This window comes from Urtica dioica, chromosome 7 (genome assembly GCF_054948205.1).
Source record: "Urtica dioica subsp. dioica isolate 48M chromosome 7, U.dioica_male_clone48M_v1_H2, whole genome shotgun sequence".
NCBI classification, from domain to species: domain Eukaryota; kingdom Viridiplantae; phylum Streptophyta; class Magnoliopsida; order Rosales; family Urticaceae; genus Urtica; species Urtica dioica.
In genome coordinates, this window is record NC_142762.1 from 48,201,660 (window position 1) to 48,269,646 (window position 67,987).

Sequence of the window (67,987 nt, forward strand, 5' to 3'; positions counted from 1 at the left end):
GCTTTGAGGTCAGGGTTTGAACGAGAAAGCACTTCATGTATTTTATAGACGATCTGGAGGAAGACGAGAACCAAAACGACGGTTTTACGTGGTTGTATTTTGATGCTTTCAACTCAGAATCAAAAGGGACATCACCCCCGTTAAGCAAGCCTTGGGACAAGATTAGGTATATATTTGCTGGGGTTTTTTTTCCCTAATTTGAATTGAAGTTTCTAATTGTAAAAATCCGGTGATTACCAACAGGCTTAGGTCAAAAAGTTCGTTTCATTAAAAAAAATCCCCGAAAGTTCTAGCAAAACTATCTTTCTTTACTAAAACAAAATTTCACTCTAAAACTCAGCAAAAATTTTCAAAGTTTAACATGAGACAGCTAGTTCATTTCTCTCCAAGAAGCTGGTCTTTGTTTGATGATAACAACTCTTTTCTTTGTGGCACTTCTGTTTATGTACTGAATCTGTTTACTTGACTTTTCTATTGTAGCTTCGTTTCTTTTTTTATTTTTGTGTTTTAAACTGGTTTTTATTTGAAGTGATGTTTACTATTAACTGCAGTATACAGGTACGATCCCACATATCATGCAACCAAATTTCATTTTGAAGAGATATGGCGATCAAATTATTGTGCTTAATCTGATAAAGGTATAGGTACTTTTGTATGTTTCAGTTTTCTAGTGTGTGGAAGATTACTGACTTTACTTGAATACCTGCTACGCGATACAAGTGCAAAGAGAGCGTAATAATATTGGTGTATCTTTTTCTTCTCTTGTTTCTGAACATGGTAGTTTTTTTTTTAGGACTTTACACCTCTTTCTCCTTCATCAGATTCTTTTAATAGTCTTATAACCTCATATAAAATGTGCTTTCTTTCAACCAAAAAAAAAAAACTCATATAAAGTGTTAAATTGTCAAAGCGTGAGTTTGCTTATGTAGTTGGGTATCCAAATCAAAGTCTTCCCAATGAAAACCACGTTAGATTTATCCACTGGGATTTCCACAAGTTTGCTAAGAGGTATATTTGTTTCTTAGTAACGGAAATTTACAACTAATGTTAGACATTTAATTACATGTTTCAAAAATCCTAAATTTTACCTTAGTTAAAAAGAATGTACTAATTGTAAAAGTTGATCTTTTGGACTATGAAGTCCAACATTAAGAAGAGCACGGTCCGGGTGTGATGCTTGCCTTGTCGCTGGTGGGTTGAGCACATCAACAGTACGTGAGTTTTTCTATTTTTTTTTTCCTTTTTGCAGAATCTCATTCTTATATTGCTCACTATGTTCTCTCAATAATCCAGTGCACATCAACAGTACGTGAGTTTTTCTATTTTTTTTTCCTTTTTGCAGAATCTCATTCTTATATTGCTCACTATGTTCTCTCAATAATCCAGTTTGCATGTCATAGTTATGGCTACTTTTGCTGAAACATATTCTTTCTCTCCTTCCTTTTTTTGGCGTTCTTTCGGCTTTTGATACCCTACTCGCACCCGTGGCTGTTATCAGCTCCAACTGAACATAATGATTCATTCGCTAGTGTTCTGTTTCTCATCTTGCGTTTTAACTTGTGCTTTAGTCTAACCGTTGTTGGGTAGTTATTCTATTAAGTTCTTTTTAATAATTTTATTTTTTGGTGGATTTCATGATAAAGATTCTTTGAAAGAGCTCTTGGAGCTATCGTTGTGCTTTTCGAGTCTGGAAGGAAAATCACAATGAGTCCATAAGATTATACAAGGAAATAATGTCAATATTTAGGTATGATTGCAGGGACATATTTGAGTATTTTTATCTATCATTCTGAGTTAAGTTCTTTTACCAAAATCATAGTTCCTAAATCATAAGATTTACGTGTGAAATTGGTTAGTCATCTTTCTGGTGATTATTGATTTGAGTTTGTCGAGCTATCTTGCTTGCTCTTGGGCCTTGATATTTGTCTCCCTGGTTGTCACGGCTGAGCCGTTTTCATGATGTGAGAACGGGTATGATATGTGTGAGGTTACGAAATCTTATATGAAATGTTTATGTGTTTTAATGCTATATAACTGGTCAGAAGATGCTTGGATTAGCGATCATTCCGAGATAGGTTTCTATTCCCGGTCTCCATGGAGCTGGTTAAGTATCAATTGTGCTTGCAAGAATATCCATATTCCCCTTTGACCCTTTTCACTTTAATTTTGTTTTACTTGGTCCTTTACGGTTGATGTTAGATTTTGTGGATTGTTTGTACTATTTGTATCTGTTGAGTATTGACTTTTTTCACCCTATTAATCTTTATTGCGTTGTGATGATGACTGAAAATGTCTAAATGTGGTCATGTCAGATGAATGTTGATCGATTTTGGATTCTGATTTGTGATTTGATTTAGAGGTCAAGTTCTCTACATATGTTCAACTTCGTAATAAGGTCATACTTTACTCTTATGGTCTCTCTATGTAATGTGGTACTACATATTATACATATGTAGTACTATACTATCGTTTGGATGGTTTATTTTTTGTGGTCGCTGCGATTAGTTTTTGTTTTTATTTTTTGACTTTGCTGGCTATTGTCGGTCAGTAATTTAGCCATGGTTATGCATAACTTTTTTTATGTTCTTTTTGGTTATGTTTTCGCATTTTATATCTATCTCGATGGCTCTTTGTTGGAGCATTTTACTGGGTTTGTTTTTGTTTTTCTAATTGAGATGTCGCTTTATTTTTGGTTTAGAAGTTTCAGTGAGTACAAGTGCACAACAATTACTTTTGTATAGTGTTTTGACAAGGTAACTGTAAATTTAATAAACTTACTCGTGCATTGTACCTTCTTTAAGATGTTTATTTTGAGTGATTAATGGCTTTGGTTAACGAGCGCTTTCAGATTTAGTCTATAACTCATCTTTGTGCGTTCTCACTACACTTTTCTTTTTTTTAATCGGTGTATGTTATTGTTTATCCAATGAATTTCGAAGGAAAGTAATACTACAAAATAGCATCTTATCGTCTTTTTAAAATATATCGAATTGGACTGTATGTGATAATACAGTCTCTTATACATCAGATCTCCATTAAAACCCAGTACTCTGGCCATTTTAAAAGATCGTCATGTAACATGTACCACAGATAGAAGCACGGCACTAAATTTAATTGTTGAAATTACATCATTTTAGTGAGATTTTAGCACCAAATATATTCTACTCCTACCACAACACCAAAGGTTATATAAATACAATAAAGTAGAGGTTAGTAATGTAATATAGACATAAAGGTTATAAATATTTATATAAAAAAAAAATAATGTATGTGCGCTATAATACGTGGTGTAGTATTGTAGCGCGAAAAATTTGATACCTCATATTCGTTTGGCTTTACTTAGGCGCGCCAAGACAACTTTGGAGTTTGGATCATGGACCTGAACAAATCAATATGAATCCATTTCCATTTATTATTGCTGTTTGCAAATAGCTCTTAGACGATAGTTCCAAATACACATGTCATCTTATCACATCTTAATATTTTAGAGGTTAGCATGTATTGGAGTCGTCCTTTTTCTTGTTTGGGCAAGACCCACATTTTTTGAGGGATATATAGTCCACATAAAACATTTTATTTTCTTTTGCTTTCGCTTCTGGTGTTGATGTTAATAGCATATCTGCTTAGTTCTACTTGCATAAAAAAAAATTGGTTAATGTTATGAATGTGGGCTAGACGAGGAACAATTACATATTTGTCGCAATGAAAAACTACAAAATTTAAAGTTATATTAAGCCATTGTATTGGTTGTCTAATACTGATGTTAAGTTTTTCATATTCTATCTACTTTTGCATCAGCTGATGTGATTCCCATCTTTGGGCACATATGTCCCCTTATTTTTATTTGTATAAATATAATGTGTGGCTCTTATCAGCCGATGAAAGATGTTTTATACTATTTCTAACTACTAATGGAGGCTCTTGTGTTTGTCTTAATTCTTTATGTTAAGTCCCATTTGAGTAAATTCTTAATCTCTCATAGCCCATAAAGTTTCAAAATCCTTGCAATATGTTTTTTACATCGACATCCCACGTTTACAAACCTGGAAAGTTAATCTCAGAACTTCAAAATTTGTTGATCCTTTGCCATAATGTTTCATCATACCAAAAATTTGACTATTGCTACAGAAGCTTGTAAGGAAAATATGCAACGAAAAGACGTACGTATGCCTTCGTTTCTCTACTTGTAAAAGGTATATTCTATTGTCCGTTTCCTGGTATTTAATCACTGAGTCAGCCAGCTGTGTCTGACAAATTTTCCATTATCAGCATGATAATTATTAAAGGGAAGATTTCCCTAAAAAAAATATTAAGGGAAGCTGCTTTTGTGACGCAAATATGTCGATACTTGATAGTGAAGCTCTTACACTCGAGTGGTCCATATAGACTGAGATAAAAAACAAGATAACAATAACAATCAAGGTTTCCCAGAATTTAGTAATATTAAATTTTTATCATTTTTAAAACTTTTTCTAGATATTACATAATTTTTTTTTCATATATGCCCTCTATGAATAATTAATTTTCCTACACCCCTCCCCTTATAGAATTTAGAATAAGTTTTTTTTAATCAAAATTGTCTCTGGTCCCTAGCTACTAAATCTTCAATACACCACCTCTTTCACCCTAATTTGATTTAGAGTCAAATTTTTTTAACCATCCCAATCCTCATGATACTTAATAATATATTTTTTCCGGTGTAAATTCAATTACATTGGACATTTAAGCACAAATTACATTATAATACCTTTTTAACTTAAATATCAAAGATATGTTTCTGCATCTGTGGGTTTCGATCTCTCGCACAAATTAAAGATCTCACAAGAAGAAGATAGCACCATTCAATCTAGGGTATTTGGGGTCATTACAATGGTGTTTGTCTTTTCTGTTGAACCCCATCTTGGCAATAAAAAAAAATTAAATAAAAAAAAAAAAAAAAAAAACGACGTTGAATCGAAGTATTGTTGGGCCCTTTGTCTAACTTGGACTGCGTAGTCAAGATCCAACATACCCAATGAGCCAAATTCGCCCATGACATGTCATGAGCCACAAAGTTCATTAGATACTGCAATTCCGCTACACAACGGACTCCACTAAATTGCAGCCCGAGGTATGACTCGACGAACACGGCTCGATTTTATACATCTAATTAGTTAACTAACACCACGAAACCACTCGAGTACTATACATGTTTGGTGAAGGAAGCGCCATTAACGACTGATTTTCTGATCAAAAAGTTAAAGGTGATGAAAAAACATTCTTAGATCCAGCCAAGCCAATTGTTTCGATTGTTCCAAAAGCAAGGATTACCCATATTTCTCATATTCTATGAACTTGTCCTCTTTACTTCTAACATACTTTGTACATGACGTTTATATTAGCATTGGAGTGACCGCACTTTAAATTTTCATGTGAGCCCACTAAATTCATTTCACTATGATTGTTATAGGATTCAAATGAGGATCCAAGAAGACCTGTTCACATATTCTCTAATCGCTTCTCGTATTTCCACCAACGAGAACATGTTTCTTAAATTGTTGACGTTTGATTTTAACCTACGGTCTAACCAACATCCAAAAGGATGGCGGTTAAACAAGGCTAGACGGTCATTAGACTCGTCCTCATCTTTATAAAGCGGATCTTCGATCTCCCTCACATGGAGACAGAGAGCAACTATGTGTGCGCAACATTGACTGCTTGGATGACCACTCAGACGATCAAGTTAGTGTGAGGTGGATGGTATCTATAAGAAGGCATTGCCTTTTAGTTTGAGTCTATAGTGCATAGCGAGACGATATTGATGATGGGAACGCGAGTTTTTAGACTAAGGAGATATCACCTTGCTTATGTGGAAGAGCATGAACACCGAGGAGCGAGATAGGTCCGTGGAGGCCAAGACAAGTACGAGGGTCGAACCGGACTCTAATGTATCTTGTGGAGATTTTTGACTTTTTTTAATGTCATTTTTTGCCTAAGAGATATTATGCTCCATTGATCAATAAATGCATAGTTGAATGTCAATGTTCGTTAGTTTGGGAACTCTTGAATGTTTTGAGAGCCTCGAACAGTCGTAATTAGGCGCTGCTATTATATATAATATACGTATTTAAGAATGTGTGCTGGTGGGACCCACCGAGACGAGGGTGTAGGTGGGAGACACGAGGATAAGATAAGATCGCCTTTTGTGACCAGAATTTAATCAAAGCCTGTCTCAACTCTCTGCCGCCTTGGGCAAAAACTACACCGTTCCAGTGTATTTATGTAGCTTTATTGGGTAGTTAGGGTTATTAATATTGATGTTTCAACATAACAGACAAATCAACATTTAAAAATATAAAAAAAAAAAAAAAAAACCTACTGAGCATTTAAAAGTAATTTGCGCAAGTTGTCAATGAGCATATTGTTTCGGTGAAACTTAATTATAGCATATATTCTGCCATTGATTTTGCCCCCCGTGAGCAATTTGCCTGATAAATAATTTAATACAAGCCGATATAATTGAAGGCGAGAGCATATATAAGTTTGATACTATAAACATAGTAATTTATAAATGTCACTTTTTTTTTCTTTTAGTCTATTCTGATTAACCTGGTCAACAAAGTTTTATTCATCAATCATCACTTTATACTAGCATTTCACAAAGCCTAGTGTTCAACCCTAGGTATTTGAACGTGTTTAATTAAATTTTTTAAATCTCGTGAAAGCTTTACGTATAAACGATCGCTATCTTAGATTGTTATGTACTGATAATTTTTTTCAGCTGTCGTGTAAATATAGCTAACTTATGATAACAGATCAAACGAATCCAGTCTAACAAAGTGGCTACGTTGCATTTATCCAACATAACTGATTAGAATTGTTTGAATGTTCTGTTCATATTTGTGGTGACACACGTGAACTAATATATGAGTGTTTATGAGAGTGATATTATTCAAAGGTAGATTTGTGGACAGATCATATATAGATGATCAGTTTTTTCACGGGTAAGACTATTTCCCCGAGAAAATTGATTTTTAAGAAAGCTACTAAAACCCTTATAAACAGTTCAAAGGTTGGTGGGTCTTTTGCAGACACAGTCTAACAAGTTGAAGTTAAGTTTCAACTGCCTTTGGTCTCTTAATCATCTCAATTGGGCCAATTGTTCCTACGTTGTTGGCGAACAAAAAAAATATTGCCTGGTCAGACTTAGTTGATCCGTGGTGCAATATACTGAAAAAGTCTCATCTATAAAGAAACGTGTGAGGATAATAATAATAAAGAAAAGCTATCCAAATATGACCATTGTCAGATATTCATGGTTAGTGGTGAGAGGCTGCTAGCGGTTTTTGACGTGGTAAAAATGTTATTTCTACTCTTACCATATAGGCTTTGCATTCTCTTTCTTCTTCAAATATATATAATATTGACCCTAGCTATTGAAAGTTATTTCGGTAAAATCTTATTGGTCGATAAAAAAAAACTGTGGTCGACTAACAATCACTGTCTAAGTGGAAGAGCCAACCAAGCTGTTACCACCTTGGCGTGCTAACAAACTTGGTTGAAATTTTATGGTGATTTCTATATTATTAAATGTTAGGCAAGATTTTCGCACTAGTATTATATTTATTATGTAGACTACGGTGTCGCAATTGAACTCATAGGTTGTCTTGTTTTCTAGGTCTCAATTGACCACTTTCCTTGACTCTTTTTTTTTTTTATTTCACTTATCTTTTTTGTTTTTCAATCTTTTCTAGTTTTTGACGTTATTTGTTCGGTATAATATCTATTCTATTATTGGAATGAGAAAGTCCCATTTCTTTAATTTGTAATCTTGTAATATGTATTATTCTTGTAATTGAAATAACACAAATATGAACCCCACTTCCTTTATGCAAGTGGAGACTCAAATCCAATAATTAGTAGAGTAAATGACTATTGCTCCAATTTGCTTTTCCTAACATTTAATGTTATATGCTCATAAATTTGGAAGCATGCAACATGTTTTTTTGACGTCGGCAATGACATCTTTATAGTGTAATAATTTTACACGAATATCACCAGATATTTTACACTTCATCTCTGCTGAAAGTACCTGAATTTGTTTCATAGTCAAAGCGCTTTGATATTTCTAAAAATCGTGATGGTATGTTTTGGACTCTTCTCTAAATTGTAGCACTGTTAAAACACAGAGTTTGAGTTGCCAAAGTCTCCGTTCAAATCACATCATAGTTTGATGGTTTTTCAGATTTCGAGCCACATACATTTTATTTTATTAGTATGAAATGAATTACAAGTCTAGTTATTCTCGGCAAAGCTAATTCTTGACGTAATTAGAACCGCCCTTTATAATCTTGTCGATATTTAAGTACTTTTTTCATTTCTTTTTTTGTTTTCTTGTGATAATTTCCTTATCAATAAAGAATCAAGCAACAGCATCAAATGAATATATCAGGAAATTAAAATTTGGCGAGTTGGGACTCCCAACCGGAAAATGGGAATTGCAGGTAAAATAAAAGGTAACTATAGCTAAATAATAAAGATGCCATGTGATGATTTTTTTTCTTATTATTATTATTTTGACATTTTTTTCTTATTATTATTATTATTATTATTATTATTTTCGTTTGATTTTTTTTCCCAAATAGTGCCTCAAAATAGCAGCTGTCAATTAAACGCTTTATCAGCGCGTTATCATGATATTGATATTTGTAAGTATTTATTTCATTTTGCTTGAAATCTAATAAAATATCTTGTCACGTAATTGAAGCACATGTTGTGCTGAATTGAAGATAGGGTCTCCGAGATACCTGGGGACCGATGTTTTTGCTGAACTCCGTTCACCGCCCAAAATAATAGGGGTGGCAATTTAGTAAATACGCTACCAATCAGATGTGGACAAGATAGGGTCTTCCAGAGAACTCTTCAGCTATTTTTATATTAAACCACAGTGCGGGAAATTCAATCTCAAGCCACGATGAATAAATATATATATCAAATTAGGCTTTTAATCCAAAACAAACTTTTTTTTTATATCATAACGAATATATCACTTATTAGCCACTATAAGAAATTTGCATTTAATAGCTTCACGAGTATGATAACATTGACAAGCGTTGAAATCATGCTGGCTTCGAAGTAAAGAAACGATGTGGTAATTCGTAAAGCGACCACTTTTTTATTTATTCTTTCATTTATCGTCCTTCTCAATCGCAGATATAACCTCCAGCGAAATTATACACACACGGCCATAATGAAACAACGTCACTCTTTCTCTCTTTGTATTTATATTCATCTATTTACCTATTATTTTTCCCTTCACGTGTGGGTCCCACCAAACCTCGGCCACTCGAATCACTCACGCAATACTCTATATATAGTATCACCACTTTCCCGTTACGCATAAATCAATCCCATCTTTCCCACTAAAATAAAAATAAAAATAAACTTAAACTACCATCTCTCTCTCTCTCTCTCGCTCTCGCTCTGTGACTGAAATACAGAGTTGTCGTAGAAGAGAAAGAGAAGGTAGACATTGGAGCTCTCTGAGAACCAAACTCTCTTCTCTCTCTCTCACCCAAAAAAAAAAAAAAAATCCACTCTTGCTGAAAATGGCTCAATTTCATCAAACGGCATTACTAGCTTCATTCGTATTGACACTCCACCTATTAACATCAGGTAACTAATTACTAACAGTAGAATCTTCCTTTAATCAAAATTAGTTGCTCACAAATGTATAATAATTATGAATTTAGGAGTGGTATCGAAGGATTTCGTGGTGGTGAACAAGTGCGACCACACGGTATGGCCAGGAATCCTGTCCAACGCAGGAGTGTCTCCTCTCCCAAACACAGGCTTCGTCCTCCAATCAGGAGAGTCCAAAACCATCACCGCACCGTCGTCCTGGGGCGGCAGATTCTGGGGCAGAACTCACTGCTCCGAAGACTCCGCCGGAAAATTCACCTGCGACACCGGCGATTGCGGCTCCGGCAAGATCGAGTGCCTCGGCGCCGGCGCGGCTCCGCCGGCCACGCTGGCGGAGATCACTCTCGACGGCCACGGAGGACTCGACTTCTATGACGTCAGCCTCGTCGACGGTTACAACCTCCCGATGCTCTTCTCTCCTCCCGCCGGCGCCGCCGGGCCGAACTGCTCCGCCACCGGATGCTACGTCGACCTCAACGAGGCCTGCCCTTCCGAGCTGAGGGTGACGTCAGCGAGCGCGTCGGGATCGGGCGTCGCGTGTCGCAGCGCGTGCGAGGCGTTCCGCGAGGATCAGTACTGCTGCGCCGGCGCGTACAATACGCCGGCGACTTGCAAGCCGTCGTCGTACGCGGCGATGTTTAAGAACGCGTGTCCACGCGCTTATAGTTACGCCTACGATGATACGTCTAGTACCTTCACGTGCTCCTCTGCGGACAGTTACACCATCACCTTCTGCCCATCGCCGAATACTAGGTAAATTTACGTTTATACCCTCATCCACTCCTTTTTTCCGTTTGTCCTAGCTCCCGGGTTTCTAGGCGTTAAAAAAATATGAACGTTGAACATAATTTTTCACGTTCCACGGCGTCACTTTTTGTTTTCTTTATTAGTGTTTTTTGTATTTTCACGTAGTAAAAATAGCAGACTTTGAACTAGAGTAGAAACGACGGGATTTTACTTAGAACGAATAAAATTAAACTAACATCCAGATTCAGAGAGAAAAAAGCAACATTTTTTATGTTTTTCTGTCCTCTATCTGGCCATTTTTTTTATGACGCTTAGTTGCATGGAATTCAAAAGTCAAATCTCTTTTTTCAATACGAATTTAGCGTAACATGAAGAAATTCGACTCCCGGCAATCTTTGACAATCAATTCCAAGTTGTCAGCTTTAAATTAATATACTCTTTTAACTAACATAGGAATTCATGGGTATTCTAGTCATTTTAGCTTCTTTTTTCTTTCACTTGCCGAATTGTTTTTAACGGAATAATCTGAGTGCGCCCATGTGTGCTTATGTAGTCTTTTTCTGATATTTATTTACATTTGTGGTCTCCAATGCAAGGTCTGAACTCTGAATTCTGATAAGAATATTGTAATATAAAATAAGAACTCTCAACACACAAAACAAAGCTCAAATCCCCACACACGTATTTCTCGTTCTTGGTAAAATATGTGTTAGTACTGCGAGCCTTTTGAGTAACGGTCAAGTTAAAGAAGAAACCTATAGCGTAGCTGAACAGAAATCATGATTTCATTGGCTCGTCTTGTCGGTTCTTTTTTTCTTTTACTTAATTATTTATTAGGTCTTACAACGGTAACTAGTAAAAGACCCTGATATTTGTGCATTTTTTCACTTTTTCTTTGCAGCTTAAAATCTTCTCAAGACGGACAAAATACGCAGATGACGAACTCGAACTCGAACTCTCCGCACATCAACGGCACAATGGTGTACGAAGGTGTATTGGAAGGCATCAACGGATCACCGTCCACGTGTCCCCACGTGATGACGACTTTGATCATCACCTTCGCGGTGGCTTTTTGGCCGTTCCTGCAAATGTGCTTTTAACTTCTTGCCCAACTTATTTGTGGGCCCCATACGTTTGGGTGATGATCATCGGAAGTCTGTGGGCCCCAGAAGTTCTTAAGGAGTTTCCCTGAGTGGACCTCCGTGACGTGGAAACAACTCATGATTGAAAAGGCTCACCGGTCAATTAATGAGTATTAGGACTTAGGTGAGCGAGAGAGAAATAAAAAAATCCAACTAAATCCAATTTAGTTGTACGAACGAAGACAGAAAACAAAAAATGTAGTGCTGGAAATTGAAAGAAACAGATGATCGAGGTGTTAGGTTGTACGTTTTAGAAAGAAATAGGAATTCTTTTAATAGGAAAAGAAAAGAAAAAGTTATCTAATTCTTTTATCTTATATATATATAATATAAATGGTGGGCTGGGATCATTTGTTTGTTTTTTTTTTTAGAGACGATGATATGTGTAACTACAAAATTTGGTGCTCGGAAAATGAAATAGTTAAATAGTTTTCGTCGTCAACTTGCTGCGTGTCACATTATCACTACTAAGCATGATGTTTTGTCTTTTATTTATTACTAGTTTTTGAGCCGTGCCACATACTATTTATCTGAAGTTTTATGTTTATTTAAAATTGTATTAGTTTATATCTTTTCAATTATAGATTTATTTTTTGTATATCTAGATGTATGATGAAAAAAAGTTACTGGAATGTTTATTACAAACATATTATTAGACTTTTTTAAAATTTTATTATTATGATTTAACAAAAGAAAGGTTAGTAGAATAATTTTATAAATTAATGTATACGTATTTTCCAACTGCGATACAGAATGTATCGTCTTTTGAAGCGTGTACAAGGCGTAAGCCTCAATATAATACATTAAAGATAATATAAATATTTTAAACGTAATATGTTAAAAATAATATAAACATTTTTCTCATTTTTCTTTCAATTATTCTCTATATGTTGAATAAAAAAGTTTAAAATGATGAAGGAGAAGTAACATCTCTTATCAATTATATATATTGTTAAAAATAACATGTTCTTATGTTTTATGTTTATATGAACAATCTCAAATTTCTATAAACACTTGTGATGTATATGATCACTTCGCTTGATAGAGAAGAAAAAAAAAATCATTATGAAATCAGTAACACATACACATAATTCACCATTATTTATAAATATTTATACTAAATAATGAGATATCTTTTAATATATACATCACATCGCTCAATCAATAAAAAATAACTTCACATTATTTTCGTTTCGTCATCATTTTTTCGTTTGTCATTTACTATTTTGTTATCGTTTTTTGTGTTGCTTATTCGTTTAAAAAAAACGAACACGAGACACGATGCTCCAAATTTGTAGTGCTTTCGACTTGATCCAAGTTGTGCTTGTGTTAATTTAGGTTTTATTTATTTATTTTATGTATGTTATTTTATTTAAGAAAAAGATAAAAATTAATTTTAAAAATCAATAAAATAAAAAACGATACAATATTTACGTATATATATATATATATATATATATATATATATATATACATTACTAGCACATTTAACTTAAGTCTCGAGGCTATTTTTTTTAATAAAACAAAACTTTGTATAAAATCTTAAAAGAAACTTGAGAACGAGAACTCAAGTTTTCAAGCTCCATATAAGTATAACACAACATTTGGAAATCAAGCCATATTTTGGACTTAAATTTAAATAAATAGGGAAAATAACACATATATACCATGTGTTTTAGTGAAATGTCGATTTTGACCTTTAGTTTTCGAAAATGTCGAGATCATACCATCTGTTTAACTAAAATGACGAAATTATACACTGAAATTGATAACAGTGTCACAAATCTCTCTTTCATAGATATTAACTCTTATATGAGAAAAACCGAATCAAATTCAAAACAGTATCCTAACTTCCAAATTTCTAATTTTGAAATAAAAATAGTTTTAAATTGAAATTAAATAATAAAATTCATATCTCCCAAGAGATGACTTCATTCTGTGTTTGAATTGCAACTCTGGATCATAGATTCTCTGTTCAAATCTATAATTTTGATGATTATCAACTGTCGATTTTTACCTTTTTGCCTCTTTTTACGTTCTTGACGATTAAGAGACTGTTTTTTCAAAAAAAAAAATAAATTACATATATGACTCGAATAAATAAAGATAATTGGTGTTTACATATAATTATTATAGTCAACGCCAATGAAAAAGTCAATAAAAAGAAGATTTGTAGCACTATTGTTTATTTCATGGTATAATTTCGTCATTTTAGTAAAACAGATGGTATGATCTCGACATTTTTGAAAACCAAAAATTAAACTCGACATTTCACTAAAACATAATGTATATATACGTCATTTTCCCATTTAAAATAGTGCAAAATACCTTTGACTTTTAATTCACTTTTTTTTTCTTTTTTTTTCTCTCCGTCTTCACTTAGCTCTCGAGCTCTCTCCTCAACTCTCCTCTCGACGCTGCTCTACGACCTCTTCCTCTCCGCCGACCTCGCTTGTGTCTCCATCTTGTCTGCCAGGTCTCTCTTTTCTGAATTCTGATAATGGACTTAGATGATGATTTTTGTTCGTGTATTTGGATTTTGGGGGATTTCGTCCTGGGTTTTGACTTACAAGTTTAGGGTTGCGTTTTTCTTACTTGAAACTTGAAACTGAATAAAAGTAAATGAAAAAGAAGAAGTCTTTATAACAAGTCCAAATATGCAAAGTGGTGTTCAAGCAAGGTCATTTTCCAGACCTAAAACGTACGTTACTGAGGCGTTTTACCGTTTCCAAGCCTCAGTACGTACGTTTTTTTTAAAAAACCTTGTTATAGCAGAAAATATTTGCGGTATATTCTCTCTTTTCTTGATCATGACAAAGCCGCGATATGATTGTGATTGTGATTGTGATTTTTCTTATCAAACAGAGAATGAGCAGATTAGCAATGCCTTCCGGTCTGAAACGGAAGCATCCAGAATCAAGCCAGCCATTATTGGGATCGCTAACAGAGCAAGAACAAGCTCTCTTCAAAGCCATACGAAGCCGAACCGACATGGGAATATGGACGCGGGACTTGAAGATAGAAACAAAGCTCCCCGACAACATGGTCAACAAATCTCTCAAAACCCTTCAAGCCAAGAAGCTGATAAAAGAGGTCATAACCATCCAGAACAAAGGAAGAAAGCACTACATGGCCACCGAGTTCGAACCCTCGAAGGAGATCACCGGCGGGGCTTGGTACGTGGACGGGGCTTTGGACACGGAGTTCATAAACTTGCTGAAAGAACAGTGCGCGAAGCTGATATACAAGCAGAGAGTCGCCACGTCAGAGGGAATATTGGACGCGATCCGGCGGAGCGGGATCTTCAAGGTCGAGTTCAGTGGCCAACAGATCGAGGAGATCGTGAGGGCTTTGGTTTTGGACGATGCGATCGTGGAGCTGAAGAGCAATGGGATGGGAGAGTTTGATTCGATCCCGGTCGGGAAAGTTTGCTATAAGTGTACGAGCAAAAGAGGAGAGCCGAGAATCGGGGCTATGGCTTCCGTGCCTTGCGGGGTTTGCCCGATGATATCTAAGTGTACGCCAGATGGCATTATCTCTCCCAATACCTGCAAGTACTACTCTGAATGGTTAAACTTCTGAACTTTATTATTTTTTTTTTTTAACTCTTGAAGTTTTTATTAGTTTGTGATTAGGAACACATAGATTCGAGTGTAAGTGAATTTCATTTCGTTACTCGTGTCCAAATCTCATGTATATTTGTATGATTGTGTTCAAATCTCATGATTCATTGTGTCCAAACTAACATATAATTACATAGGTAATTTAAGTAGCTAATCTGTATGGATCCATTTTTTTTTGCTTTTCTTCTTGTTTTTTTATTTATTATATTCAATCGCCGATTAACATATAATCACAATTTAGAGAATGTAAGTGTAGATGCTCTGCTATTGATTTCCTGGCCTGGTCATAATGATGTTTGCTAATCTTCTGTAAAATGGAATTTTGTGAAATAATTTAAGGGTTTGGCTGGAATTCGTAGTCGTTCTTTTATGAAATAATTTAAGGGTTTGGCTGGAATTCGTAGTCGTTCCATGGATTAACGCTACTTCTTTTGCACATCAGAGGTATTAGCACTGGAATTTTTTAATCCTGCTCGTATTTTTTTCTTTCACTAGCGTCCATTTGTTTGATTGAATCGATTACAATATTCATTATAGACTGAAGATTTGAAAAACTCTTCTTGCTACATCTAGCAAAAGAGAGAAATATTTTGTAGCAAAACAAGGAAAAATTTGTCCTTGTTGACAAAGAAATAGGTAGTTATAGAAGATATAAATGTGTTATGGTTTTTGCTTTTTTGTTATCAAGTATAGAGGTAGCCTTCTTTGTTAACTCTCGAGTGTTTATAAAATTGGTGTTCTGATAAACATAACAAAGTAAGTTATACTGAAAAGGTCCTCCAAAGCAAAGGCGGGTTTGTTGCTCGACGTTTGAGTAGTAAATACCACCCCTTGTGTTTTAAATGTCATGAATTTCCAGTCAATTTTTCTTGTAGAATTGCATAATGATTAATCAAGACAGAGAAGATGGTCCACCAAAGGACTAGTAACCTTAACTACAGAGCTTAGTCATATAAAATGGAGAAACATAGTAAAACATTTTGAAGCAACACAATATAACAGAAATTGTATACGATTCGTTAGGAACATGTTCCTACGAGTCGACATTGTTGCTACTTGTGTCAAAAATGCAGTATGAACACTAAAAGTTTGGAAGAAAACAAAATAAAAAAAAATAAAAAAATAAAAACCTTATCGAGTTTAGTAATATTGAATATTGATGACAGATTTCTAAAAAAACATTTTTTTCAGGTCAAATACCCTATATCAAATTATATTAAAAAAAATACATGACATCGAATTTTCAAACATAATTACCTAGATAAAATATCGATTGTATAATTTTCCTTCCTATAAACATATTTTAATGATTATTTTCATTTTTTTTTCTGTTTACATTTTATATTAGTTACGATTTTAGCAGAATAAAGGGTGTTTACAAATCGGTATTTAGAGAATTTTTGGAAGTTTGTATTTTTGGAATGAACATTATAAAAAACTGACGGTATATGGGGACAATTCCCTATAAAAACTAATTGGTCTATCGACTTTTAAAAGTTTATTCAACAAACACCGACTTTTAAAGTTATTTTCCTTAATGTTTTATTGTTTTTATTTTTATTGTTTAAATCAAGAGGACCAGCCCAGCCCAGTCTAACTCAGCTCAGCCCATATTGCTCTTTTGTGTGTGGGAAACAAATACAGCCATTGAAGCCACAACCAAATGAAAATTAGGGTTTAGTATCACGAAACCAACACCGTGCCGTCGGCGACGCTTTCTCTCAGCACCTCTGTCAGAAGTAACTATTTCCTTCATCTTCTTCACTGCGATTCTAACTCCGAAGCCATTTTCCGATCTCCAATTATTTCTCTTTTTTGTGCTTCTGAACTGTTGCTAGTCATTCTTTATAAAATCACATTATTGTATGATCTGTCTCTCTAGTCTATTCCATCTAGTTCTGTTCACTTTCAGCCTCACCGAATCCTTCATTCATTTGAATCTGCTATTTACTTCCCGTATTTATATGTTCGAACTTACGACCCATTTGTAGCTTGCGTTAGGGATTTAGTTTTTTTTTTTTTTTTTTATGTGTGAACGTTGTCGCAGACCTTCGAGCTATAACGATTTCTTCATTGACAGATTTTCATTTCGAATTCCATGAAAACAAGATTCATGCTCTGATATAATTATATTCACTCTAATTATGTTTGGATCGTCTATAAAAAGGCTGTGACTTTGATTTAGTCGGTGTAATTTAGAACTGTTTCCTTCACTGTTTCAGGCAATGGCTCCGAAGCAGCCAAACTCAGGGCTCATTGTAGGGTTGAACAAAGGTCACATTGTGACAAAGAAAGAACTCGCTCCCCGTCCCTCTGATCGTAAAGGAGTAAGTGTTTTTTTTTTTTTGAATCGCAAAATCAATAATAATCTCCAAATACATACACACAGACCTTAGACCTTAAGGGTTGTATTATTTGCTTGTGTAGAAAACGAGCAAGAGGGTACACTTTGTTAGAAACCTGATCCGCGAAGTTGCTGGTTTTGCGCCGTACGAGAAGAGGATCACCGAGCTTTTGAAGGTCGGGAAGGACAAGAGGGCTTTGAAGGTCGCAAAGAGGAAGCTCGGAACTCACAAGAGGGCCAAGAAGAAGAGAGAAGAGATGTCCAACGTACTCCGAAAGATGAGGTATTTATGCCTTATAATTACTCTGAAGCTTTTTTTTTTTTGTTAATTAAGTCGAAACGAGCTTTCTCTAACTTATTATCTCTTCCCTGCAGAGCCGCTGGAGGCGCGGAGAAGAAGAAATGAGGTGTCATTGGTCATGAGTTTTTTTTTTATTAGCTTCCTTGTTTTCTTAGTTTTGTGCTATAGTTTCTTACCTTGGGAATTGCTTGAAGCAATTTGCTTCCAGATTTTGTTTGTTTTAAACTGAGGATTGTCATATCACTTGTCATCTCAATTTAGTTTTCGTTTACCTTTTTGACGAGCCAAGGAAGAGCTTAAAAAGTTTTGCTTGTAGCTTAATGGAAAAAAATTGTATGTGTCAATGTGTTTTGTGGCTTTCAAGTTTCAAAATCAACAGAATTTAGGCAAGGCTTATTTAGTTGAGGGGAAATGGACACTTGAGAGTGCAGTGTCGTTTTGCTCTCTGCAAGTCAGATGTCGTATTCACCGAAGTTGGCCTTACATTTATATTTAACGTATAAATAAATACTTTCTAAATATGACTACGTCGAACATATTACGTTATCACACAAAATATGTAAAATAATGAAAGTGTTTTAGAGGCAGTATAGATCACTCAAAAAAAAAAAAAAATTGCGTAAGCAATGTTCACGAGGAAAATTCTAAGTATTTAGAAAAATACAACGAACATATAAGTCATTATACCGGCGAAGAAAATTCTTTAGAAAAAAAAAATGACAGAGAAATTCATCGTACAAAAAATACATCGATTATTTACGTTCATCAAACTTCTAGACTAGTTTATTACCATGGTTTCAAATTCAGGGAGACAAACTGGAAAAGAATTGAATTTCTAAACGCTTTGCTTCTGATTCAAATATCCCAACGCTTTATAGAGTACAAAGATGAAAGCTATCATCTAAAAAAGAGGGTAAAAGGTTAACAATATTTAATAAGAAAACGAGCATCCAAAGAGTGGTCTTTACTTACCCGCTTCTTTTTGGTTCATTTGACTGGTAGTTTGTGAAACTCTTTCTTTCTCTCTCTCTCCCTCTCTCTCTAAACTTACAGGTTACTCAAACTCTTTCATGGAAAACCATGCTTTTTTCTTTTCACTCTCTAAAACCATCGAAGAACGCGCTGATTCTTCACCGGAGCTCTCCTCCGATCACCACCACTGCCTTTGCTCCGAGCTAGAATCCATCCGCCGGTCTCACAAAGTTCTCTTCTCGAAATCTTCGGCCATGGAAGAAACCCTAGCTCTCCTACGGGGCGAGAGAGACGAGGCCGTGGCTCGGAATGCCGAGCTAAGCAGAGCCACCGCTGAAATCTCGAGGGCGAACGAGAGTCTTTCGAGGAGAATCGACAACCTTGAAGCTTCGACGAGGGATAAGGAAGATGATTTTTGTGTGAAAATGGAAGGGCTGAGAATTGAAGCTGAGATTTACAGAGAGAGAATCGGAGAAACGGAGGTCACGAGAGTAAGGAACGAAGAGATTCTGGCAGCGTGTTTGGATTCAGTGAAATTGGCGAAAGAGAGCTTGGTTATGACCGTCGAAGATATCGCAGAAGAACCGATTTGCGGCTCTGATGGAGTGAGAGCTAACAGTTCAGAGGGATCGGAGCTGAGCGAAGAACTGAACGCCTTTTCGAGGTTCGTTCTCGAGGTCAAAGAGAAGGTCGGATCGTACAGAGAGTCAAGGAAGATAGGGAAGAAGAAACTAGAAAACAGCGTGATGAGTCTGACCGAGGAAAATCGAGACATTAACAGTCTGCTTAGAGTTGCCTTGTTGGAGAAGTAATCTGTTGAGAAGAGGCTCAAGGGAAATGCCGAGCAGAAGAGTCGTGTTGCGATTCTTCACAGAGTCGGGCTCGGTTTCGGATTCATGACAGCAATCGGGAAGTTGTTAGCCTGGTGCGATCGATGGAAAATTTGATTCCGGTTTTTTTCTATTACTAACGCCCGACTATTTCGCTGATCAGTTTTTTTTTTTTTTTTTTCATAGGCTTCAACTGTGGAGAGGATTATGAAGAATTCACGGCTTGAAATCACTCAGCTGAGGAGGTCTCTGGAAGAATCTAGGTAATATTACACCATTAGAAACTCGGAGGGTTAAATTAGCAGAATCTGAGATTAGATTATTTTTTTTCACAGATCACACAGATCAGACGCTGAAAGGTTGCAGAGTCTAACAGAGAAACAAGCTAAAGATATCGCCGAAAGCTCAATGTACACCAAAGAGTTGGAAGATAGAGATAGGATTTTGAAGCAGGAACTAGATAGAACAAAGGCTTTTCTTGACATATCAAATGGGAAGCTCGAGCTGAAGAATGAGCTCGCCGCGGCGGCCATGGCTGCTCCAGGGACAATTCAAGGGATATGTATATATATACTTTCTTGTAGAACAGAGAACAATTGACAAAATCAAATTTATGTATTCACTATCAACACTTTAACTTAAACTTCAAACCAGAACCATAAATAAAAACATAACAACACTTATTAATGTATTTCAATATGACAAGGCAATTACATATTGCCACCACAGCCCACAAGGCAGATAGATTGTGTTCCCGTTGGTGAAATGACGCTCGATTTTGGGTTCTACATGAAAATGCCTTCTAACGGGCATTTGATTAAATTCTTCATTTTTATTTGCTTATTTTAATATTATTTAGATTTATTATTGAATTTGGGTATTATATCATAAAGTCTTAGATACCTAAATTTAATATGTTTTGAATTGACCTAAAATTAATGTTAAAGTATGTTTAAATGATAAGAACAATGCATAAGAGGCTATAAATCTTAAATTTAATCTTATAGATCGTCAATACTATTTTTTTAATGTGACATATTTAGCGGGTATCAACGTTTTTATTTCCAGTTTAAAAACAAGTTGTTGTTTCGTAAACAATTTGCCGTTTCTCTCTCATCTTCTATCACTTGTTTTAAGCATCCAAACAGATTGGTAAATCACGGAACATTTAATTTATTTTGAAAAATAATTTTTCAGACTAAAATAAATTAATTAATTTAATTGGTGAGCTATTTTTCTATTAAAATCAAACTTGTGTTAAATCCTTATAAAAAGTAAAAGATTGGATAATTGTAATAAATAGTTGTAAAATATAATCTTATGTGAAGAAGAGGAAAAGAAAGAAAGAAAAAAAGTTAAAGTTGCTAAAATAGGATTACGCTAATATACCCAAAAAAAATGGTTAAAAAAATAGTCAGCCAAAATTGGTTAAATTATACTATTAATAATAGTCGGCCACAATTCCATGTTTAGGCCCTCCCGACAGTTGTGAGGATAATTCTTGTAAGTTGTAATCGTATTCGTAATGAATTAAAAAAAATCATTACACAGGTTAATGTTCAAAAAAAAAAAAAAAAAAAAAAAAAAAGTTACTGTAATTAGCTAGTGCAATCCACGCCACCTTTTTATACTGTGACGTGGAACAGCATCTCTTTTTCGTGTATGTTAAAAATTCTAAAGGAGTTATGTAAATTAAATAAATTTTAAAATCCTAAAGGTGATGTTAGCTCTTTTTTTTTTATTTTCGGAAAGTGGTAATGTAATGTTAGCTCTTACTTTAGCAGGTTCCACTCTAAAAAAAGGGACCCCCCAACCTATCCAAATCCACAATCTTAGCCTAAATAGCTAAGATTCGATTACATAAAAATGAGAAAAAAGTATGCAAAGATTGTGTACCACTTATTTTCTTTAAATATACATGCACTCGTCTCGTTACTTACTAACTCAACAATTACGATTAGCTCATTCTCAAATTCTTAATATTTAGTGGTCAAATTATTAAAATATATATAATCTTCTAAACCATATGATTTGAATCCGGATTCTATTAAAATAAGTCACGTCATCATTTTGTTCAATTATGAATTTATATTTATTTAAAAATAAATTAAAATTATCAAAATAGCTTATTTTGATTGGAATGACATCAAGAGAGACACCGAAAGAAAACAAAAAAATTTAAGTTCATGTGATTTTGGCCAGAATAAGAGAAACTTAAATAGTAAAATCAATACCGCTTTGATTTCACTTGTTATTACGATTTTCAAGCTATATCGATTTAAGCAAAAAATTCGTTTCGTAATAAGTCAATATCATTTTTTGCATAAATAAATCTCACATATCAACATTATCCAATAAAAATTCAACAAAATTTTATTGAGCCTACTAACTTTTCTAAAATAATTATCTATATAAAGCCAATTTGCTATGTGAATCAAATAACTAAAAAATGAAATAGTTTAAATTTTATGGAAGTTACTAGCCAAAAAAATGTTATAATACTACAGCTTAATTTGTAGTGTGCCGATGAAACTACAGGCGAGAACCTCTGCCTGAAAGACACGTGGCATATCGAAATACCCGCGGCCGCCCATATTTCTCTACCGTCCCATGATATATAGTATAAACCACCTTATTAATTATAATTTTTTTGCTCGGATTATTAATTATAATTTATACTTCCTTGTTCATGGTTGCTAGACTGCTTCTAGCAAGTTTTTTTTAGTGTTGCTATATTTTTTACCCCATTCATTATTGCTCCAAATTATATTATTTATTCTGGCAATAATGCATGGCCTCGTCGTAATATATTATATTTTTATTCGCTGAACAATAGTATTTCAAATTGATTTTTGGGCGATCCCGGCCGGGGGATTCGATTTATATTTTATGACACGTATAATATATTCTCTCATAATAATTATTTACCTTTTTTTAGTAGTGTAGAATCTATAGAATATAGATATATAGTTATACACGATTAGGATCAGCAATATAAGCTTTTACTGAGTGGAATTATAGAATAATTAAAAGGAGAAATTGTGATATTTTCGGGAATACAATTCCAGGAGTAAAGAAGCCGCACATTAGGAGCCGATAAAGAATTTGAAAAGTAAACAAAAAAAGAAAAAGAAAAATTGGGTTTGTCACGATGAGTCTTTGTTATAGTAAATAATAAAAAGCCATAGATTCCATAAACACAGTGCTGACTCTAATAAACACGTTTCGTAGTCAGTTGAGTATGGCCAAATAGGAAAAATAATTTATAACAAATGAAACTAGCTATCTAATTTGTCCAAAAAAAAATGTCACGTTGATATTGCAATATGTTGTGTGACATCATGAATTGAGCGATAATATGATAAAAAATTTGATCCATGCATAATGAAGAACACAATGACAACTTTTGGATAGTTTTGTTATACAAAAATCAGCTAATTCAATTAAATGTAAAAACAAACAATACAATCCAATTGGCCAAAAAAAAGAGATCGAACATTCAGATATCTAGAATGTATAGAGAATATATATGCGTCTATTGACGAAACGCAAAAAAGAACTGATCTTATCCATTAAAATAGAGCCCACACGAATCGTCAGTATATCTCGAAAGTGAAACAAGATATGTTAGCAAAAGTGAAGCCTGTGCAAAAAGATGAATAAATTTAATGGATTATTTGATGACGGTAGTGACTCAAAGTTGAGCAATATTTTTTTTTCCTTTAGAGAGAGAGAGAGAGAGAGAAGAGAGAGAGACTAAAATCCTAGTGTAATGTTCTTGGAGGGAAAATGTAACGAAACAGTAAGTACTAGCCTAAAAACTGCTCATAGTAAGTTAACTTGAGCTCGAATATAATAATATTATTTAATTTGAATGGCTTATAGTAGTAGTAGCAGTTGAACAAGAAAGCTAGTGGTCAGAATAAACTTCGCGTTAACAAGATATCTTCCTTCGTAAAGATTTGATTAAACAAATAAAAAAAAACGGAATCAACATATTTTATATAACTTAATAATAAGAAGTTGCACAAATTCGTTTATAGGAAACCAATCAAGTGCGAGGAAGGCACAATCAGCTCAAAATTTGACCTTTCCTAATTACTACGCAACAGTCCATATTCTCCCAACCCTTCCACTTTTTAAGTATAAATATATATATAATACTCAGATAGATACATTAACACATAAAATATTCCACTAACAAACACAAGGTCGGTTTTCCTTTCCCCATCAAAATCCGACAATCTCCATAACTCTCATTCAATTACACTGACACTCCACATTACGTTTAGATCATCTTTATTCTTCCCCAAATACATAGCCAGATCTCAGATCATACCATGAATCACTCTCCCATAATTCCCACCATGATCACGATCATCATCGCTCATCTCATTCTGCTTTTACTCGCCAAAGGTACGTGAAATATTTACATATATAGCATCAATGACCACATTATTATTGCACTTTCTCTGATGTGCATGGCACATTCGTAATTATGGCAACAGGCACATCAGGAGCGACATTCACGGTGATAAACAAATGCGGAACCACGATATGGCCTGGGATATTATCCAATGCGGGCAGCAACACCCTAGACAGCACCGGCTTCGAGCTCTCCCCTGACACGTCACGCCTCTTCCACGTCCCGCCAAACTGGTCCGGCCGCCTCTGGGCCCGAACCGGCTGCAAAACCGACCCGCAGACCGCCCGGTTCGCCTGCGCCACCGGAGACTGCGGCTCCGGCCGACCGGAGTGCGACGGAAACGGCGCCGAACCGCCCGCCACGCTGGCGGAGTTCACCGTCGCGGCCGGCGGGCTCGACTTCTACGACGTCAGCCTCGTCGACGGCTTCAACCTCCCGGCGGCCATCGACGCGCTCGGAGGCGGCGGCGCGTGCCTCTCCACCGGATGCGCTGCGGACTTGAACCGCGCGTGTCCCGCGGAGCTTCGGGCCGGGAACGGGGAGGCGTGCATGAGCGCGTGCGAGGCATTCGCGAAGCCGGAGTACTGTTGTAGCGGGGCGTTTGGATCGCCTGCCACGTGTAAGGCATCGGTGTACTCGCAGATGTTTAAGACGGCGTGTCCGAAATCGTATAGCTATGCGTATGATGACCCGACGAGCACGTTTACTTGCAGTGGAGCTGACTACACCCTAACATTCTGCCCTGCTTCCTCCACAAGGTGATTAACTGTTTATTTTTTTCTTCACACAATATTCCGTTTTCCTTTCACATCACATCTAATTATTATTATTTTTTTATCTCGACTACGTACGTGTACTTCTTTTTTTAAAAATTTAAATAGCTTGATTTCCATACCTAATCGTTAATAAGAAGAAAAAAAAATTTGTTTCGCTTTTTATGCTGTTTAATATCAATGCTATTTAATTGAGGTAGTTTATATGGGTTATTTTATTTATTTATTTATTGGTGTCCAGTCAGAAATCTGCAACAGATACACCTCCGCCAGGGTCGTCATCGTCAAATAACGGGTCAGCAGTAATAGAAGGGGCTACAGCAGGGGCAGAAGCGGGATTTCCACTTCCGGGTAACAAGAATCCGGGGACAGAAGCGGGATTTCCACTCGCAGATAACAGCAACAATAATCCATGGTTTCCAGATTTTATGACTGGAGGCTCATCAAACAAGCTCGTCTCTTATTTTTATTTGCACGTTCTCACTTTTCTATTAGTGTCAATTACTTTGATTTATTCTTAACTTATCAGCACTTCTCTCTCTTTCTCGTGCCGTCCTTGTCCTTAGAGTTCACTCAAAGTGCCATGGAATTTGTATTAGGAGAGAGCGAGAATTTGATGAGAAAAATTACGAGGTTTGTAGTTCTAGAGTTCAATTTTTCGCGGCCACATGCATGTAAAGGAGTTGGAATTAAGCTAGTTTAATAGTATATATATATATAAAAAAAAAGTTATTCTGACCAATGCTTGTTCTCTTTTCCAGTGTCCAAAAAAAGGACGATGGACACAGAACATTTGGTTGTTGATATGCTCATTTTCGTGAGCATATAAGGCTCTGATGGTCGGGTATTCTGATTTGACACTATGTGACAGAGAGAATATATGGTCGTGGAGTTTTCTGTGTCCGTCGTCCTTTTTTTGGTCGTGGAGTTGACATAATAAATATAGGCAATTGTTGACATCCAATTAATAGATGTGTTTAATTATAGTTTTGGTTGATTATGAAAAAGTTAATAAATAACTAGTCGTAGATCCGGCAATTTCTCTACAAATAAACGTATTTATCAAAACCGAAATCTTACACTAACCACAATAATCTAGAGACGGGCTCAGACTCTAGATTACAAATGTTACCTAGCTAGCTAGGTACAAGCAAATATAAGAAATAAAATATACTTGAAAAAACTGCATGCATATTACGCGCATCTTAAAAAAAAATGTTTACATATATTTTCTAAATATAAGATATAAATTTTTTGTGGTTTAGTTATTGTCATGTGTTGTTACTATTTATCTTGATCTGCTAAGAATATCACATTAAAAGTAAACTAACAAGCGCTTATAAAGTCTTGGCTTGATAAAATCATTTCTTCTACGTATATAGGCAAAAAGGCTCATATTCACTCAATTTAGTTACTTTTGCTTAAAGTGTTTTTTCTGTAATGCATGTATCAGGCCAATTTTATTTTTTATTTGCTCTAATATGGTAACTTTTGCTTGTAATTGTCGAAAGAAGAGCAAGCTAATAATAATAATAATAATAATAATAATTAATAAAAAAAAATCAATTATATGGAGCTAGGTATGTTCGTCTTCTTGTGATTCCAAGTCTAGTCGAATTTTCTTTTGGGTATCTTCGTCCAAGTCCAGTCGAACCATGTTCAACATATACAAGCTATGGGAATTGCTAAAGAAAACCAGAAAGCCATACAAAAGAAGTTAAAGATAAAATAAAATACGTCGTCGCGCGATAGTGTTCGAATGAAGAGATTACATTATCTACAATGGATTTGGTGTTGAGGAACATGACGTCCAACATCCTAGGAAAAATGTAGCTCCCCAACACCTGTTAAATCCGATCTCACATTCATCATCACTTGATTTAAATTCTTTTGTAGTTAATATTATCTATTTTTTTTATAATAATAAGTAAAACTCAATCGAAAAATCGCTCACAGAAAGTCGACTTCGGGACTTCCTGGCCATCGACGGTCGAGTTGAGAATATTTGACTGCGAAAAAAAAATTAATAACCATTAAAAAATTTATTGTAGAAGAATTCAACAAAAATCGAATTCAAAGCGACAGTGACGGATCTAGAGATTGCATTCAGTGGGACACAACTTAGATCAATATATATTAAATGAGCACTGCTATTTGTCACGACTCACGAATTTGGACGATCCACCCAGTGTTTGACAAGTGGACAATTTTAAATAGTTTTTAGTGTTTATCACTTTGGCGTAATTCGTGTCAAAAATCATTTCCGATAATAAATTGCCTGAAATTGGAAAGTATCCATCACATCTTGAGCGCGAATTTCGCAAACTATCCAAAAGTCTGGAATTTTTTTTTTAATAACCATTCAAAAATTTATTATAGAAGAATTCAACAAAAATCGAATCCAAAGCAACAGTGGCGGATCTAGAGATTGCATTCAGTTAAAGAAGTAAATTCGGTTGATTAAATATTTATTATTTATTTTTAATTGAACTTAACCGGATAAAATTGACTGCACAATTAACCGAAGTTTTCTTCTTGACATTCAGTGGGGACACAACTTATATTAGATTGAAAAGTATACTATTCATCACTCTCTTGCCAGAAATTGGAATTCTGTTTACAAAAATAAATAAATAAAATTGTGTCATCAACCTAAAACAAACTGATATAAAAAATTTTCAAATTATGCCCGAAAGCACGGAACACCAAATTTTCTCTTTGCCTGACTATAGTAAAATCTCGATGATACATATCCCGTTCAATATTTTTAATCTGGTACGAAGTTTAATGAAGCATATGGAATGCGTTCCTGTTTGTTTCCATATCATGAAATTAACAAGGTATAAAGTTCAAACCTTATGAAAAAATAAAATATAAATTCAGGATGTATTTTTATGACTAGTTATTGTTTGAGCTTTCAAAAAAGAAAGAAAAAAAAATTAGAACTCCTTTTTATAAACGACTATAACTAGTTTATATGATGTTTGTGTTCTTGGACGAATCATTTTTAGTATTTTCGGTTTTTCGTTATTAATATTTGATATGTTAGGTATCTTTTTTTATTCTTAAATGCCTTTCAGTTTATGTTTTTGTGGCAAACTTTGAAACGTTGTAATTTCAATACCACCAATGTTTTGAAAGTTTTTGTTTACCTTTAATTGTTTATTTTCAGAAAGCATGAATAAGATTGTTTATGGTGGGCATAAATAATATTTTGTATCTTCTTTGATATTGAATTTATTAGAAAAGAAATAAGTTTTCAGAAAATAGAATGTCATGATTAGGCTTGGTTACAAGTGGATCAAATCAAAGTAAAGTGTTTGCTTAACTTTGAATATTAGCAAGTTTGGTTGGCGTTTTTCCTCCCAAATATTGCTGGAATTACAAGCTTGGTGGATCCGAGATTTCGGCAACATCGAAATGTGGAGTGATTTTTAATTTATTACTAGTATTCTAGAGTTAGCTTGGGAAGCCCATGCGTCTCTTCACTACAGTACTAAATGCTGATGTAAAGATCGACCTAATTTATTCTTAAATTGTCACCTCAAGGAAGGGGCTGAAATCACCAATCATTCACTTTGTGCACTTGTAAAGCGGAGCATAAAATTTATCAGTGCATTTAAATGGAACATCATTCAATTTTTTTTTTTTTTTTTTATCATCATATTCTAAAGAGTATATGTCGTTAACGCAACAGAATAATAAAGGCAAATAAGTTAAATAGTATAAGGTTCAAACTCGGATAAGATTAACGGATGCTAAAACGCAAAATTCTGGTTGATATGATTACAGTAAGTCTATCAGTTCTAAAGCCCTCTCCAAATCAAAATGCCTTGATGCATTTCTATTCTTTCACTCTCTCATTGAAACTACAACATGAAGGGAAAGGCAAAAAAAAAAAAAAGACAATTATTGCCGTTGTGCAAGAATCTACAACTCATCCCTGACATGTTCAGCGTCGTCTTCAGTGGCCTTTGGAGCTTCTTTGATGTCATCGGTTTCGATCTCCGCATCGTCAACTTCTTCCTCCTCCTCAACAGCCAAGTCGGGGCTGATGTTTAGGCTCGTCTTCACCGAGCTGTAGATTCTCGAGGCAAAGTCCTTTGGGTCGCTCATCACGAATCCACTCTCCATTAAAGCCGTCTGGTACATGAGCTGCGCCGTTTTCTTCACGCTCTCGTCCTGGAAAGAAAGAAAGAAAGAAAGAAAGAAAGAAAGAAAAAAGGGATGGTTTTAGAATAGTTAGCGATGTTAAAGTCAAATACTAGCGAGTTGATCTGTTTGTTACCTCAGGGTTCTTAACAACGAGCTCTCGGAGCTCCTTGATGATGGGGTGTCTCGGGTTGATCTCGAGAACCCTCTTGCCGCGCATGTAAGCTTGTTTCTTGGCGTCGGAGAGGGTTTGAGATTGCATGATTCGCTCCATGTTGGCGCTCCATCCGTATTTGGAAGTGACGACAACGCAAGGAGTGTCGGCCAAACGGTTCGAGACCTTAACGTCGTCGACGTTGTCAAAGGAAAGAGCGGTCTTCCACCACTTGGTCAGCTCCTTGAAAGACTCTTTCAGTTCCTTCACCTTCGAGTCCTTCTCGAGCTTCAGGCCCTCTTTCGACACGTTCTGGAATTTCTTGTCTTCGTAGTCCATTAGGTATTGCATCAAGTACTCGTCAACGGGGTCGGTGAAGAAGATCACCTGGGTCAGCAAAAACAAAAACAAAAAGTTTAGCCACCGAGAAAACAAAACTGAACCCTGGAAAAACAAAACTAACTCTTCAGTACCTCGTAGTTCTTCTTCTTGAGGCGCTCGAGGAATGGAGAGTTTTCCAATTGTTCTTTGCTGGTACCAGTAATGTAGAAGATGTCCTTTTGTCCTGATTTCATCCTTGCGATGTACTGGTCCAATGACGTTAGTTTTCCATCCGACTTTGTGCTGTAAGAAAAATATTAATTATTAAAACCTCCTTGCACAAATATTTTGAAAAATGGTATGAAACATGAATTAAAAAATTATCTTTACCTCTCAAATCTCAAAAGTTTTGCCAACCGGTTTCTGTTTGTGGCGTCTTCAATGATACCCAATTTGATAGATTTACCGAATTCATTCCAGAATTTTGTGTACTGGCCTCTCTTCTCTTCATCTCCGGATTTTTCAACATCTGCTTGCACCAAGGATCCAAGAACATCAGCCAAAAGGGGCAAGAAAAAAAAAGCCAAAGCTTCAGCGGCACATCATGAAACATAAACAAGTTATTCAATGAATATAGAGATATGACCAATACAGTACCTTTCTTGTCTTTGTCGTTGGACTCATCAAGATCCTCCTCAGCAATTTTTCGAATCATATCAAGGGCTTTACGGATAAGCTTCTTCTTGATAGTCTTCAAGCTGCTGTGTTGTTGGAGCATCTCTCTTGATACATTGAGTGGCAGAGTGTCGGAATCCACAAGACCCTGTTCATATGGCCATCAGCAAACAATCTTTGAAAATAATATGATGGTGCTATTAGTATATGGTTCATTACCATCAAAAAGCTCAGATACTTCGGCAAGAGCTCGTCAAATTCTTCTGAGATGAAAACCCTTCGGACATATAGCTTCAGGTTGGATTTGTTGGCATTGTAGTAGCTCTCGTAAAGATCATGAGGAGCCTTGGGGGGCACGAATAATACAGCCTTGAATTCCACATCACCTTCTGCGCTGAAGTGACTCCATGATAAAGGTTTATCTTCGCTGAAATCCTGTTAATACAGCAAATGTAAGGGGTTAGTGAACTTAAGGGAGAAGGCAAAAAGAAAAAGTGCTCTGTATTATCCACATATTAGGACGATGAACTGCCAAAGTACCTTTGCAAGAGAGTGGTAGAACTTGTTGTACTCTTCATCAGTCACCTCCTTGGGGCTCCGTAGCCATATAGCTTTAACATCATTCAAAAGCTCCCATTCATAAGTTGTTTCCTTAATTGTCTTTGTCTTTGATTTCTTCTCGGAATCATCATCATCTTTCTCAGCATCATCTTCCCCTTCCTCAGTAGAGCTCTTTTCAGCTATTTGAATAGGCATAAGACCAAAATTAAGAATGTTTACAAACACTAATAATTCATGAAACAGAACAGGAAACTCCGACTCCAGCTTCTCTGAGCTGTTAGGTCCTTTTCAAACAAAAAAAAAAGATAAATTAAGTAGGCATACGTGATTCTTCTTCCTCGCTTGTGTCATCTTCATCAGCGGGAACCTCAACATCAACCTCTTTGCTTGCCCATAGATAGATGGGGAAGTTGATGAATTCTGAGTATCGCTTCACCAAATCCTGCAGGGATTTAATAATTGCCCATTAGTGAAAATTCGGATTCAATTATAAATCCAACCAAAACAAACAACAGAATAAATAGAAGGTTATCTTCTTAAAAGGGATAACTAGCCATAATAGATTGCAATAAAATGAAAGTAATAATAATGGTGCAAGACAATCAAATCAATAAGAAGACCACTCAGTATTGCTTTGTCACACCTTTAGTTTGCTCTCTTCCAAGTACTCCCCAGCCTCATCTCTGAGGTGCAGTCTAATCTCAGTTCCACGTCCCAGTGGCTCATTCCATGTGTCTTCAGAGATTGCAAAGGCACCGTCAGCCTTTGATTCCCAAACATACCTGAAAAAGAAACGTTAATTTCATTATTTTCGTGAAGATATTCATTTACATAGAAGTTCGGTGAAAAAAATACTCACTGCTTGTCCTCATTATGCTTGCTAATAACTTCAACGTAGTCAGCAACAAGGTAAACAGAGTAGAAACCCACTCCGAATTGACCAATGAGATTGAGATCTCCACTTGTCTGCATTTTCTCAACAAATGCTGCACAGAAATAAAATAAATAAATAAATAAATAAATAAAGAATGGTTCATTGTAAAAATGAAGCTATCACCACTAAAACTCGTGTACATATTTATTCATATTCCAATACCTGACGTTCCAGATTTTGCAATGGTACCCAAGTTCTTAATCAAATCTTCCTTGGTCATACCAATACCCCGATCCCGTATCGAAAGGATTTTCTTCTCCTTGTCTAACTTAATCTGCAATTGGTTTCATACACAATTAAGTTCAAGAACATACCACAAACAACTAACCACCCAATCATTTGTATCCACTGCCTAAACAAAGAAAATTTATATTACTATAAACGTAACCAACCTGGATATCAAGCTTGGCGTTGTCACCTTCACCCAATATCTCTTTATCGGTGAGGGACAAGAATCTGATTTTGTCTATGGCCTGTTTAAGAATACATCAAATTTAGCATTAATAGCAAGACCCAACATCAAATTCAAGAAACAATTTAATGACTGCATTTAAATAAAATAAAAAAGCTTACATCAGAGGCGTTGGAAATCAACTCTCTCAAGAAGATATCTTTGTTGCTGTACAGAGAGTTAATAATGATATCCATGAGCCGAGAAACTTCGGCCTGGAACTCAAACTTCTCCGCATTGTTGCGAAGAGATTTCCTAGAAATCGACTCTGATTCTCTGCAATACAAAAGCAAAATAAACTGTGTAAATGACTACGATCAGTGATATTACATATATGTCAGATTTAAGAAGCGAGATTCAAACAAACCTCTTAACGACATCTGAGTCAGTGGAGTGACTGTGTGAAACCCCACCGATCTTCTCTTCCACCTTCGGTGGATCTACAAGCTCGTCTGAGCTAGCCTCGGCATTCGCTTGTATTTTACGACCTAAATCACCATCCAAACAGATCCGCAAAATTACAGTCATATCTATCAGAATCACCACAAAATGAACCCGAAAAATAGAAACAATACAAAGATCTAGCAGATCCACTGAAGAAATGGAAAAGAAATGAATGCCTCGAATCCATGGATCACTGAGAGGATGTGAAGTACCTTGATCTGAGAGAATTGAAAGAAGGCATAGGAGAATCAGAGCGGAAGGGATCGTCCACTTCCTCATTGTTGTTCTTCGAGTAGCTTCGGTTTAGTTTAGTGTGGATTTTTTTGAAGATTTATGAATATGTTTAAGGTTTTGGATTTTGCATATATAGGTCCAACGAGACCGTGGTCTTCACGGTGAGCTTGACTTTAGGATCGGTGTGTTACTTTGCCACGCTGGATAAATCCACGGCTTCTGATTTACTTGTGCTGACGTGGAGTATTTTGATTGGCTTTGTTGGTTTCCTTGACGTGGTGTAAGTAACGCAGGGCTTGTCCGGGACCCGCGAGACGACTTGGAATGCCTCAAAGTCCGATTGACCGGATAGATGATCTCCTCGTGCCAGCGTGGATTATCCAACGGAGGATCTTCATTTTACTTACGTGTCGGGCTATTATTGGTTAAAGCTCTCGTCTTTTGACGTGGAGGAATGAAGAGCATCTAAATGTGAATGTTGCGACGTAACTGGAATACGGAAAACTTCTTAAACAAAGGGCACATGAACATTTCTAAAAAACCAAGAGCAACTTCACTTTCTCTCATTTAGATGCACTACAATGTATCATGTGTGATTTTTAAATTTTAACTATCTTAGGAGGGTTATCAAATTGAGAAAATATATGCTCTTTAAATTCGATATGTTAGTTTTACATATGATTCTTTACGATTGCTGAAGTTAGAGACTGAGAGAATGTTTTTATTCAATCAATTGTGATTGTTCCATAATCGTTGTTTTAGGTAAAATCATTATGATATATATAAATATGACATAAATTTAACAATCAAACTAATGACCTATCTATTTTAAGATATATGGGTATTATCTCAATTATTAGCATGTTTGTGTGTTGCATGCTACTACATTTTAGATGAAACACTCGCATAATGAATTACCTCAAGTTAAATATAAATAGGGATCCCCCTGACAAAGATTCAATACAACTCAATTGTGCAGTTTTTTTGTGATTATACGACCCACAGTTTATTTTATCCGAACAATAATCCTCATTTATTTGTCTATTGCAGGGCCTATTCTAACTCTTACTCACATGTTGCCACCTTTCTCAACTGCTGCTACTCGTCACTAGCAAATTGTTTCATTTTTAATGATCTAAGAGGGCACAACGAGATTACTCCAGGCGCTTAGCATTAGCTCAAGCAAACATGTGAGGGAGTCTAATCTCGTCTCCATATTGTATAGAGGAAGCGAGAAAGAGAATTTTGACAGAGGCTTGCCTTCCTAACTAATGAATTACCCCAAGCTAAACTAAAGAGGGAGAGGGTATTTATAGGGCATTGGACTTTTGGGGACCCACCAAGAAGAAGTTGGGTAAGGTAATAGCAAGGAGGCGAGCGGCTAGGTGTCTTTGGCGGGGAAGTGTTGAGCGGCTACACAAGGAGATCTTTTGTGGAAGCCGCGAGGCCGCGTCAACTAGGGAGATATGATGTTGCATAACGCGGGGGGTCATGAGGCCGCGATGTTGTGAGAAGGCTCCAAGCCATGCAGGGAGACGCGAGACAACTCGTGTCTCGCGAGTCGGGCTCACTTGGAGAGGTCAAGGGGTGGCTTTGGGGATGCATCATGTAAAATTAAAAACACATTCATATTATTTAAGTTAGTATTTTTTTTTTCTTGTTGTCACTATGCACTAAAATATATAAGTGGTCATAATTAACTAATTTTCCATTTATTTATTTACTTTCTTCCAAATTTGAAATCATTTCCCTATTCTCAACGTTCAAACACGATGTATCTTCATAATTAGCCATATCAATTTGTTTGTTTAGAGTTTAGACACACAAATATATTGATTTCCATAAAACGAAATCATACGTAAGTACTAATTTGATTTTGATAAACAAACTACTAAAAATTAAACAACAACGGATTAATATGATTACATAATTTTTTAAACAAACTGACCACATAAAGTTCATGACAAAAATAACTTCCAACTTATACGAAACAAATTATACAATTTGACTAAAATAGACTATATTTTTAACTCTCCTTTAAATTGATTTACGGTATCATTATCGGCTTTAATAATTTTATTTTGTTTCAACTAGCTAATCTTTTATCTTTTATTTTATTAGAAAAATAGTCTATCAAGCCGAAATAAATTAATTAACCTAATCAAATTAATTAATTTGAATTTGAAAGACTATTTTTGTAAAATAAATTAAATTAATCTAATCAATGAATTAATTTTGGTAGATTATTTTTTAATAAAATGAAATTTTGACTTATTTTTTTTATTATTTAAGAAAGTGAACCATTCATTGAGTTATTAATCTATCGCCTCTAAAAAATTATTATAATAAGCTCACGGAATGAAAAAAAACAAAAAATAAATAAAACGTTAATTTCGAACTAACACGATTTCTTAATCAGATAGGAGACTATACCATATTTAGACCCGCACGATAAAAATAAATAAATCAAATGAAAAAAGCAATGCTTCACTATAATGATTCCCACACAAGAATCAAAGCAAATATAATATTGACCGTTCGATGAAATTCAGATCTTCTAAAAATGTGTTTGGACAATTAGTCAATGTAATCAATGGGTCTAAAGTTAGGACACACAACCGCCTTGAAGCAACTAAACTTATCTCGGAAATAATATCATTTAGATGTCCAAGTCATCGAGAGGGACCAAAAGAAAAAGAAAAGAAAAAATAAACCCAATCTACACGATCGATCGGAAATTTCTTCGTTTCTCTTCCATTCCATCATCATCATCTCCAATCTCTCCCGTCGCGGTTTCTCGGCTGTTTCGCCCAAAGGCCATGTCGGAGAGTCCGTCTCAGCCTCAGCCCCAACCGGGTTCACCGTCGTATTGGTGCTACCAGTGCAAGAAAAGCGTCTCCGTCGAAACCCTAGACTGCGACACCGACATCGTCTGTTACGAGTGTAAAAGCGGCTTCGTGATCGAATCGGTTCCCGCGCCAGTACAAATCGAGTTCAACAATCTCTCGCCGGAGGCGATCGAATCCGGCTTCTCCGACCCGGCCGACGCGCCGCATTTCGCCTCGCAGTTCCTCCAGGTCCTGCGATTCTTCGCCGAGAGCGGAACCGACGACGACGCGCCGCCGCCTCCTCCGGCGGAGACTCATAGTTCGCCGGACGATGATTTCCTCCGGATCGAGATCGATGGATGGAACGTCGAGGAAGGGGAAGGGAACGAAGAAGAAGGCGACGGAGATCGGTCGGAGAATGAGGAGGAAGAACTGAATCGGACTCGCCGCCGCCTCCGAGAGTCTCTCCGCCACCGGCTCCGTGATTTGATGACTCGCGGCGCCCTCGAAAGGAACCGGATGGTGGATTGGGCCGATATCCTGACGGACCTCGACGAAAACTCGATCGAGTTTCACCTGGAAGTACCTGAATCGGAGGAAGGCTACGTCGGAAACCCCGAGGACTACGTTGACGCCACAGGCTACGAAGCGCTGCTTCAAACCCTAACGGACAGAGACGGCGGCGGAAGGAGAGGAGCTCCACCGGCAGCCAAGTCCGTCGTGGCGGCGCTTCCGACCGTGGTCGCGGCGGAGAAAGAAGAAGCTATCGTCTGTGCGGTCTGCAAGGACGCCGTGAGCGTCGGAGAGGCGGCGAAGAAGTTGCCTTGTGGCCACAGGTATCACGGCGATTGCATTATCCCGTGGCTTAGCTCCCGAAATTCGTGCCCTGTCTGCCGATTCGAACTTCCCACGGACGATCCGGAGTACGAGGAGGAGAAATTTAGGGCTTCTGTTAGGTCCAGAGCTTCTGGTTCTCGTCAACAAGGTAATTTCTATGATTCGCTCTCCGATTAAGTAAAACTGCTTTTGGTTTCGGTATCCTTCGTAATAATCTAAACCACGATATATTCTGCTTTGCTTCTGTTGCTCTTCCTTTGTTGTAATTTATTGCTTTGTATTGTCTTGTTTCCGTTCGGTCTGTTTAGTTGGTAGATAAACAATGGAAGAAAGAAAGTTAAATGTTTACTTTCTATGTAAATATATATTTATGTTCTATCTGTTTGGTGTTCATGGTGGCGGGGAAAGTGTTTTGGTTGTGATCCATTGGTCCGTTGTCATTGGATTAGCACTGCGATTGTCAATCTGAAATTCTGAATCTCAGAAGTGACACGTTTGTTTGTTGTTTATATGTCGAAAAAGTTGCTTGTGAGGTTGTAATTTATGCACAGCTGTTGTAATAAAGTTGATGAGTTTTTATGTTGAAATGAGTTACAAGTTTCAGAAGCTTGATCGTATAGAATCTCGTATCTGATGGATTCAAAGATGGGTTTAAGAGGCAGCAAAAAGTTTCCATTTTTCTGTATAGACTCGGTATTTAAGAAGGCTCATTGACTTATAATTTGCTGAATGACTTTGGTTTGAACTTTTAGTTTAGAGACCGAAGGCTTATTGCTTAAGAAAAATGCGATTTTGGACGCCCTTTCTTTTCTTAGATTAATGGTATGTGCCAAGTATAATGTTTTTAGGGTTTATAAGTACAAAGCAGTGTATATACTATATATCGAGAGTTCATGCTGAAGTGATATAATGTAACGCATAGACGCAAGTTTAGTGCAAGTCGGGCACCACAGAGTCATTGACTAATCCATATTTTAAGTTTTAACTAGAGAAAACATCCATTGGATGATGGACTAAACTTAGTTTTGACTTTTGAGTTTTGACGAGGCCTTTCTTAAAAAAAAAAAAAAAAAACCCTAAACTTAGTTTCGATATTTTAGTTTCAATGTATAATATATATGCTCCAATTTTATTTTTTATTTTTTATTTTTTTTTATTTTAACATTTAATCCTTTGAAAATCAGACCCCACTGTCTTTAACATTTAATCCTTTAATTTTTTTAATTTCTTTATTTGACCAAAAAAAATCTCAATCTTATCCAATTTTTATTTTGTATTTTACTTTGTATATTAAAACAAACGGCAATGAGTTTTTTACTGAGTAATTTAATTAAAGAAAGGAAATTGTTTGAAGCATTATAGTTTTCTAGAAATTACAAGTTCAATTATTCAAATTTTAAACAGTCTAATTTATGTATAATATTATAATAAAAATATGGTCTTATGTCTAACTTTCTATTATAATTATAATGACTTGTTTTAATTTGAACTATTTTTTTAATTATTAGGAAACTGACCGAAATTTTAAGATTAATCACAGGAATAATATTTTTAAAGTGCAACATTACTATAATAAACGATAGTTTAAATTTTTTAAAAATAGCGTTTTTAAACTGTAAAAAGCTATTTGAGATATTTTTCTAAAAATGAAAATGTAACGCGTAAATGTCAGTTTCGTGATTAATTTTTCAAAAGCATTAATACATGCAATTTCCAAGTTCCGGACTACCCATTTCGCTTAAACCCCAACATTTCAGGCCCAATAGTGGATGCCGAAAAGCCCGTTTTATGCCCGTTTTATTTTATTTATTTTGTTTTATCGTTTTTAATAGCAGTAGTACAACAAAAGCCTCTTAGTTTAGGTCTTCTAAAAAAAAAAAAAACCATTTCAGCGCGACGTCGTTGAGCCGCTATACTAAACTCTCCAAAACCCTGACTCAAAACCCTTCACCAAGTCTCTTCCATGTCTTCTAGCTTCGTTTTCGACCCTCCAAGTGACGAGGAGATCGATAACTCAGAACCTGAAAACGACGAACAAGGCCAAGAGCCAAATGACGACGAAGGTGCGGATGAGCCGCGATTAAAGAACTCCGGCCAGTCGCCGTGGGACTTCGCTTCCTACTCCGAGTCCGTCGCCGAAGAGCACGCTCGCCGCAGCACAACTTCCATCGATGATAAAATTACCAAAGCCATTCAGCGACGCTCCGATCAACCGTCCAACGCCGTCGAAGAAGACGACGGCGACGACGAGGAGAGCGGTGGCTCCGATTCGGAACCAGACAGACAAGTAACGATTTCTACATTTTGTTTCTTCGAAACCCTAGGTGATCTTAATATTAGGTTTAGTAAATTCACATCAGTGCTTGGGTTTCTAGGAAGATTACAGACTCGAGGAAGACGATGATGACACAACAGAAACCACCGTCGATGCTAAGTCGTTTTTCTCACCTTCCGACGAAGCTTCTTTCCAGGCGAATTCCTTCCTGGAACTTAATCTGTCGCGACCGTTGCTACGAGCTTGCGAGGCTTTAGGTTACTCAAAACCTACGCCAATTCAGGTGTCTCTATTGTCTCCTCTTATTTCGTTCGATTTCGGATCGTTTGTCTAAGATTTGGATGAGTAATTAGGGTTTTGTGTATAGGCCGCGTGTATACCTTTGGCATTGGCTGGGCGTGATATATGTGGGAGTGCCATGACTGGTTCGGGGAAGGTAATTGCCTTATAATCTTATTTTTTTTTAAATGATTTGTTCAATGTTTGTGTTGATTTGATATTTTATTATTTCTGTTTATGGTTTTAGACGGCGGCTTTTGCATTACCTACATTGGAGAGATTACTATTCCGGCCAAAGCGAGTACCAGCAATTAGGGTTCTTATTTTGACCCCAACTAGAGAGTTGGCCGTCCAGTAAGTCCTTCATACTTTGGTAGTCTATTAGTGTTTTTTTAACTTGTTTGGATAAAAAGGTGCTATTTGTTGTGGCCATAACTATTGTCATTTTGTGGGGCATTTTTCTGTTGTCTTGTTGATTGCTAAGTGTTCTAAAAAATCGCTTTGGATTAAGGAAATAATTCATGATTGGAATGTTGTTTTTATAGGTTCTATGATGTGATTTTACGGATGGTATACTTTTATTTCCGGCGATTATGTGGATACATAGTCGTGGGTCTTTGACATTGGAAGATCTAAATGAGTCTTAAACTAGGAAAAATGACCTGAACTAGTTATGCTATAAAATATCGAGTATTTATCATAGAATACAAAATGCGGTAATACAATACTATGTACGACACAAATAGATGTGCAGATAAATTTTGTACATGAGAGTTTAAGGTTTCTTCTTACTGTGTTTTTTTTTCAATGGTTAATAAAATTCTTGGTGTCTCTGTGTGATAATGCTCTTCAAAATATATTTTCTTTTTATATTTGTTCTTGTTATTATATTGGATACTCAGATTTACATTTAAAAATGGAATTTCAGGGTCCATAGTATGACTGAAAAGCTCGCACAATTTACTGATATCAAATGTTGCTTGATTGTCGGAGGACTTTCAACGAAGGTTTGACTGCAAATTTTATTCTACTTAAAAGCTTGAATTCAGCGTAGTCTGTAGACTCTGTACTCTCTTTTGTAGTTGGTGTTGGGTTATGATGCCATGTTTTTTCCAATAATAAACACCAACTGACATATTATACTAATAGAAATATCAAAGAATGAATTACAAGTAGTAGATTTCGGAGCCTTTGACCAGGAAAACTCATCCCTCCACTAAGATATCTCTTACCTTTTCATGATCCCTCCTCCCATAATATCCCCTATTAATATAGTAATGAAACTTCTAATTACTCTATATCAACCCTTTAACATCTATGTATTATTTAAAATCTTAATTGAATATTACCATCAAGTCCCCGGGTCGATTCCCCCTGGACGCAAAAATTGGTGCCATTTGGGTACTCTCCCGTCGGGTCCAACCCGGACACCACGGTCATAAAGAAAGAAAAAAAAAGGAAGGAACCAAATATGCTAAATTTCAGACATTCAAGAAGTGCATGCGGATCAATGAAAAATCTCCCGTCCACTAGACTTATAGCATTTTCATGATCTATATTCTCATAATCAGCCATATTTATATAGTAATACAACTTCTAATTATTTTATATAACGTCTTACAATCCATTTATGATTGTTGTACTCTAAATCTAAGGTCCTGACAAATTTTTACGCTAATGCGAATTTTACTAGGTACAAGAAGCAGCCTTGAGATCATTGCCAGATATTGTTGTGGCTACGCCAGGTCGTATGATAGACCACTTGCATAATTCTATGTCAGTAGAAATGGACGACCTTGCTGTTCTTATACTCGATGAGGCGGATCGTCTTTTGGAACTCGGATTTAGTACTGAAATTCAAGAGCTGGTAACGACTTTTCACCCATCTTATTCTTATTATCCTGGTTCATCTCAATGAACACAACTTGCTACTAATCTCTTGTTACAGGTCCGGCTGTGTCCCAAAAGGAGACAAACCATGCTTTTTTCAGCAACAATGACTGAGAAAGTAGACGAGCTTATCAAGCTATCCCTGAACAAACCCTTGCGCCTCTCTGCCGACCCGAATACAAAACGACCAAAAGCGTTGACAGAGGAGTAGGATTCATTTCTTGTTCAGTATCGCACATGTGCTAATCACCTTTGATTGCATTTTCTGATATTGAAGTGAATTTAATGGCTTGACTATCACGTATGCTTTGTTACAGGGTAGTTAGGATACGGAGGATGCGGGAGGTAAATCAGGAGGCAGTCCTCCTTTCATTGTGTTCTAAGACATTTACATCCAAAGCAATCATCTTCAGGTGTCAACTGTTAGCTTGAAAGACTTTGTTCGTTTTTTTATTTCAACTATTTTCTATCATTGTGTCTTCAATTTGACAATGTTTTATCTGATTTTTTGTATTTGTTGCCGACGGCAGTGGAACAAAACAAACTGCACATAGGCTGAAGATTTTATTTGGTCTAGCTGGGTTGAAAGCTGCTGAGCTTCATGGAAACCTGACTCAAGTCCAGCGTCTTGATGTGAGTAAACTTGATATTTCTACATTTTGATAGCAGGTCATTTTTCCTAGCTTTATATGTTGTCTTACCTCTTCTCCATCTTTCGTTGCTTCCATTTTTTTTATGGCAGGCTATAGAACTCTTCAGGAAGCAGGAAGTTGACTTTTTAATTGCATCTGATGTGGCTGCTCGTGTGAGAAACATTATCATAGTTTTTTTTAGCTCGTTAGTTCATTCTAGTTTTTGCTTGTTTGTTTTATAAATTGATCCTTTTCTATTTGCATTTTGAACATTGGGTGTTTTGCGTATAGTATTGATATTGACATGATAGTTATGTGTCAGATCTACTCTTTATTTCTCACTCACAGCATAAAAAACTGTTAATTGACATTTTTGTCTTGTTTTTTGTTTCTAGGGGCTTGACATTATTGGTGTCAAAACTGTGATAAATTATGCATGTCCTCGTGATCTTACAAGGTATGTTGTTAGGTTTTGTCCTTACCAATTAACCTAAGTTTTATTTATTAATTGGTATCATCACCAATTAAGCTTGCGAAAAGTAATGTACTTACAATGGGATTATTTTTTCCAGCTATGTTCATCGAGTTGGTCGTACAGCAAGAGCTGGTAGAGAAGGTTATGCCGTCACATTTGTAACAGACAATGATCGCTCCCTTTTGAAAGCTATTGTGAGTGTCATCTTATGCAATTTAACCTTGCGTAAAATTATTGGTTTATGTTTCCTGGTAAAGCCTACACGTAGGATTTAGTTGAATTTTTTGTTCATGTATCCAAGAACAGTCTACAGGTTATTCTGTGATTTTTCTAGGGGCTGAAGTATACCTAACAAGAAATTTATTTTTATCATATATTATAAGTATGGCACTGTGTCCGTTTTCATTTCTGAACTCTATGAGTTTGACTTGACAGGCAAAGAGGGCTGGTTCAAAGCTTAAGAGCCGTATTGTTGCTGAACAATCACTGATCAAGTGGTCTAAACAGATTGAGCAAATGGAGGATCAAGTAAACGTGATTCTTCTAGAAGAGAGGTGTACATCTTTGTCGCGTATGTGATAATTTTATCGTCATCTTAGCATAGAGCTTATCAATGCCTGATTATATGTGTAGGGAAGAGATGGCACTTAGAAAGGCTGAAATGGAAGCAACCAAGGTATTTGATTTGAATCATTTCTTTTTGACGGCATGCTTGATTTAGTTTCCACTTAATATCCAGAAGCCTCTTTTTGTATACCATGAAGCTAAAAAGAATTAATGTATTCCAGGCTGAAAACATGATTGCACACAGGGATGAAATATTTTCACGCCCTAAGAGGACATGGTTTATCACTGAAAAGGAGAAGCTTCTTGCAGCGGAGGCGATTAAGGTAACCAACCACCACTGTAACTTTCCAGTCAATATTTCCTTTTTCTTATACTATAAATGACTGTTTGATACGTGGCGATTGTAATTTTATTTATTTTGGCAGGCATCTTTAGATAAGGGAAAGGTAACTGGAAATCAAGTCACGAGTGCTCAAAAAGCTGAAGACCTCAAGATGAAGGAGAAGAGGAAACGAGAACGCGAGGTGACAACTAAAATAACTTCCAGCTCTACTGTTATATAGTCCATCAGAAAATCATTTGGCGTAATTGTAAAAAAAAAAAAAAAAATGATTTTAACGATTCATTCTCCACCCATCCACAGAAAAATTTGCCCCGTAAACAGCGACGAAAGCTTGAGGCAGCTCGAGAAATGTTGGAGGAACAAAATGAAAGAGCAAAGTCTGAGGTGTGTTTTCATTGGTTACTAACGTTCTGTTATGCAGATTCTATCATTTCATTTTGTTATAAGTTTCATCTTTTGTTGTTGGAAAACAGAAGGAAAAAGGTGGCGTGAAACTTGTTGACGTTGCTTACCGGCGTGCAAAGGCTGTCAAGGCCAAGAAAAGGGCCGAAGAGTCTGGCAAGATTCCGATGAAAAGCGGTAACAAGAATTCAAAGCCTCGTTCGTCTCAGAGATCTCAGTCAAGGACGGAAGAGATGAAGGAACTATTCCAAGGTGACATGAGTGAGAGGAAGCAGAAAAGAAGTGGTCCTGGATCAGGAAAGAAGCCCAGTCATTCTTTCAAAAGCAAGTCAAGGTACGCCCACTAATTTCCGTTTCCGTTGTTTAGCATATATTTGCTTCTATTCATACTATCACTGAAACTGCCAACGAAACTGGTTGCAATGGATTATAGTCTTTAGGGTATAACATGATTAGAGTCAAGTATAAGAACTCAATTGCACCAATGAACGACTGGTAGTAACACGGGTAACTCGAAAGACGCTTGGCTCTCCCATCCTAGAGTTCATTTACAGTAAACTTATTTCCAAACAGTCCGATAGAAATCTGATCACAATATATCTTTGTTCAAACTAACTTGCCAAGTAGGATGCTAAGCTATTTTATTACATCACTAATTAAATGCCACAAAATCCTTTTCTTATCAAATCGTTTCGCTCGAGTAAAACATAATCGGATCGGTGTGGAAGACTAAACAATTCCAGAGTTATCTTGTTTTCTTCCTAGATATCGTTTGCACGATGTATCTGCTTTTTCTCATTATTGTCATCGAATATGGACGAGTCATGCCATTAAAAAGTCGTTATGTCTTATCCAATGCCATTGACTTTTTTTGGATGGGGTCAATTCGACAGGTATAAGCGGAGGTAGGGAACACTACAAGACTGCAATATCTCAACTCAGTGCCAATATGTTTGTCCTTTTCAGGAGGAAACAAATTTTGATAGGTTTGGTCGGGGTCCCTCTAATTTATTCCTCTGTAACACTGTTTATTTATTTATGTAATTTATTAATTCAACAATTTTGGTGCTCTATGGGGGCCTAAAGAACCAGTCAGTATAATAGGGAATCATTTCTCTCTACAGCACCCCAGCCTTATGTTCGAAGTTTCCTCCATGAATTTAGAGAAAACCAAAGATCAATGCCTGAGTATTATTTACCTTCATGTTGTTAAGACAAAAATTAAAGTTGCTTAAAACATGATTAGAAATTGAAGCACATAAAGTAATACCTTTAAAAAATGTTAATTGCTAAATTACAATTTGTTGCAAATTCAAATTGCGCGATGGACTCGAAGAAGCAGAAGTTATCGCTCTACGTCTCGGCTTATTGAAAAGCCCATTGTCGTTTTACGTGGGCATCAAACTTTACGACTTTGTGTCCAGACGCCTATTTAGTATCCAATCCGAAAGATTTCATAATTGATTTCTATTTTAAAAAAATTGTAATTGATTTCTATTCCAATATGAATGGAATTTCTGGGACGCATAAATCTCTTTCTGGCGCGTCTTAAAAACAAGCACGATCTATCCAGCAAAAATGGTTGTTAAAAGCTGTTAGAACAATGATTATCAGCCGAAAATAAATAAAACTTTTAAAAAAAGGAGATGAATTGAGAGAGATCCTAGGGATAAAAAGTAAACAAGTAAATTCTATGTCAAAAAGTCGGGTGAGGTTAAGACGAGTTATTTCTCAATGAAAGAATCAACTTGTCAAAAACATTTAACTTCGTCAGATGATGCCTCTATTTTTCTCCATCTATGAATTCACTGCGAAACCTGTTCCGCAACTTTCTAGAAGCACCACCATAATAATTTAGAGATCCTTTCCTATATCTTTGTGATTTACATGGACAAGAAATTACAGCTACATATCCCAAAGTCTGCTACGCTGAAATGTCCTCTCCCCTATGAAACAGGAAAAAAAAAATGAAAATAAAAATAAAAATTACAATCAGAACAAAACAAAGAACCTAATCTTCTTTCCTTCCAGCAATTAATTGTATAAATCACGTTACATAGACCTTTTTTTTTATTATTAATTTCATTCCGGCATAAACGCCAATGGGCTTACCTGCTCTTCCAGATCATCTTCGGGCATTGGAGCGCAAGTATCAATCAAATCGGCCGTAATCATGAATATCACCAAAACGCTGAACCACATAATTAAAAAAAAAAAAAAAAAAAACGTCTCATCATCTCCACGGCGGTTGTTGCTGGTGGTGCTTGTAGTTGAACTGAAAGCCGTCCCAGCCACCATCCGGCTCCTTCCTCTTTCCACCGCCGGAGGAACTCGAACTCGCTGGAGGCGGCGGCGGCGGCGGCTGATTATTAGACCGCAAATGGTCCTCCATCGGCCTCCCCGGAACGAAAAACTGCCTCAACCCCATTTCCCGACTGTTGGCTCCTCCGTCGATCACGAACCCGCCCGAGTTCAGATCGAAGTTGGGCCGAGAAGGCCCGGCACCGTTGAGGCTCGGGTGTGGATTGTTACTAGCCATGCTCATCATATACGGTGGCTGCTGGGAATACGGCGGAACGGAAGACAGAGTCGCAGACGGCACGAGCTGAGGCATCATCATCGTCGCGGCACGTGAATCCATCAAGCAAGGGATTGGGCCGCCCGGGCCGTACAGGCCCGACGACAGTGACATGGCGGGCCCGTTGTACCCGAAAACCGGCTGCTGCGAGTGGGTGTACAGCCCCGCCGGCGCTAAGCCCAAGAAACTCCCCGTCCCGGTCATCATCGCGGCGGAGTCGACGGCGGGCTCGGCGATGGCTTTTCCGTTCGACAGAGAAGCGAGGAGGGGCTGAGGAACCGCGGCGGTGTCTCTCTTGTTGATCTCCACTCTCGTGCCCATTATGGAAATCACGGAAGAGTCGTCTTGCTTCGGCACGGGAAACGCGTTCACGGCCAGCAGAGACGGCTTGAAGTGGTCTTGCAGCGGTGGCGGGTCGTTGAAAGACGGCCTGTCGTTCAAGTCGAAGTTCCGCATCGACGACGACGGAGACGGGCTTCGGAGCCCGTTCCGGTTGAGCGATGGAAGATGAAGAACGTCGCCGCCGCCGCCGCCATCGTCGGTGCTGTTTAGATCAAGATTGAACCTTTCTGATCTTTTGGGACTGGCTTCGACAGAAGATTCTCCAGAAAGGTGGTGGTGGCCGGAGAACGATGCTGGGATTTGCTTTGCCAAGTCGTCGCCGCCGCCGCCGCCCTCGGCCACGTTCAGGTCGAAATCGAGCCAGTCTTGCCTCTGCTTTGAACTACCGTCGCTCGTGCCCGCAGCAGAGGCATTCTTGTCGGTGTCGGAGTTTCTACGAGGAGAAGCCGGTCGGAAAGCACTTGTACGGGCCGAGCCTTTCCATCCAAGAGTACCCTCGAACTGAAGAGGAGCCGCGGGAAATCCAGGAGCGGTCGTTGGCCTTGAAGCGGAAACGGATATTGTGGTGGATACTGGATTCGCAGGATTTTCCATCTCGTCGGAGCAAACCTCATCGTTTAGATCAAAATCGCAGAAACCCCTTTCTTGAATAACAGCTGTTTCTTGAGCTGCTTTGGTCACTTGAGAGGAGTCTGGGTCGTGTTTACAATCATCTTGCTTTGCTCTATCCTTATTACCACCATTCCTTTCTTCTTCGGCGGGAAGAATTTGCAGCGTTGTTGTCACCTCCTGTGTCGTAATCTTAGAAGAAGGTTGTTCCTGTTCTTCATTAATGGAGTCTGGACTACCGGGTTGTTCTTTCAACCCATCATCCGAGGTTTTCTCAGACGACGAACTGCAAAACGTCCCTTTGGGGTCTCCCACTTCTCTTTCAACCGCCTTGGCGACCTGCCGAGCAACTTCTAGAGGATCGACCCCGTAATCAAGTTCGACATCAGACCTTCTCTTGTGAATAGTATCTGAGCGTTTACTATCCATCACGGGCTTCGAGAACTTGTAAGCATTCCTGAAATCCAAATCCTCTTCGTCACTGGAATCATCATCGTCCTTATCTTCGTCATAAGTTCCGAGGTCCTTCTGCTTAGACACCTTATCCAAATCCTCACCTTCTGTAACTCTACTACCGTTGAGAGACGAGCCCTGCAGAGCCTGTTTGGTATCCATCACGGGCTTCGAGAACTTGTAAGCATTCCTAAAATCCAAATCTTCATCATCACTGGAATCATCAGCATCACCGCCCTTATCTTCGTCATTGGTTCCGAGGTCTTTGAACCTAGACGCCTTATCCAAATCCTCACCTTCTCCAACTACACTACCGTTGAGAGACGAGCCTGGAAAAGCCTCAGAAGCACATTCACCATCTTCAGCCGCAGCATCCTTTGAATCTGACGCAGACGCCATAACGCAATCGGTTCCAGAGTCTTTCTTGTTCCCGTCATTTTTGTTGGCTTCAAACTTGTCTTGCGGTGTAGGTTGCCTCGTAAGGTCGTGAGAATCTTCGGCGTCGATATCAGACGGAGCAGCTTTGGATTCAGGTGGACTGGAAACAGAGGGTTGGAGTTTATCTTCTTGCATGTCAAGCATAGAAAACCTGCCTTCTATTGGAAGGTCTCGCTTTTCTACAGCAGTGTCACTCTTGGGAGTCGTGAAACTAGTCCCCGCAGGAGTTTCACCTAGGGAAGATGTAGAAGAAGCTTCCATCGGACAAGGACTTTCTTGAATAGAACTCGACACAATCGATGAGGCAAGATCCACTCTCTCGCTAAGTTCTGCACTGTCAACTCTTTTGGGTGTGCTAAGCCGAGTGTTCTCCGCATCGATCTTCACCTCATCACCCCTTTCTGGTTGAATATCTGAGCTAACATTTGGCAATATTAGCTCCCCAGAAGGTTCAGCCATGGAAGTTTTCCCCATAAAGGGGTCTTCAGAAGTGGGATTACCAATAGTGGCAGAAGAATTAAGATCTCCTCCTGAAGCAAGCTTTGAACTTCGATCATCAAGCAATACCTCAACCTTTTTAACTGTCTCCTCAACTTCACAGTTAACTGCACCGTCGTCCTTCCCTTGCTCCCAGCAATCAAACAGAATTCTTGCTCTATCCTGTACTGTAGAACTTTTGTGGTCACAAAGATCTTTGACTGTAACCCAGATTCCAGAAGATATCGATTTCTCATCATTAATGTGCAGCTTTTCAAGCGCTTGTAACAGGGTAATGATCGATTCTTCTAGAAAGCTCTCCTCTCTGTCAGTGCAAAACTTCTGCGCATCTTTTAGCCATTTATCAATGAACAAGAGACCCTCTGATTGAATAAATAGATCAAGGCAATCTTTATTCTCCGTTGCAGCAATGGTGCTGGCAACAGCAGTCCACTGCCTGGAAGCATCGCCGACATTCTTCACAGAGCAATCTTTCTCCTTCTGCATTACAGTTACGAGCTCCTCAACTCTAGACAGGGCTGTGAGCCCATCTTTCATCTCAGACAAGGTGAAAAAATCCTCGAGCGTCATACTGCTTCACATACCATGTTTCTCGGCATATAATAAAATTGAGTTCAGCGGTTTTGCTGCTTCTCCCATGCAGAATTGTCGAAGAACTCAGTCGTAAGCTGTCAAATTAGCTCTGAAAATCACAGAATCAAACAGGAGGCATAAGTCAAACAAATGGCTAGAGATAATAGGAAAATAATACGAGAGGCAAAGCATGTCTTTCATACTTAGGTGGTCCCTCTAAACTCCCAACACCTTAAATAAAATGCTTTGTAGTAAGAACCAAACACACAATGTGCTAAAAAGGAATAGCATGAAAAACAAAGTAACCACAGACCCTCGCTAAAACACGATAAAACGAAGGGGACAATTGAACACAAATGACACTGTAAAGGACTTACTCTTACTTCATCAACTAAGACTTGGTTCAAAATTATTAAGATCCCACACAAAATGATAATTACATAGTATGAGATGAACGTTTAATTGCGACTCGTTAAATTATAAAATAAAATAAAAGCCACGTCATAAGTCTAAAATAACCGATATCGATTCATGCAATTTGAAAATTTGTAATATTCTATTACTCCTGGAAAAGAAAGAGTCCCAAATGAAAAAAAAAAAAAAAAAAAAAAAAAACGAGCTGTTCATCCCTATAGTATACTATATTTCTAATACAGTTGCTAGCAGGTCCAAACAAACATTTCAATATTCGGAAATGTACCCAAACTCTTGGAGAAATTTTGGAAATGTCTATGGACACTAATAAATTGATGATGCTCACATGCATACAACATTAAAATCACTCCCACCCATAAACAATATCCTAAACAGGATTTTCTCCATCGTACGGAAATTGTAATAGACGAAAAATAGCCCTATCAGAAGCTAAAAACATTATATATGCAAGAGTGTAATCACACTATTTCATGAACAGCATGTTCTTCATGTTAAATTAACAGCTGTTATTATCCAAAAGTAACGTAATAGAAATAAAACTACTCAATATTTAGCTTGCTATAAACAAAATGCTCAGATGAGAAATGCGTTACCGATCTGTTTTTCAGCGCATAAAATATTCTCTAATCAGTAGTTTTGTGGATTATATTTGTACTAATCCTAACAGAAGGAGAATACTTGGCACGAGACGACAAAAAAAAAAAACGGAAATGCCAGTCTACGTTTTATTAACCAGCTGGCTAGCCTTAAGGCATTGAAATTTCAAAGAATCTAATTCAATTGACAACTAAAACAGAAAACACTTAATAAACTCTGTTTGTCTTCACAAGGAAAGAAAAAATCAAGTAATACGTTAGGCGAAAAGATACTCCTAACTAGAAATCAACCAAACAGCATATTACAGAAATGAAAATAACCACAAACTCGTAATTGTCAAATGCACAGAATATGGACTACACATTGGAATCAGAATTACCAGATACTTCAATGGCCGATGTAACGCCTAAGGATCCAAATAAACAAGTTTCAACTGAAACTTTGCAATTCTTCTAAACTAATCCTGCAAAATGCAAACGAACACTGTAATCAGAACACCGAATAGACGATTATGAGCCTATGGCCAGAAATAAAATTGAAAACTTGTATGTTAGGATCCAAATTCTGCTATTAAAATCACACACAGGTAATACAGATTCTTCAATTTACTGAAAGAAAATCGTTCTATAATAACGACCAAAACAAATTTGAGAAACGAAAATACCAAACCCTAGCGCTAAAAAAAATATGTAAAAACGAAGGAATTAGGGCTTCAAGCTTCAGTAAACCAAAGCGTCGTTACGAAACTCGATTGAACAGTAAAAAACTAATCAGGATTATCGAAAGTCATACAGAACGATACGCGATTAACATCGGTTATCTCGGAAAAATGGAAAGAAATCAATAAAAATTGTATAATGGGAAGTAATCGCGAAGCAGGCGTGAAATTCACCTTCTCCAATGGAATTCGCAAACCCTAGCGCGTTACAAAGGTGTTATTTAGATAGCAAAGAATCAAAAGCTCTCTATATATCTCTTTCTCTCTCTTTTGTGTGTGTTTTGGGGGTTTCTCTCTCTAAAACTGGGGTTTCGTTTCTCTTTTCGTTTTCTTGTCCCGCAAAACCCTCGCTTGTTCCTCAGAAACACTCTCTTCCTTTTTTCCAAACCGGAGAGAGCGAGAGAGTAGAAACGAACGTTTTCTTCTTCGTGTGTTACTAAATTTTTTTTCTTTCTTCTTTTGAATTTGTTTTTTTAATTTTATTTTTCGCCTTAGTTCTCTGAGGTCAGTTTATTGTTGAATGAATTTGTTACGGCACGTGCCAAGCGTGTACTGGCTGAGGCTCCAAGCTCAGCTGGTCGACTCGGTTTCGTGAGCGGACCGCATCAAGTTATTGAGATTAAGATCATATGTTCAACAAATAACGCTTAATATAATTTATAATTTTCTTACAAACCAAGACAACTTATACTTTGATTACATAGGAATCTGTAGCAAAATAACCAAATATTTTTAATTAGATCATTTAAAATGTTATATCAAATATAACATTCTCATATTTAAACATGTTTATTCGATTTTTTAGCAAAAAATAAATGACGGACTAAGTATATAGGCCAATTAATTTATCTTTCCTTAAAATTTTGGCTCAGAAAATAGCCAACTTTAAACCACAACATTTTAGTATTCCTAAAATACTCGTGGCTTAAAACTAAGACTAAATTAGTCAAAACCTGATTCACTTATCGTAAACTAAAACCTAAAAAACATTCGAATATATTGGCGTTTGACTTGTTTTATTAAGATAATGTATCTAATCATTAAGATAATAACTCGAACTACAACAAGACATATATGTGCGGAAAATATATGAAGATTAGTTTGTGGAAACTATCTATTTTAAACAATTTATTCTTCATTTAATGTATTCGAATTTCTTCGATCCCATAATAGAGATGGAAGATTCTATGTTTTCCCTTATAAACTAAACAATAATAACTTCTATGTTTTAGAAAACCTAGTTAGCTAATGTGTACATGTTTATATACAACCTGTTTAAATTATATAAAATTCTAACGATCATCAAGGATTTAGACTTCGATTCGTAATGGTTGAAATTCAAGTTTAGTATACTTGTTGACTCGCAATGGTTCAATATCGACCATTAAACAAATTGTTTTTATGACAAGTTAATTATTGTTCAACGTTCTTCCAAGCAATTTAAAGTAATAACAATGCTAGGAGTAATGTTCAAATCAACACATGTGAAGTCGACGTAATACCCCGTTGCAATTAACAAAATCCACACACATGTAAAACCATGAAAACAATTAAATAAGTTGTTTCATAAGCTTTCCAATGCTTATTCATTTTCAAAATCGGATATCAGAATTAAGAGTTATTTTCAATTGACTGCATATTGAATATAGATGGTCGTAGACAATTAAGAACACTGAGATAAAATTATATTTTTAGTTCGAAAGGTGTTTTTTGTTCAAAGACAAAGACATTAGTTGTACAATTTTATAAATAATAATTAAAAGATCAATTACAAGTATTTTTGCACGTATATACTTGTATCAAATCCTAATAATGTTGAGGAAGACATATCTCACGGTCCTAAATAAGTTCCGTTCTATTTATGAATGCGGGTGGACGCATCTTTATCTTTAAAATATATTTTGAGTTTTACTACATTTAAATGTTTATATTATAGATTATAAATATTTAGCAGGATTATACTTTGAATAGATCGCTGGTCTTCCACTTAAAAAAAATAAAATTTCAATGACGTTACTAATTAATCAACCTACCGTCATTTAATTTTAATTTTTTTTATCAATCTTCAGTCCATTTGGAGGAACTGTTCACATTATCCCTCAATCTTTAGTTATATGAATTGAAATACTAACTATTCCATATGCTAAATTTAGTAAAATGATAATATCTATTTGAGAATAAAACACAGTTTTAGTGCAAAATTCAAAAGTCTTATCAAATAAGCATGATACATAGTCGTACCAAACAACACACTAGTAGTGGTATATCAAAACACAATAAATAAATAAAAATTAAAAAAAGGTTGTAATTTCTGTCGAATTGCTTCATACAATTTGTTTGTATGTATGCGATGGTATGAATAATAAAATTAATAATTGGTGGGAGCGTTAAAAGGACAGTTTTGCACGAGACAACAAAACTGTCAATTCCGTTTTGGTGGGTCTTCATATAATAAGACTAAGAGCGCATCGAAAGAAAGGCCGTGGGGGACAAATTTGGTCTTTGCTGAAAAGGAGACGAGCATGTCATTCTCACTTTCCACTCACGTGTACTCGCACGTGTGGTTTTTTTTTTTTTTTTTTTTTTTTAAATTATATTTGGACTTGTACGATACAAATAAAACTAAATGATACAAATCCGTTTTAATAGAAATTATACAAACATAAATTGGTGGACCTTCAATAAATTATTATGCATGTGAGAATGACTCTACTGTCTTTTCCTTTTTATTTTTGGTGCAATTTTGTACTATTGTTTGATTTTGAGCTGTATCTTTTGCATGCAGTTTTCCGTACTTTTTCGTTTGAGCTGTATCACGATCGGAGCCTTGGGTGAAAATAAAAAAAATAAATTTTAATAAACTACAAAAAAAGAAAAAAAAATCCAAATAATTGTATTATAATTTTATGACCAATATATATATACACTAAATATCGTAATAATACATTGCTCTTTATTAAAATTACAAAAAAAAAAAAAAAAAAAAAACTTTGATATTTTTAATACATGAACCTAATGATTTTACTAGACAACATGCAAAAAAAAAAGGAACTAATATATATGTATGTATATGTATATATATATAATTTTTTTCACCGTACTATTAAATTATGTGGTTGGATGGCCATCTTCTTTAAAACCTCTTAAATTGTTTATATCAATTTTTCTTGCATAGCATAATAATACCATAGAACGAATCCTAATAGAGAAAATAGATTTTTTTTTTTTTAATTTTCTATCTCCCTCTTGTTTTTCCTCTTTTTCCCTTAAGCATTAATTTTGTTGTCATGCCATTCTAGGTAGAGAAAGATGTTAGCATATATGTATGTATAGGCTTTTTATTTGTCCGAATTTTGAGGCCTAAACATAAGTCTATCATTCTTAGAATAAAAAATAAAATATATATTTTTTCTCGCCTGGCCTAGATCACGAGCAATTTTTAATTTTTTTTAACTCAAGTTTTATTCTATAAAAAGGATAAAACATTGTAGCTCTTTTATATAGATTCTTCTTTTTTTTTTTTGAGAAATTTATATGTATTCTTAGTATAAGGTCTCAATAATAAATTAAATTAATTTCCGGTTCCAAAAGATATGAAAAATATTAACACTTATTATTATTATCCATTACTAATTTTGACCACAAGATATGCGTGTGCATAATAAGTTGTTATTATTATTGGTTGCTATTGATGTTTTAGCACACACAAAAGGGAAGGCGTACGACTAATGTATGTTAAAATTTGTATAATTATTATTATTATTAATATATATATGTATATATATATATATATATAATATATGAGCATCCATGCTACTATCACCATTTGTTTTAAATAATGCGATTGTACTGCAATACCAAAAAAATCAATTGTCATAATTAAACACCAAATTAATAAACGATATATATATATATATATATATATATATATATATATATATATATATATATATATGTTAAGTTCGGAAAGTAAATGAATACACAAATTTATAAAGATTCACTACAAAAGTGGTTACTTCGTCTTTGAGCCTGAATTTTAAGTGTTTCGTTGTGTAAAAAGTAAAAACTAGCACAAATGCTCGAGTATAATAATTGCCAAAGCCCTTTTATCATACGAAAGGTCTTTATTACTATCTCAAATACTAAAGATCGAACGACAAGCGCTCAAAAGGATGAGCCAATAACCGTAGAGGTTTAAGTAACGATCCACATGATCCATGTGTGACGGTAGACAGGCGGTTAGGCCCCTCAATTTTTTTTTTTTTTTTTAAACCTAAAAATATATATGTTAACTTCCCTTAATTTTTTTCTCAGCATATTAACCCGTTTTAATTTAGATTTATGATTCGTCCCCGACTGTAGATGTTATCTTATTGTTATATGGACTTTCGTTTCGACATCTTTGATGACTCGAACAACTAATCGAATGTCGCCCCTATTCAATGAACTCAAATAGTAGGATACAAACATGGGTAGTCGTCGATTGTTCGCTTTTTAGCTCAAATGATAGAAGATGTGTTCGTGTAGCAATGAGGTGAAACTTTACTTCTTCCGCGACAAGCTCAATTAGTTGGAGAACTCTAGTCTAAATATATCTCACTTTCAGAGCATGTTTGACGAACATCTAATTGTTTCGATTGATTTTGTCATTTTTTGGGTCACTTGTAATATATTCGCAAATAACAGCTGATACGCTTCAAATATCGTGGTTCGGATAAGCATGTACGATAAATAAATAAATAAATAAGTAGGATGAACGAAGGCCTAATAAGGCACATATATTTAATTTTTATTGTGAGTATTTAGGACTCTACACTACTTTCAAAATATAAATTTAATTAGTCCCAATATTATATGTGTTGCGCTTAAATTGTTGTCTACTCATTATAGGCATCAAACGTAAGCTTTAAGTAAGACAAAACACGAGACGAGAATTGAATAGTAATTTGGAAATTACACCAAGTACCATAAAAGCTTTAATATTTATACCCATGCAGCCATGTTTTGTGCTTATTAAATAAAACCAAGAAAAAGTACAACACTTTGTTAAATAATTATTTAAGTCTCACACGTCCAAATCTACGAGGGACATGTAAGGAATGCCCTTAACAAGATAAAATATAAAACATCATATTACATGGTTTTGTTTTCTAACAATAAAACAAGAAGAAAACACTTCCTACCATCAGATAAGAAATCGGTCAAAATTCGGTTATTAATTTGTGAGAAAAAAACAAATTTTGAACGCGCACAACGATAATTAGCGTGTGTGCGCGTTTATAATTAAAATGTAAACATGAAATTAATATTAAAATTAAATAAATACATGAAAGTGCAATTCGACTAAAGAGTTCTATTTATAAAAATATGAAAGGTTATGAGACGTCTCAGATCTCGAGCTTCATTTTAATCGAACTAAACCCTAGTCACGATTGTTTTTAAACATATTTAAGAAATAACGTCTTAATCAATTCGGTGTTTAAGAATACTTTTACTCTTTTAACATTGTATTTTTATTTTGTTTTATTTAAAAAATGAAGAATTTGTTACAACTAATCAATTCACTAATTTTTTTTAAGATTATAACCAAAGTTTCAGTTTAATAAGAAAATAGGTTCAACAAGCCGAAGTAAATTAAATTAACTAAACTAGTTAATTTAATTTACTTTGACCTCGTGAGCTATTATTTTTAATAAATTAAAACTTTTTTTTTTTTTTTAAAGATTGTTGGTTATTGGGTTACTGACTTAATTATCCTTAAAAAAGTTATATTTAAGAAATGAATATTATATATATAACTGAAAATATTAACATGTTTACATTTTATGGAAAAATAAATCATTTTTCAAAATTCTTTGCAATTTGATAATTAATATTTTTAATTTTAAAATATTTACGTTATCTAAAATTGTTTATAATTATTTAAATTGTTATTTTGACAACTTGTTACTTTAATTTGCAATTAGTCATTTCCCTAATTTATTTTAAGATTATAGCTAAATTGTTATTTATTAAAATAATAACTCATCAGACCAGCAATAAATTAATTAACTAAAAAATAAATTTAATTAATTAATTTATTGCGAGATTGATGGATTTATTTTTAATAAAATGAAATTCGAACTATTTATTAAAAAGATGGTGAATTATTAGACTATTGGCCTAATTGTCCTTTAATTATTCCGATGTAAAAATTGTTATAAGCCGATATTTTGAGTATAATGGAAATTAACGAATTCCGATCTTTAAAAGTATTTCGTGTTCTATTTCCTTTCTTTCATGTGTTACGTGTCTTAAAACGTAAATAGTGTATTTAGAAGTATAGTAATTTCATTTGTCATGTAAAGAACAGATCATATTTCCAAAAGTACATGAACGCACACATACTAAGTAAATAAATAAAGTCACCATAAAATTAAAAAGTAAATACATAAAGTGGACGATTTCCTAATTCTTGAATTTAATGAAAAAGTTCAATTATTTTATGTAATGATAAATTTAAAATGAGTAATCTAGTTTTATGAATTTTATCCTGACAAGACAAGATCACTCGAACATAAGGATCAAAAGAGAGACGTTAAAGTGAAGTCATACATTAAATTCATTCGCCTTAATCTTTGACAATTGTGGAATGATCAGTACGATATACCTAAATATATATCAATAGTTGAAAAAAGGTTTATAACCACAAAAAGTAACGACTGGACTTGGACTACCATAAAGCGAAAATAAATTAAACAAGGTGAGACGGAACACCATTATTAAATGACGGCATGTCAGGTTGGTCAAAGTAACCACTCACTTTTTATGGTCAAAATTTCCTATACTTTTATTCTTATTTTTTTTAATTATTATTAAAAATTCTTTACACTCCAAAACATACATGTCAAGTTGATCAACTAACATCTTTATATACGTTACTCCACACATATATATATATATATATATATATATATATATATATATAAAATAAGCAACGATGCAAAATTACTATTCATCTTATTCTTAGCCAATAATATCATGTCATCTCACCTCATCTCTCTCTCTCTCTGTTCATTACAAATATATTGGATATATTTAATGAAATATTTGACCTAAAATTAAAGTTTTCCTTATGAATCTCATTTGTAAATTTATTCAATCAAATGTTTACAGTTATGTAGCTCTTATCAAGAAAGAGGCACAAAATAGAGTGGTGAAAAAAAATATATTTTTGGGTTAGTTTATTGCCTTTTTTTTTAAACTGCTATTGAGAATGATCAAGATCACAAGAACACAGAAATGTTGGACCTTGCTAAGAAGTTAAAAGATTCACTTGACCTTCTCTTTTCATGAACATATTTTAATTATTTACTGATTACACCTATATAAACACCACATGCGAAGAACATGTTTCAGACTAGTATATATATAAATAAACAAACTTACATCTTTATCACTTTTAATTAAATGACTTCATTCCTAAACTCCCTTTTTTTGGTCAACGTTTCTAAAAACATGTATGTCAGCCAATTTGATCAACCATATCACTTCTCTGTGACGTTCGGCTCAACTAAAAAAAAGGCTGAAAATTTTAGCACTAGAAAATATGGCGCTAGGAACTTGGTACGAAGATTTAAGTTGTTGGTATGAACTTAATGACTAGAGTCATTATTTAAAGTTATAAGCTAGCTAGATTGCAGGGAAGGTATAAAACTATCAGTATTTTGTTGTAGCTATTAAGCATACCGTTATATAGCACCAGCTGTTTTAAGCTGCAGAATATTTGTTCCACAAATTCACATATAAAAACAAAATGAGTGGCCAAATACTTTTGACTTGTAAATATTCATGTCATATATACATATATATATATATATATATATATATATATATATATATTTTTAGTATAGATTAACACTCATGTTATATAATATCCAAGAAAGGACAAGGCTAAAACAAAAGTTGAAAGGGTAGGACTACACTAATTTAAAAACAAAACACCCCATCTTAGTACTTAGGCCCTTGTCAACGAGTTAATGACAACTACATAGCTAGCCGTTAGAAATGCCTGCAAAATCAGATAACTGCAAATATACTTTAGCCCCCCAAAAAAATACTTTCTATAATAAGCAGAAGGGAAAAAAATCCACACCTGTTTGAAATGAAAGTTATATACTAAGCGTGATGATTGCTTTGAAGCAAACGCAGGAGAGCAGTGTTACCCTGAGTTCTGTATTTTTCATCTGAAGTGAGTTTCTTTCCACCTCGATTTCCCTGTAGATTAATTACTTGGGTGATAAGTCTTAAACTAGTAACGCAAGAAAGGAGTTTAAGTAGAATTTTACCCTTGGTTTCTCATTGACATCCACAAAGTCCATAGTATTAAAATCTCTAAGCAGCGAAGACGAGGCTGGCAATAGTCTCCTGGTCATCATCACCGAATGACAACAAAGCAAGTTCAGAGTGTAAAGTGTGACAAAGCTTTAACGTAGCAGAAAACTGTAGATTATCGCACAGCACAGAAGAGACGAAATCGCGCTCACCTTTTCGGTTTCACAACTTTGGTAACGTTACTATTCTCTCGATCAGCATTTGGGTCATCCGCAACTACGTCCTCACTAGAGATCGATGGCTCTAATGATTTCTAGTATACACAGAACGATGTAAAAACAAACTTGTTACTACCAACCATATGTGGATAGAGAAGGGCAAGTTACTTTTCTTTTATCTGATTTTTTTAAACATAAATTTCCAATGATCTGGTTTATTTGAGTAGATAAATTGAGGATTGGAGAAAGAAATACAGTTGACTTGTTCTTCATAATAATTAAGACATTGTCAAAACATCCAAATATGGGGGGAAAAAGGACAGGGCAATAGAATACCTTTGGTTTCTTAACTTTCAATGCACTTCTCTTCACTTTATTAACAGTATCTCCAGATGGGACAACGGAATTCTCAGTTTTAGGCAGATTTAAGGATTCCTAGGCCATTAAGAACAGTGGGTTAGTTTGTAGTATTTTCTTACCGAACTTATGTGCTAAAAACTGTAGACAAAAGGAAACTGGAAAAGCTGAACATGAAATACTGCGAATTTAGGACAAGAGACTTAAATTTCTAACCTGCTTTTTCTCATCAACCAGGTCCTTCGGCTTTACTTGTGAACTACTCTCATCACAATGATCTGAAACAGAAAAGAAGAAAAAGCTATAAGCTTTCTGCTATGTCTCAAAGCCATGTTGGAATGATAGTATTTATTCAGGCTGAGAAGTCGGTAAATATACATGGCTATCTTTTCTTAACAGAACTCTAAGACTATCTTGGTTCTGGCCAATACAATGCTAGCAAAATAATCAAATTTTGAGTAAAGAGGTTAAACTTAAGAGGCCAAAGAGGGCCATAGTTTTCCAGAATTCAATTGATAAGCAAGACGATTAAATGGTGATCCCTTTTACTGAATGAAAGAAAGTATCTAGTTGAATAACGGAGATCTAAAGTGACATTTGAAACTTTTATGCCCAAAATCAATTATGCCTGAAGTGAATAACGGAGATCTACAGTGACGTTTGAACATGGTCTAGTTATGTAGACTTAGTTTCACATTATCATGAGAAATTTTTGCAAATTCTAACTTAAGATCAAATAATAAAAATCAAATTTTAACCTGTCACAGCTGCCAAAACACTAGCATCATTGGTTTCAAAGCATCCAGAGTCAGGCACATCCTTGAGATTGTGACTACACCCTGAGTTGATTACATCAATCTGATATGAAATGTATAAAAATCCATGTCAAATTGAAGCCATAGGATTGATAAGGTAAGACCATCTATATTCCAGTACTCATTACCTGGCTCTTCTGCTGTGAGATTTCGACATGCAGGGTTGGATCATGAACCACTTTAACATCCAAATTTCTCACCTGGATTGAGGAAAAGATACTTCACCTTATATTGTATTGCCTATAAATAACTCAAAATTATAAACTGTTTGACGATACATTCCAACACATCTGAGTCTGAAGAGAAAGCTTTGTGATTCACCCACAGCCAAAGATAAATGCCAATTCACATCTAAACCATTATGCTTTATAATTTGACCTTATAAATATGTTGTGATGTTTTTTTGCCAGGAAGGGAAAATCTATCTACAGCTTCAGAATCCAATCCCTACCCCTAGAAGGGAACAGCTATCTAATGCATTAGATTTTAGAAAATTGAAAAAGTATTTGGTGTTTCTACTTTTCTTGCTCATTATAAATATTCTCCAAACCTTTTGAGTCTAAAAGTAGAACTACTTCATCCAACTAGACATCATACAACTTGCCTTTATAGGTAAGGATCTTTTTCAAGTTCAAGCTATCATAAATACTGTGGCATAAGCTCTTGTATCACGTGATACAAAATGCCACAAAATAATCTTCCAACCAATGTAGTTAAAATCCATGAAAGACGCAAAGAAGGAACAAATGAGCACTACTTTGAAGAATATAAAAGGTAAAGATTGCGGAATTGTACTTGTGACAAAAGATTCAGGCTTGGTTCAGCAGTAGGGCTCCCTTTTTCCAAATCTGCGTTATCCACAGATTCACTTATGTTGGAGGAATGAAGTTCTAAATTAGTCTGAAATTTGAAAAATAACAGGGTTCAGGGTTCTAGTTTAGAAGGAAACCAAGGGAAATTTTTAAGAAGGCCAAGGTGGATTTGGATTTCACCTGAGAGAATATAACTTGATCCTGTATTTGAGAAGAGTCATTTATTTTGGGAGTGGGAGGAGCACCACTACACTCTGGTAAAGAGGAAAGATCCACATTTGACTGGAACAAGAAGAAGAAAAAAAACAGCTTATTATAACTAAATGAAGAACTGAGAACTAAAATCATTAAAAGTAGCAACAGTCGAGCGACATTTGTTTTGTAAGACCTTATCAAAATCGGTAGAATAAACTCCAATCAATTCAACCCCATGCTTAGAAGTCTCTTCTTCAGATAAAGCAACATCTGTTGACTTTGGCTGCGAGCAAGTACAACCCAACTTAAGACTCTCCAGCTTCTTTTCCAGTTCTGCATTTCTTGTCTTTTCAAGCTCAAGGTTTTCAGTAAGACGCTTAACTTCACCTTCTGCCACCTATTTTGGGTAAAAAAGAACAAATTTTGAGGTCAAACCAGGGAACAAAATTTGAGATCATCACTGTGATGGAACTGTATGGTTGACCCAGACATTTCAGTCTTCAGATTATACCTTCAGTTGTTTTCCATGTTGCTTTAAGACAGTCCACAAAGCTTTAGAAAAATGTTGCAAAATCTGATAACTTCGCTCCTGCTTTTCCAACTCTACATCGCTCGCTTCTAATGGTATACGGGTAGGAAATTTTTATTTAAATTTTTTAGTTTCACCAGTGAGATAATATACAATAAAACAGGAACTTGTTAACACCACATCTAATGGCCTAACGATGCACACAGATAGAGGTTCACAAGTCACACTACCTTTTGAAACTCCCTCGATAGGGGGACATAGTTCATTTTCACATATCTTTTTTTCTGCAATCTGAAACAAAGAAAAGCATCCTTAATGTTGAAAATTTAGTGGATGATAGCATCTGCAATTATCGAGTAATGCTTGCACTTGAAATTTAGAGAGTTGAAAATATGCGATAATTTCACTGTAAAGATCAATGGTACATCCTGGACAAATAAAGGCGTCTTAAAAAGGGAATGAAAATTGAAATACCTCGGAAGCATCAGATTCAGACCCACTGATCTTCATTCTCTTTGGTTTTTCTTTTCTAGATATAGCTTGAGGTTGCCTCTTATTACAGTTAATACTTGACTGCTCTTCAACCGTATTACACCTTGATAGCCATTGAAACAGTAACACCAAATCAAACCAAAGAAACCATAAACCAAGAAAACAATGAAGGATCTTGAGTTACCTTATGCTCATATAAGGTGAAGCTTGTCTTAAGAGGTGGGTTGTATCAAGATAATTCTCTTCCTCTGACTTTACTGTTAAAATCTACAGACATGGCAATACAAAAATGATACCTTCTGATGCATTTTGATAAGAGAGAAACATTTCTGTAATACGTAGAACAAAACAAAAAATAGACATACCAAAGTCATTCTTCTCTTGCCTTCCATATAATCCCGTAGGTACTTAGTCAACTGACCGAGAATAAGAGTCAGATAAGAATATAGATTAGTCACACGGAAACATTATTTTAGTAGCAACTAATGAGTTATGCAAGTTAAACAGGAAACCATTACCAACGAGTTCTGAAAGTGCTTCTGCAACGGTTTCTTAGGGTTCCTTTGATGCTCCAACAAAGACTGATTAAAAATAATAAAGCACAAATTTATAGATGGTCAGATAAGCGCACATCACAGAGTATAATTATCAAGCCTAAATAAAGCTTACTTACCCTTAGGCACGAGCCAAACACCATTGATGTATTATTAATGAAATTGCTCTCAACTAACCTTGCTCCCTGCATAATAATTAAGATTTTAATAACAGCAACAAGTCGAGCAATAGAAATATTAGGAAAAGACCTACAACCTAGAAGGATAAAGCTGTTTTACTGCCACACCTACCACACACAAAAATAATGATAAATGATTCAATTCGAATAACCTGATTTCCAGTTTTCTTTTCTCGTTCAGCTCCAGCAAGGTCAATGATACTTAGAACAGCATTATTGGGTTCTTCTCCATCTGAATCGGTTGCAGCACCACGGATGTTGATAATGCACTGCGACCGGCTAAAGTATGATTCATATTAAATAGAAGTATTTTGATAAAAGAAATAAGCCGTATTAGTAATGCAATAAGGCTCAACAGTCTCAGAGTAATACCTGAACTACAAATACCCAATTCTCTTTAATTTTCAAAAATCTTTAAAAGAAATCTTACAGATAATAAAATTAGACAAAAATACTCAAATAGGCCAACGTAGAGATAATCCATTCACAAGTTGGTAATAAGTCAATAAGCATTTGCATTAGCTCGTAAAGTTTGCATAATTACAAGGCTAGAACCTCAATTGCTAGTACCTTGATTGGCTATTGGAATTTGTCGAAGCAGTGAGACGCATTAGCATTGCCTTAGCTATTAAAGACTCAGCCTCTTTAGCATCCGATACAATTACCTGTTTACACACCCAAAACAAAACAAAAGGTCAATATTCTTTCACACCCACCAAAACCTCTTCAATCATCGAATTAAACCAATTAACCTCTTGAAGCCCTCTTATGATCGATTGTCGCATGATTAATTCGGCTCCGTCGGAGCATAAATCAAATATCTTCTCCCCTTTGCCTCGCTCGGTGTGTATCTCAAATATTGATATGCTAAATGATCTGTGAAGATTTTATCCGCGCGTATGAGAAAGCCTTAATTAAAAACATTGTTGATATCTGCATATTCCATAACAATATATACCTCCGGAATTTAGAAGCACTGTCCAAATCAGGCTCAAAGATCCGCTGAAGCGTCCGTGGAACGATCCCCGGATCTCTAGGGCTCCCGAACACAGTGTGAGTCTTTCCGGAACCGCTAGGTCCGAGCGCCGCTAACATTCCACTTTTTCCTTTCAGAAAATCCTCAACCAAAGGGAAAACCATCTTCTCAAACACTTGTTCCTATCGATATCAACAGTGAAATTCGAACAGTCAGGAATGAATAATTATTGCAAAACCCATGTAATGACAACGCAAACTACGAGTTGAGAACCTGAGTTGAGTCCGTAGCAAAGACGTGAGAGAATCCCTCGTAAAATTCGGACTTGATCCGCTTCGACTCTTGTAGCGCCAATGGCGGAAATAGAGTCACTGAATGAGAGTCGTTGACAGTGATACAAAGATCGACGGAGTTCTTCTTTGTCACGGTCTTCTCTCTCGCGGATATTTTCTTCGCCGGGTTCTGAGGCCAAGCATTTTTGGGTCGCGGCTTGGGATTCTGATCTTTCGAATGCAAAATCGGTCGGATTCTGAGAAACACTCTCAGATTTTCTAAGCCCGCGTCAGGATTAGGGTTAGGGCTAGGGTTAGGATTAGGGTTTATCTTCGGAACATCGATAGCTAAGATTTCTTCGATCGGGAACGAGGGAACCTCCGACGGCGTGGACGAAGAAGGAGCGGTCGGTTTTTGGAGGCATTTCGTAGTAGCTGTGGTGGTCCTAGCTTTCCGGTGAGGATTCCGGCGGACTGTGATGTTGGCCGTTAGAGGACTTTTCATCTCCATCTTTCTTTGAATCTCTTTCTCTCTCGCTCGCTCTATTTTGCCTCGTCTGTTCTCTGCTCTTTGATGCTCTGGGATTTGGCGGAAAAGAATTATGTCTTCAGAATTTGAAAGCACTTATTAAACAATTTAAGTTACCTTTCTACCCTCTCCTTGGCTCCGAATTACGGTAGTGGGCTTTAGATTTTGTTTAGGCACAAGGGGAAAATACATATATACCTAGTTTGAAGATGAAAATTTCCTGAATGCCTAGAGTTTAATGACAATTCATAAATACCTCATTTATTTTTATTTTCAAAGAGTTTTGCTGATATTTTTAATGAGACTGTAAACTACTTATAAAATTTTTAAAAAAACTTTAAAAAAAATACAGAACAAGTTTAATAAAATTATAAACATAAAGGTAATAAAACTATAAAATATATGTTTTCGTAATAAACTAATTTTTTCATTTTCCTATTTCTTTGCACCACGCCTTAAACCTCTACATTGATTGCAATTGACGCTCGATAATTTTGTGTGTTTTTCTTGTCTCATTTCCTTCTATACCGACCAAATTTATAGGTGGCATTTGCGGCTGAAGTCACAACTTCAGTCATTTCTTGCATTTGTGTCACTTATTTGCTAAAATTGCATCTGTATCACTTATTTGCATTTTTGTCACCTATAGAAAGTCTAAATTACCCTCACCTACAAAAGAGGCTGGTTCCGGCGGAGATTCGATGAGATTCAACGCGATTCGAACGTAAAATTCGCTCAACTCACGAGGATGGTGGAGCGGGTTCTGCAGACCGCGCAGACCAGCCCGCCGGAGAAGGAGGCTGGCGGCCGAGTCCCGCCGGAGCGTCCAGGGGTGCGAGCGAAGGCGGCGGCGGTCGGAGATGGAGTGGATCTGCAGAACCGTGCGACCTCGTCGAGCGTGAACCCGGAATCCGGCGCGATTCTTAGATCTAGATCTGAGAATCGCGAGGAGGAGGCGGCGACGAAGCCGTGCTCGGCCGTGAAGGCGTCCCTGAGGGACGTCGGAGTGGCGGCGGCGGCGGCGAGCGTGATGCTGGCCGGGAACGCGATGGCGATGGACGTCCTGCTCGGAAGCAGCGATGGCGGTCTCGTGTTCGAAAGGAGTCTACTTTTTTTTTTGAAATATTTGACTGTGAGTCTACTTTTTGTAATTTGTTCTGTGAGTCTATTTTTTTTCCGAAATATTTGACTGCGAGTCTACTTTTTGTAATTTTTTCTGTGAGTCTACTTTTTTTTCGAAATATTTGACTGCGAGTCTACTTTGAAATCTGCGTAAGAGTATTTTGGTCCTATTTTTTATCAAAGTGACATCTATGCAACACATTTTTTCGTCGTGACTCATTTGCAATTTGGAGCCGAATTTGTGACTTTGATGCAAATCTCTCAATTTATAGGGACCTCAAATTCTCAATTTGAATAATTAATTTGAGCCTCAAATTCTCATTAAAGTATATATTGACTCTGTTTCAAATTGTAAAATATATAAATAACAAAATATTTATCTTAATGATACATGAAATTGTAAGGGCATCTCCAACCACAACTCCAAATTTGGTGTTGAAATTACACAACTTTTGTGTGTTTTTAGCACCAATTTTTTTTTATACTCCAACCACAACACCAAATCTCACACCAAAAATACTATTAAAACTAAATAATTATCATTTATAATTAATATTTCTTATATTTATTAATTAGCTGATTAAACATACCAATATTCAATGAAAAATTAAATGTACTAAATTTTAAAATAATAAAATTAATATTACATTACTTAAAAAAATCACAATACATTTAAATAATCTAAATTAGTATATTACATTTTTTTTGTTGTAGTCAATTTGTAAATTTTGAATATTTATGAAAATGTATATGGTTTAAATATATTTATATACATATTAATATTTTTTTTTAGTAAAGGTTGCAGACTTTTATTAAATTGGTTACTAGGCAGCAGTGTATATACATATTAATAGTAGTCAAACAAAGCCTAAACAAAAAAAAATATATATATATGCCATGTATATTTGATACTGTACCAACACTATATTATACAGTGTGGTTTGCAGTGTGATTGGATGATTTTTTGCACTAAATTTAGTGTTATGCGGTTGGATAGGAGATGGCCGAACTAGTTCCTGAGCTACTCTTCTTCTAAAGGACATTTCTTCGAGTAACGGTTTTCGCTCGCTACCTCACGACGCGTGTCCAATCCAATCCCACTTTTTGCATGGTGACTCCAATGTCAATTGATGACCGAACTCGATCATCCACGAAGATAGCTCACTTTGACTAACCTACTTGTCTGAAGTCTATCTTTTCATCCGAAATGATCCACAACTTTGCTCGGTCTAAGCTTCAACCAAACTACAGATTACATTGGGCAAGATTGGGATTAGAAGTCCAATACTCCTTGTGAGTGTTAGAACCCCAATATATATATATATATATATATATATATATATATATATATATATATATCTTCAGTAAATAGCTCATACAAGCATATAACACACTACTAATCATTAAGTATGAATTTTTTTTTTTTAAGAATATTTGCTGCCTGGAGATTGTTCCATCTTTTTTAAAAATGGAGTTTTGCCACACGAGCAACTCGAGCTCACAACTCAAGTATAGTATATAATTTATTAAATATTTAAACATAAATTACAAAAATATTCTTTAAACTTTAATAATAAAGATATTTCGTTATTTGTGAAGATTGAACTCATGCTCTCGCACCAAAAAAAAAAAAAAAAATCCAAATACCCGATCACAAAACAAAAAAAATTATTCACTAACAGATTTCTTAAATGTTGTATATGGATCCTTGTTTGTGTACTATATAAACAAGGAAATAAACACAAGTCGGAGAAACAAGAGACAAAATATATTAGCATTTTACAGTAACACAACCAATAAAAGAAAACAAAACTGAGATCAGCAATTTTTTTTCCTTTCTTTTTTTTTTTTACAAAAACAACCAAACAAGAGCCTCTCCTCAGGCACCTTCATTTCATCACCACATACATACATACATACAAAACATAGATTTGTTACATCGGAATCGGATCACGGAATCACGGTAATGGTGTCGGGTCGGGTTCGGGGCGGGTTGGTGAGCATGTGGACCACCTTCCTCATGGTGGGCCTGGCGCTGCTCTCCTCCTCCACGCACATCATCGCGATCCTGAACAGGTGGACCACCTCCG

At 35.9% G+C, this 67,987-nt stretch overlaps 11 protein-coding genes across 16 annotated transcripts in view; 7 read left to right on the forward strand and 4 right to left on the reverse strand.

Annotated features, from left to right (window-relative positions):
- Window positions 1–9,368: 9,368 nt before the first annotated feature.
- LOC149392467 (thaumatin-like protein 1b) lies at window positions 9,369–12,012 on the forward strand. 2 transcript variants are annotated; one of them, XM_089618473.1, is made up of 3 exons: window positions 9,374–9,654; window positions 9,732–10,434; window positions 11,330–12,012. In XM_089618473.1, exons 1-3 carry the CDS (start codon window positions 9,588–9,590, stop codon window positions 11,526–11,528), a joined length of 969 nt encoding a protein of 322 aa, XP_089474599.1. In that variant the 5' UTR covers window positions 9,374–9,587; the 3' UTR covers window positions 11,529–12,012. The 2 variants fall into 2 exon arrangements, with proteins under 2 accessions (XP_089474600.1, XP_089474599.1); XM_089618474.1 differs by lacking the exon at window positions 11,330–12,012 and having other exon boundaries at window positions 9,369–9,654; window positions 9,732–10,438.
- A 1,912-nt stretch (window positions 12,013–13,924) lies between these two features.
- LOC149392468 (uncharacterized) lies at window positions 13,925–15,462 on the forward strand. The gene is made up of 2 exons (XM_089618475.1): window positions 13,925–14,046; window positions 14,436–15,462. The coding sequence occupies exon 2, from the start codon at window positions 14,439–14,441 to the stop codon at window positions 15,150–15,152; it is 714 nt and encodes a 237-aa protein (XP_089474601.1). The 5' UTR covers window positions 13,925–14,046; window positions 14,436–14,438; the 3' UTR covers window positions 15,153–15,462.
- Window positions 15,463–16,794: 1,332 nt separating this feature from the next.
- Window positions 16,795–18,182, forward strand: LOC149392469 (large ribosomal subunit protein eL36y-like). Its single transcript, XM_089618854.1, has 4 exons — window positions 16,795–16,932; window positions 17,416–17,520; window positions 17,621–17,820; window positions 17,913–18,182. The coding sequence occupies exons 2-4, from the start codon at window positions 17,419–17,421 to the stop codon at window positions 17,941–17,943; spliced, it is 333 nt and encodes a 110-aa protein (XP_089474980.1). The 5' UTR covers window positions 16,795–16,932; window positions 17,416–17,418; the 3' UTR covers window positions 17,944–18,182.
- Window positions 18,183–18,908: 726 nt separating this feature from the next.
- Window positions 18,909–20,361, forward strand: LOC149392470 (uncharacterized protein At3g49055-like). The gene is made up of 3 exons (XM_089620116.1): window positions 18,909–19,735; window positions 19,827–19,903; window positions 19,976–20,361. The coding sequence occupies exon 1, from the start codon at window positions 18,909–18,911 to the stop codon at window positions 19,620–19,622; it is 714 nt and encodes a 237-aa protein (XP_089476242.1). The 3' UTR covers window positions 19,623–19,735; window positions 19,827–19,903; window positions 19,976–20,361.
- Window positions 20,362–23,820: 3,459 nt separating this feature from the next.
- On the forward strand, window positions 23,821–25,744 carry LOC149392471 (thaumatin-like protein 1). 3 transcript variants are annotated; one of them, XM_089618850.1, is made up of 3 exons: window positions 23,821–24,056; window positions 24,149–24,824; window positions 25,081–25,744. In XM_089618850.1, the coding sequence occupies exons 1-3, from the start codon at window positions 23,981–23,983 to the stop codon at window positions 25,358–25,360; spliced, it is 1,032 nt and encodes a 343-aa protein (XP_089474976.1). In that variant the 5' UTR covers window positions 23,821–23,980; the 3' UTR covers window positions 25,361–25,744. The 3 variants fall into 3 exon arrangements, with proteins under 3 accessions (XP_089474976.1, XP_089474978.1, XP_089474979.1); XM_089618852.1 differs by having other exon boundaries at window positions 25,085–25,275; XM_089618853.1 differs by lacking the exon at window positions 25,081–25,744 and having other exon boundaries at window positions 24,149–24,828.
- A 2,821-nt stretch (window positions 25,745–28,565) lies between these two features.
- Window positions 28,566–32,881, reverse strand: SHD (Chaperone protein htpG family protein). The gene is made up of 15 exons (XM_089618882.1): window positions 32,744–32,881; window positions 32,455–32,575; window positions 32,210–32,363; window positions 32,029–32,109; window positions 31,799–31,910; window positions 31,562–31,688; window positions 31,346–31,484; window positions 31,027–31,144; window positions 30,682–30,881; window positions 30,361–30,576; window positions 30,124–30,289; window positions 29,857–29,995; window positions 29,619–29,769; window positions 29,128–29,532; window positions 28,566–29,021 (listed from the first exon to the last, which is right to left on the reverse strand). Exons 1-15 carry the CDS (start codon window positions 32,808–32,810, stop codon window positions 28,770–28,772), a joined length of 2,448 nt encoding a protein of 815 aa, XP_089475008.1. The 5' UTR covers window positions 32,811–32,881; the 3' UTR covers window positions 28,566–28,769.
- A 2,554-nt stretch (window positions 32,882–35,435) lies between these two features.
- Window positions 35,436–37,017, forward strand: CIP8 (COP1-interacting protein 8). Its single transcript, XM_089619431.1, has one exon. The coding sequence runs from the start codon at window positions 35,585–35,587 to the stop codon at window positions 36,605–36,607; it is 1,023 nt and encodes a 340-aa protein (XP_089475557.1). The 5' UTR covers window positions 35,436–35,584; the 3' UTR covers window positions 36,608–37,017.
- Window positions 37,018–38,261: 1,244 nt separating this feature from the next.
- On the forward strand, window positions 38,262–44,474 carry LOC149392474 (DEA(D/H)-box RNA helicase family protein). The gene is made up of 19 exons (XM_089619430.1): window positions 38,262–38,717; window positions 38,806–38,988; window positions 39,073–39,141; window positions 39,232–39,338; window positions 39,913–39,991; window positions 40,678–40,851; window positions 40,933–41,081; window positions 41,192–41,287; window positions 41,405–41,507; window positions 41,617–41,679; window positions 41,902–41,963; window positions 42,079–42,175; window positions 42,417–42,535; window positions 42,615–42,657; window positions 42,770–42,871; window positions 42,974–43,072; window positions 43,192–43,275; window positions 43,365–43,627; window positions 44,187–44,474. The coding sequence occupies exons 1-19, from the start codon at window positions 38,394–38,396 to the stop codon at window positions 44,200–44,202; spliced, it is 2,232 nt and encodes a 743-aa protein (XP_089475556.1). The 5' UTR covers window positions 38,262–38,393; the 3' UTR covers window positions 44,203–44,474.
- Window positions 44,475–45,041: 567 nt separating this feature from the next.
- Window positions 45,042–51,021, reverse strand: LOC149392475 (Transcription elongation factor (TFIIS) family protein). 2 transcript variants are annotated; one of them, XR_016300141.1, is made up of 4 exons: window positions 50,709–51,021; window positions 50,196–50,279; window positions 45,406–48,893; window positions 45,042–45,239 (listed from the first exon to the last, which is right to left on the reverse strand). XR_016300141.1 is itself a non-coding variant. In XM_089619429.1 (3 exons), exon 3 carries the CDS (start codon window positions 48,779–48,781, stop codon window positions 45,527–45,529), a length of 3,255 nt encoding a protein of 1,084 aa, XP_089475555.1. In that variant the 5' UTR covers window positions 48,782–48,893; window positions 50,196–50,279; window positions 50,709–51,021; the 3' UTR covers window positions 45,042–45,526. The 2 variants fall into 2 exon arrangements, 1 of the variants encoding a protein (XP_089475555.1); XM_089619429.1 differs by having other exon boundaries at window positions 45,042–48,893.
- Window positions 51,022–58,399: 7,378 nt separating this feature from the next.
- Window positions 58,400–64,842, reverse strand: LOC149392476 (ATP binding microtubule motor family protein). 2 transcript variants are annotated; one of them, XM_089621270.1, is made up of 23 exons: window positions 64,248–64,842; window positions 63,957–64,156; window positions 63,751–63,874; window positions 63,569–63,663; window positions 63,151–63,277; window positions 62,939–63,004; window positions 62,784–62,846; window positions 62,631–62,681; window positions 62,450–62,532; window positions 62,248–62,368; window positions 62,004–62,064; window positions 61,756–61,862; window positions 61,438–61,641; window positions 61,230–61,331; window positions 61,033–61,137; window positions 60,366–60,437; window positions 60,181–60,280; window positions 59,639–59,700; window positions 59,402–59,500; window positions 59,060–59,160; window positions 58,862–58,940; window positions 58,669–58,790; window positions 58,400–58,584 (listed from the first exon to the last, which is right to left on the reverse strand). In XM_089621270.1, exons 1-22 carry the CDS (start codon window positions 64,755–64,757, stop codon window positions 58,692–58,694), a joined length of 2,631 nt encoding a protein of 876 aa, XP_089477396.1. In that variant the 5' UTR covers window positions 64,758–64,842; the 3' UTR covers window positions 58,400–58,584; window positions 58,669–58,691. The 2 variants fall into 2 exon arrangements, with proteins under 2 accessions (XP_089477396.1, XP_089477395.1); XM_089621269.1 differs by having other exon boundaries at window positions 58,400–58,600.
- A 2,803-nt stretch (window positions 64,843–67,645) lies between these two features.
- Window positions 67,646–67,987, reverse strand: part of CLV1 (Leucine-rich receptor-like protein kinase family protein) — a 3,670-nt gene continuing 3,328 nt past the window's right edge. Inside the window, exon 3 of the mRNA XM_089619698.1 lies at window positions 67,646–67,987. This exon is cut by the window's right edge and continues 225 nt beyond it. Coding sequence (XP_089475824.1) covers window positions 67,848–67,987 — 140 coding nt within the window. The 3' untranslated portion in view covers window positions 67,646–67,847.

Excerpts from the sequence above, each read along its gene's own strand:
- LOC149392474 (XM_089619430.1), top strand. The coding sequence starts at position 38,394 with ATGTCTTCTAGCTTCGTTTTCGACCCTCCAAGTGACGAGGAGATCGAT. Across the intron at positions 39,992-40,677 it reads TCGGAGGACTTTCAACGAAG|GTACAAGAAGCAGCCTTGAG; the intron begins GTTTGACTGCAA and ends GAATTTTACTAG. Across the intron at positions 42,176-42,416 it reads GCTCCCTTTTGAAAGCTATT|GCAAAGAGGGCTGGTTCAAA; the intron begins GTGAGTGTCATC and ends TTGACTTGACAG.
- LOC149392471 (XM_089618850.1), top strand. The coding sequence starts at position 23,981 with ATGAATCACTCTCCCATAATTCCCACCATGATCACGATCATCATCGCT. Across the intron at positions 24,057-24,148 it reads TCTGCTTTTACTCGCCAAAG|GCACATCAGGAGCGACATTC; the intron begins GTACGTGAAATA and ends TTATGGCAACAG. Across the intron at positions 24,825-25,080 it reads TGCCCTGCTTCCTCCACAAG|TCAGAAATCTGCAACAGATA; the intron begins GTGATTAACTGT and ends ATTGGTGTCCAG.
- LOC149392469 (XM_089618854.1), top strand. The coding sequence starts at position 17,419 with ATGGCTCCGAAGCAGCCAAACTCAGGGCTCATTGTAGGGTTGAACAAA. Across the intron at positions 17,521-17,620 it reads GTCCCTCTGATCGTAAAGGA|AAAACGAGCAAGAGGGTACA; the intron begins GTAAGTGTTTTT and ends TTGCTTGTGTAG. Across the intron at positions 17,821-17,912 it reads AACGTACTCCGAAAGATGAG|AGCCGCTGGAGGCGCGGAGA; the intron begins GTATTTATGCCT and ends TCTTCCCTGCAG.
- LOC149392470 (XM_089620116.1), top strand. The coding sequence starts at position 18,909 with ATGGAAAACCATGCTTTTTTCTTTTCACTCTCTAAAACCATCGAAGAA.
- LOC149392468 (XM_089618475.1), top strand. The coding sequence starts at position 14,439 with ATGAGCAGATTAGCAATGCCTTCCGGTCTGAAACGGAAGCATCCAGAA.
- CIP8 (XM_089619431.1), top strand. The coding sequence starts at position 35,585 with ATGTCGGAGAGTCCGTCTCAGCCTCAGCCCCAACCGGGTTCACCGTCG.
- LOC149392475 (XM_089619429.1), bottom strand. The coding sequence starts at position 48,781 with ATGACGCTCGAGGATTTTTTCACCTTGTCTGAGATGAAAGATGGGCTC.
- SHD (XM_089618882.1), bottom strand. The coding sequence starts at position 32,810 with ATGAGGAAGTGGACGATCCCTTCCGCTCTGATTCTCCTATGCCTTCTT. Across the intron at positions 30,577-30,681 it reads TCTACCACTCTCTTGCAAAG|GATTTCAGCGAAGATAAACC; the intron begins GTACTTTGGCAG and ends CTGTATTAACAG. Across the intron at positions 29,533-29,618 it reads TCAAGAAGAAGAACTACGAG|GTGATCTTCTTCACCGACCC; the intron begins GTACTGAAGAGT and ends TTGCTGACCCAG.
- LOC149392476 (XM_089621270.1), bottom strand. The coding sequence starts at position 64,757 with ATGGAGATGAAAAGTCCTCTAACGGCCAACATCACAGTCCGCCGGAAT. Across the intron at positions 62,682-62,783 it reads AGCACTTTCAGAACTCGTTG|TTGACTAAGTACCTACGGGA; the intron begins GTAATGGTTTCC and ends ATTCTCGGTCAG. Across the intron at positions 60,281-60,365 it reads TCTCACAGCAGAAGAGCCAG|ATTGATGTAATCAACTCAGG; the intron begins GTAATGAGTACT and ends ATTTCATATCAG.
- LOC149392467 (XM_089618473.1), top strand. The coding sequence starts at position 9,588 with ATGGCTCAATTTCATCAAACGGCATTACTAGCTTCATTCGTATTGACA. Across the intron at positions 9,655-9,731 it reads ACTCCACCTATTAACATCAG|GAGTGGTATCGAAGGATTTC; the intron begins GTAACTAATTAC and ends TTATGAATTTAG. Across the intron at positions 10,435-11,329 it reads TGCCCATCGCCGAATACTAG|CTTAAAATCTTCTCAAGACG; the intron begins GTAAATTTACGT and ends TTTTCTTTGCAG.